Consider the following 71,419-nt stretch of genomic DNA (forward strand, 5'->3'; position numbering starts at 1 on the left):
TGGTGGCAAGGAGGTGGGCAGAGGAAGGGCCTAGAGTGAAAGGAGCCGACAGGTGTGGGGAGACGTGCTTGTCTCTGGACCCTCTCAGCTGGAAGTGAGAAAATCTAATGACCCTCCCAGGATCTGCCACCCTCCACCCCTCACTTACCCTGGCAGTCTGAGAGCCAGTCCTTCCCCAGGACCTCTCTTTCCCTCTGTTCCTTATCACCCAGCTCCATCCAAGCTAGCTGTTCGTTCAGAGCTCCCATTCCCTGATGGAGAAAGCTGTATCTCTCTAGGCTCCCTGGGCTGCTGGACATTCCATCTCCCCTCAACAGAATGGTGGCCTTCACCTTCCAGAAGGTGTCAGGCAGTGTTCCTGCCCCATGACTCCCGGCCCTGGTGTTCATACCCTGACTAAGTCCTCCTTTTGGATGGGGATGCACAGAACATGTTTATAGCCAACAAAGAAGGGCAAAGGTAAAGGAATTTTACAGGTAAGTAGGGCTCTGAATCAGCTGGGTTTGAGTTAACCAAAATAGGTTTTTCTCTGGGTCCTGGCTCAGTCATGTGAACACCCTTGCAAGAGGGGCAGCCCTTCCTGAGTAGAGAACATCTCCACACAGGTTTGATGAAGCAAGCAGCCACCTTCAAGAGGCCTAGCTAGTGAAGAGCCACAGGCAGCCAAAGGGACTCTAAGGCAGCCTCTGGCAAAAAACTAGGGACCTCTATCTTATCACTTCAAGGAAATGTGTGAGTGTGGATGCAGATTCTTCCCCAGCTGAGCCTCCTGATGAGATTGAGCCATGAATACCTCGATGACAGTCTTGTGAGACCCTAGCTCAGGGTCCAGGTAAGCTGTGCCCAGACTCCTAATCCGCAGAAATGTGAATCAAAAAGGGACACTGTCCTAGCCTGCTAACTTTGTGGTGATCTGTTATGCAACAATAGATTCTATTACAGGCAGGGAGTTGGGAGGCTTCAAGATGTCAGGCTGGAGCTTGGAGACGGCACAGGTGTCTTGCTTCGTCCAGAGTCTGAGTCCTAAACCCCCCCCCCCAACCCCACCTGAAGCCTCTAATAAGCCAGAATCAGCAGCTAGACAGTGGGTAGGTCCTAGGCTGGGGTTGGAGCTAGTCTGGAGATGAGGGTCTTTCCTGGGACCTGGTTGACAATCTGCAAACTAGGAAGGGTGTGGCTAGAAGTGTGTGCCTGCCCGTGGCATCTGTGTGGGACATTCACCTGAGGCATCCTGGGGCCTGATCCCATTTCCTCAGAGTGAGCTCGGCATGGGTGGGTTCCTGCTCACAAGGGCTGTGCATACTGAATTCATCTTTTGACTTTTAACAAAAACTTCTGGCTTGCTCGGCTTGCTGGCCCCTTGCCTGCTGGGTGTCTTCTTCCAGTCCCTAATCGTTCATTTAACCCCCACATCCTTGTCAGTGTTTGATGTCATCTGACCTGGTAATTTTTGCCATTTACCTGGGTGTGGAACAGGATCTCAGTGTTTAAATTTGTATTTTTCCAGTAACTAGTAACATTGGTCACCTGTTGGTGACCTTGTTCATCATTTGGTTTCCCTTTCTGTGAACCCTTTTCATAACCTCTCTTTTTCACTTCCTTTCTCTCCTGGAGATTTCTCAGGGCTTCCAGCTGGTTTGAAGGCCAGGGACAGCCTCTCAGCCCTCGCCTAATTCCCATATCTCTGTTCAGCTGGGGCCACCAGGCCCTGGGCCTTCTCTACCAGCCCTGTCCCCTTAATGCTGAGTCCCCCTGAGTGGCCAAATTCTGAGAAGGGTGGTGGGGATGAGTTCAGGGTGTTCATACCTTAGGTAAGTGCAATGGTAGAAAGACCCCTAGCTAGCTTTTCTATTGAATCAAAACTTTTTTCCTTATTTTTGAAAGCCAGTAGGGAGAGAGGGGAGAGGGGAAGGAAGACCATGTGCACAGCCTTTGTGGACACAGCCTGAGCTGAGTACTTTATGTGCCTAGCCTCAGGTCATTCTGACAGTACCCTTGTCTTTTTTAAATTATTTTCTCCGTTGGAAAGATGGAACACACAGGAATCAAAGAGTCTTGGAAATTAAACCATAACCCAGAACCTGATCCTCGGCCTCCCAGGCCAGGTCCTGGTCCTATATTGGGGGAAGGGTTCCCTATTAGACTTGTGGGTGAGCCACTGAATAGTGATTTTCCTCCCATTGCAGGGCCCAGGCAGGCTGGTGGACCCCACCTCCCAGAAAGAGCACAGTGACAAGAGAACTAGGAAAAAACCACAAATGACCCCATTGAGTCTGCTGTGTGCCCTAGGGGCTTCCGGAGCAAACAATGTGTCTGTTGTCTCCTCAGGACCGGAAGCCCCCGCCCCCCACCCCTGCAGGGCCCACCGATGAGTCATGCAGGATATCTCCTGCGCTGGGCTTTGTTGTGCCGACAATCTCTCAGCCCAGCCTGAAATGGCAGATGATCTCATCGGGCAGGATCTGGGGAAGCCCTGTCACTTTAGCCCCAGGGAAGCTCACCGCCCACAAACAGCCCAGACACTGGAGCCCCAGCCTTGAGAGAGTTCCTGGAGGCGGTGGGTAGGCGCTGGGCAGCTCCCCTGCTCCTCAGCCAGCCCTTGCAGAGCCAGCCAGGAGGAAGAGCCTGTGCCCCCGAGTCCAGGGAAAGCCCCGCTTTGTTCTCTCAGGACACCGCGCGTGTCTGGTGGCCGCCCACCCTCAGCTGCGTCCTGTGGAGTTTCCTGGCTTCCAGAGAAGCCCCCCATGAATACATTGGGAGTCCAAGGAAGGCTGACCTGAGACTGGCAGGAAGCCGGGGGCTGGTACAGCTGCCAAACCTGACTATCTGGGAAGACTGGGAGGGAACACACCAGACTTTCCGCATGACAGCCTTCAGAGGACTTCAGAAATAGAAATTTAGGAATGCTGAAGCTATTTGTATTCTTTGAACTTGGATATTACTATTGTTTGCTGTTTAATGTGTATCTCACTGTCTGATACAGACCCGTGCTCTGGGTCCCAGCCTGACGCCTACTGACTATGACCATGAACAAGGTACTTTTCCTTCCCAAGCCTCGGTTTCCTCCCCCTGACAAATGGTGGCAGTGGTGCTGCTCAGACAGCTGTCATCAGCACGTGTGCGACTGCACAGGCCCAGCACCCAGGTCATGGCCCGCAGGAAACATGGCCTCCCCTCTTCTCTTCGCTCCCCAGAGCTTTGAAGAGGCTCTAGGTTGGGCATTTGTTCATCACCTCTCTGAGGTTCATGGCCTGAGTCCCTTCCTTGGGAACACCCACCTTTCCTCGGCACACAGGTGGTGGGTGGGGGCACCTGCTAGAGCCTCTGGGAAAGAACCGCCCTAGTTGTCATAGTGCCAAGGATGGTGTCATCGACTGGGCTAGGGCTCTACATCTGTGGGTTACCATGGTGAGTGACTGCTCAGAGGCCAGATCAGAGAAAATCACTGTAGAGAGAGGAAGTCCAGATGCTCAAGGCCCCAGGCAACAGGTGTGGGGATCTTCCCAAGTCTTCTCCTGTGCAGACTGTGTCTTCTTAGAGCAGGGCTGGAGCCACGGAGGAGCTTCAGGTAAGACACCAGGCCCTAGTCAAGAGAAGCCATTCTTATCCCTGCCCTGGGCAGCCCTCCTGAGCCCCACTTCTGAAGCACAGTGGCATGAGCCTTCTTCCTACACCTTTGCCAGGGAGCAACAAGTTACCTGTAGGGAAGTGACTCACCTCTGAGTGTTCCCTACCAGAGCTTTCCAGCCTACTGGCTCATCATGAGACATCAGACACATTACTGCAGCTTTTGCAAGCCCCTGGTCACCCCTGACCACATTACCCAGCTGTGAAGGGAGCTGAAGAGTCACTCTGGAGATGTTGGAAGAGGCCACTTTGGGCAGGCTTAGACAGGTGGGTCTGTCTTTGCAGGTGGTTCTGACACACCTATATATTGTAGAGCTGTATGAGACAGTGCCTGGGAGCCCAACTCTCACCTGGCCAGTGCCAGACAGTGCTGCTTGACAATGCCCCCTCATACTACAATCTTCTGTCTACCTGAAGGAGTAGCTGCTCTAAGAACATGATCTAGCCCAAGGTTCAAAATTGTGGTCATTTCAGGTTAGGCATGCTTATGGTTTAGATACAAGGTGTCCCCCAGAAGTTCATGGGTGACAATGCAAGAATGTTCATCGGTGAAATGATTGGGTTCTGAGAGCCTTAACCTAATTATTGGATTATTTCACTGATATGGATTTTTTGGGTAGGCAGGTAGGGTGTGACATGCCTTTGGGGTTTATATTTTGTTCCTTGTAAGTGAGCTCTCTCTGCTTCCTGGTTGTCATGAACTGAGCTGCTTCCCTCTGCCACACCTTTCTGCCATCATCTTGGGCCCAGAGCTATACAGTTAGTTAACCCTGAATTGAACCTCTGAAACTGAACCAAAATAAGCTCTCTTCCTCTAAGTTGTTCTTGTCGATCCTTTGGACATAGAAAAAAAATCTGTCTAAAACAGGCACCAAGGTCTTAGCTGATAGCCTCTGTTTACCTCCACGTTCTACCGCACTCTACTTCCCAGTCTTCCCCAGCCACAGAGCAGCACCCGTATACTCCCTAGTGGGCCGTGCTTTGAATCTTCTCCCATGCCTCCTAGGGCTGAGAGATGTTCTTCTCACACCTGAGTCAGAGCTGTATCAGAGGCAGGTTGATTCAAGCCACTGACAGGCCAAGTAAATGCAAGGAGGCTGGAAGGTTGCATGGATCCAACCTTCTTTTTTCGGAGAACACGGCACGTGGGTCAAAGGAAGTTTTGGATGAGCCACTTGGGGAGGAGTGGAGACCCCCAGGAATCACACTTGCTCCTGACCCATGGTTGGGTGGTCTCCTAAGAAGACCCAGCCTGCAAGCTTTAGTCTTTCCAAGAGGCTGTGTCCATCAAAAGGGTCCTCCTTTTCTCCCCTCTCCCCACTTAGCTCACAGAGGCCCCTGCATACGTGAATCCTGAATTGATGGTGAATGAATATCAGTTTGCCACGTCCTCCATTCATAATCTCCCTGAGCCACCCCACGTCTCAGTCCAGGGCCAATGGCAAACACTCCTGGCCTTGCAAACTCAGCTCAAGTGGCTCTTCCTCTGGGAAGCTCAGCATAAAATCAGTGCCAAACACAAGGACTGCTTCTCATTCTTTCTCCACACGTATGGCAATGCCTGGCCCGCTGTAGGTGTGGAGTGTTTAAGAAATGAATGGCGGAAGCTCCCTGACCCTCCCCTCTGTGCAGCTGTGAACACCCCGCATCACCCTCTTTCTGGGCTGACAGTGAACACCTGCTGCATGCAGAGAAAAAGGTACTTGATGTCATTCCGGGTGTCTGGCGCGGGGATCCTCCCTCTTCCTGCACAGATGTGCTTACCCGCCCGGGGCCTGTGGCTATCCTGGCCCCTGAGCTCTCAGCACATCACCAGCTCGCTGCAGGTCAGGCAGCAGGGACACCCTCACTGTGGTCACCCAGGTCCAAATCCAGCTTCCTATGCTCTCTCCTCAGGGCCCCTGGCCTCCCTGTAGCCTCCTGACAGCCAGCCCCTGGAGCAGCCAGAGGAAGAGCCCCTGAGCCCAGCTTTCCTCCTGACACGGCTCAGCCTTCCAGGCACAACAGCAGGTGCACCCCTCCTTGCTGCCTGCCTGGAGGGCTTCTGGGACCTGGTCCCAGCTGTCCTCTCTGTCACCTACCCTCCTGTGAGCCTACTCGCCATATTCCCTCTCCCTCCCTGGCAGGCCCACGACAGCCTTCGGTGGTCTCCAAGGCCCAGCTCTGCCCTCAACTACCCCATTGCTTCCCTTTCTGGCCCACGCAGCCCCGTGAGCTCACTCTCATCCACACATTCCCTGTGGACTGATTATTCCAGAGTTAGACTCTTTGGAGCTTTGGTCTACTTCCCATAATTATGAGCACCTACTGTATGCAGAGCACTCATCTCAAATAGACCTTCAGAGTCAGATTAGCCATGGCCTGCTTGGACGTGGGCTCCAGGTGTTAGGTCCTCTGGGATTGGTGTTGCCACAGGGCTGAGGACCTTTGGGGACACTTATGTGATGTGTGAATCCAGCTCAGGCCTTCCCTCTAGAGTGGTCAGACCTAGAACTAGAGCCTCATTCCAGAGGTCCCAAGAAAATTTCTAGGGAATTCCCAGGAACCATCCATCTTGGACATCCACCTGGAAAAAATCCATTGGTGGGAATTCTATTCCCTATCATTTGTTTCCCCTCTGACTGAAAGAATATGACCAGTTGTCCTCTGATTCTTAGTAAGCAACCTGTTGTTATGGTGAACAGAAACTGAAACCCCAGCCTGGAACGTCCTGCTGCTGATAAACATTGTTTCCCATAAGTCAAGCAAGACCCAAGAAACTGGAGACTCACCACTACCCATCAACTTGCACCTCACTTGCACAATAAAAGCCCCCAGCTGGCGGCAGGAGTCCCACTCACAATGAAGACACCACTCAAGGCCTCTCTCCCCTGCAGAACTCCCCAGGCCAGCAATGTAGCAGGCACACTGATGCTGAGATGGTCTGTCCCCACTTTAGAAAGGTCAGGGAGCTAGAACATGGTGGAGCTGGATGCCAACTCGGCCCTATCCCGATGTCAACAGCCTCTAGAATCAGGTGGAGGTCTCAGGGTGGTCTCAGGTCAGTGGGCAGACAGGGCTGCCTAGCATGGAAGGCATGACTTGAGTGACAGGAGGGTTGTTCTGGGAAGGCTTCTCAGAGGGAAATTCCAATTGGTTCTCTGAGGACAGAAAAAGAAGAGGAACTTCCAGGGTGGAGAATTCAGGTGCAAGAAGTCACATGAGCAGAGGTTGGCTCATGTGGAGGAAGATGGGGAAGGGATGGGTTTCAGTTCCACTCCTCAGTCTCCTTACCCCATAGCTGCCAGGAGGCCCTTGTGTATTCCCCTTCATGAACAGTTACCCCTTTAAAAGAACCTCCCCCCTTGTGTGTGTGTATCAGGGCTCACACTACTCACACCTTCATTTGATTTCTCAGCCACACGTGTTCTTCCTGGTTGGAGTGACCAAAGGGAGAGAGTGGCCCTGAGGATACACAGGAGTCACTGCCCAGGCCCCATGTGGAAGAGCCCAGCCCCAAGGACCAGGCCTGGGGATCAGCAAGGCACACCTGGAGAGCAGAGGAGGAAGAGTTTCACCTGCGCTTCCTCCTGGTGCACTGCCCTCACCTGGTGCTTCAGTGGGTCTGAGCACCCTTTGGGAGCCTGCAAAGTGGAAGCCAAGCTATTGAAGCCAAACAGCATGTTGGGGCTCAGAGATGGAGGAGGAGGCAGCCAATACTTATTGGTCTCATCTGGCTTTAAGAGTCAGCTGCCGGGTTTCAATAAGCCCAGGAGGCTCTAAGACCAGGGATCCTGGGCTCAGGGGTGGATACAGATGTTTCTGGGCTTCATGCCCCTCAGCACTCCCACTGCAGCTATCGCACCAATTCAGGTACACATCCCACCAGGCCCCTTTACCCCTGGAACGTGGCTTCTATCTCTAGCTCAGCAAATGCCTCCCTTAGTGGTGGGAATAGCAGCAGAACCAATAGCCCTCAGGACCCCTTGATCTGAAAGCTCCAGAGAAACCAAAACAAACTCCCAGCCAGAATGTGAGACCGAGTGGGGAGAGCGGGAAAGGCCCCGGCTTTGTCTTAGATCCAGACGTTTACATTTTCCACATTAATGAACTGGGAAATGGCTTTTTAAATGCCAATAATAACAACTACTATCCCCTCTATGTTCTCATTTGATCCTGGCAAACACTAAGTGAGGCCACCATTATGATCCCTGTTGTAGAGATGAGGGGATTGAGGTTCACAAAGGACCTCAAGGTCCCAGGTGAGTTCACACCTGAGCTGAGACCTGAACCCAGTGTCACCACTTCTTTCCCAGTTTGTTGGTAGAGCATTGTGTGCCCATTCAGGGATAGGGTTAGATGGAAGGCTCTTTTCTGGTTCACTTGAGCCTCCCAGCATGGACACACCCAGATGAGGAAGCAGACTCTTGTGAGGTGGCCAGAAGGTCAGCCTGGCCCAGCACTGCCTTTCTCAGCAGTGCTGAGTGAAAGTCACCTGCCAGCCAAGCAAGGCTAGCCAAGTCATCAGCCCAGGCTGACCCCATGCCCTGGGATACGGTCTCTGTCTTCCCTGGCCTGTGGCATTTGTTTCTTCCCTCTGATCCCTTGGTCCTCTGGGGCCTGGCCATAAGTTCTCCCTCGCTTCCTCTGAGGCCAGTTTGCCAAGCCCAGGCCCTTTGAAACTGCAGAAATGGGGCAGCCCCATGTCATCTGCTGGCAGAAAATTAGCCAGGGACTAGATCTCCTGGAACACTAGGATTTTTAGTTTAATATCTTTAACAGAAAAAGAAAACATTGGATTCAGAAATAGTGGTTTTGCAAATGCATCTATTTCCAACGCTCACTGCCGGACAACTAGAGCTTGCTCTTTGAGGATGGCCAGGTGGTCAGTGGAATTCTACCAGGTTCACTTGAGTCTTGGGACCTTAAGGTTTGCATCATGAAGCTGCGTGTTACCGCACTTCCATGTGGCAGATGGCCTCGCCACCGCAAGGGACTCAGAAGTCAGGAGCAGGAGACACCAACAGAAGTGCAATTAATCAGAGCAATTGCTTCCCCTGCTGTGAACATGCCACTTCCCGGGGTGTGGAGGGCAACACACGGAAGGACCTGCCTTTGCGTCGCTGCAGCATTCAAAACCACGTCAAATATGCAACGTGCTTTCATTTTTGACATGGGTCTCCATGAAAACTGCTGCAGCCACAAGCCAGCCAATGTGCAGGGCAGCAAAGTCCCTGGCTCTCCTGGCCCGGGTGGGGACGGGTGGGGACGAGTGTTGTGCTTCACCAGAAGCCAAAGGTTCCCTCCAAATCAATATAATGAAAGCTTCTGACGGAGACTGGCTGGAATCCCGGCTTTGCTAATTGTTATTTTTATGGGAAAATTACTTGTTTTTGTTCCTTGTGAACCAGAAGAAGGAAAACAACTTAAGGTAGTTGCTGAACAGGATGGGAAAGCCCGCTAGCTCCCTAGGGAGATGACACCTGAGAGCTGTGGATTTGGTGGGACTGGGGGAAGCAAAGGCCCAGGGGCTGGTCTACCTACCCTATGCTAGTACTTGCTTGGGAAATTCTGAATCTTGGGTTTCAGTGTACAAACTGGTGATTTAAAACCTGCTGAATTATGTGAGTTTGGGGAATTAAACGAGTCAGGGGCTAGGGGAAATCCCTGGGAGGAACAAGTTATAAAGAATCCCAAGGTGTGAGGGTGGGAGCAGGTGATCAGGAGGAGAGGGTCCTTTGTGGGAAGGATAAGGCTGGTGCCTCCCCTGGAAGCCAGAGAACCAGGCAGATCCTGAACAGCTGGGTCTCTTGCTGTGGGACCCAGGGCCTGAGGAGGAGCCCTGAGGCCAGGGGAAGTTGCCCTCAAGGTTTCCCCTACCCCAGGGGTCTGGGTTCCCCTCTGCTCCCCACAATTTTGGCCAGGCCTTGGGAGAGAGGGCCCTGATGGCCCGTTTCAGCTACTGGACTAGGAGGAAGCTATTTGCATTTCCCCCTTCACCCAACTCAGCAGCAGAGAGGCTTTGGCATGGGTTGGTGGGAATGGGGCTGCCTTCTGCTTGCCAGTTGGGGAATAAGGGAATGGGGGAAGGGCTGGTCCCAGGTGGTGCTCCTGGTGTCACTCCTTGAATATGGGTGAGCCTCTGAGAAGAGGGAACTGCTGGGACCTCTGCAGGCCACACCTGTGTTCCTTACTTACAGCTCGAATAACCATGAATTTGGCAGTTTGAACAGCAGATGATTCATTTCTCCTGGTTCTGGAGGCCCGGGTGTAACATCAAGGTGCTGGCAGGGTCCTGCTTCCTCAGCAAGCTCTAGGGGAATCCCTCCTTGCTGTCCACCTTCTGGCAGCCCCCATATTCCTGGGCTTTGGCAGCATCACCCCGTCTACCTGACTTCACATGGCCTTCTTGGCTCTGGGTGTCAAATCTCCATCTTCTTTCTCTTAAAAAGATACTAGTCATTGGGTTTGGGGCACCCTAAATTCAGGATGGTCTCATCTCAAGACCCTTTACTTAATTACACTTGCATTGCTGCGCAGGGTGGTGCACACTTGTAAACCCAGTGGCTCAGGAGGCTGAGGCAGGAAGGTCATGAGTTCAAAGCCAGCCTCAATAGCTTAGCAAGGCTGTAAGCAAATTAGCAAGACCCTGTTTCTAAATAAAATATCAAACAGGCTGGGGATGTGGCTCAGGGGTTAAGCACCCCTGAGTCCAATCCCTGGTACCAAAAAAAAAAAAAATTACGCTTGCAATGACTTTATTTCAGAAAATGTCATACCCCCAAGTGCTAGGGGTTAAGACTTGAGCATGTCTTTTGGGGGAGACACGATTCAACCCACTATAGTAACATTTAGAGATTCCAGGGATTTAGACCCAATTTCTTTGGGGCTTTCATCCATGGACTCTGCCTACCATATCTCCTATGTTTTCATGGCCACCAGTGGGCTCTGGCCCCAGAGACTACAGATTCCTGAACTGGACTAGATGACAGGCAAGATGCCCAGCCCTCTTTCCTCCATTGGAACCTGGCAGAGGTAGGACTGCAGCCCTAGATCCTTGGCTGCCTGTGTCTGTCCACACAGTTCTGGGCAGGTAGACAGGATCATCTGGGGCTGGTCCCAGGGGCTGAAGCTCCCTGCTGGAAACAGGACGATGGAGCCTGTGAAGATTATAATGATTACTGCTACTGATTGAAGCTCTTGTATGTTCTACAGACTTTTCTTCATGATTCCACTAAGTACTAACAATAATTCTGACCATTTTATAGACAAAAATACTGAGGTTGGTAAGCTTTTATAACCTGACGTACGTGTCAGTCACAGTTTATAAGTGGTAGAACCAAAGTGATAACCTGAGTTGCTTACAGGACATGGTCAGCATCTCTCCTTGGCAAACTAGGATCCTGAATCGCAGGCACAGGGTAGAGTGGCGGTTAGGGAGAGAGTCCCAACCTCAGGGCTCCACCAAGGCCTGAGTCAGGGGTCTTCATGGTCCCAGGGCTCATGTTATGGATGGTGGTGGCATTGGTGGTGCAGGTTCTGGTGGGAACAGAGAAGTGGCCCCAACCTGGAAATCCTGGTGTTCCGAGCAGACAGAGCCAGATTGGGAGCTGACGGTTGACCAGGGCCAGAGTACTGCTTCCCAGGCCAGCTCTCCCCAGTGCTGGCTGTCTCCTTCCAGGAAGGGCTTTGGGACTGAGCAGCCCTGGACACGGCAAGAAACCAGAAACCCAGGGCTCAGACCCTGTCCTGGCTTTATCGGTCCTGTGACTTTCGAAAATGATTCAACCTCTCTGAACCTGGAGTCCCGGGAAGTCAGATGAGGCGAGTTGGGTAGGCAGGCGGGGGCTGAGAATTGGTCAGGGGTCTCTGGTCCTGTCCTGCCCGGAAGCTCTGGTCTGCTGGAGGGGAGCAGACAGAACTAAACAGACCTGATCCGTATTCTGCCCAGGCCTCCCAGCACTGGGGAAGTGGCGGGCTCCATTTCCAGCTCTTGAATTGACGCCTCCTCTTGGTGTGGGAATCCAGGAGCATCCAGCATTTGCTGCCCCAATGGCTCCACAGAGAGGCTCCCTGCAGAAGTCCTGGTGCTCCTTCTTCCCAGGGAAGGAGCTCAGAGGTGCTGTGGGCGGCTGGGGGGCCCTGCCGGGTCCTGGAGGGCCCGAGGGGAACAAGCAGGAGGGAAGGTGGGTCTTCTCTACTGGCTTCTCCCCTCAGGAGGAGGGGGGTCTGGGGGCTCCCAGGACTATTTTTCTAATCTGTGGCGCCAGCCCCAGTTTGGCAAATGACCCTTCAGGGAACCAGGGCAATAAAGTTGGAATGTCTCGGGCACAGGAAAAAGGACACAAAGGCAACAGTGTAGGGAGGGTTCTGCAGGAAGAGATGGGAACCGGGGTCCTGGGCTGCTGGGAAGGTCACAGGCTCCAGGAAGCAGGCGGTGACCCTGGGGCTCAGGCAGTCGGGGGTGGGGGGGGGTCTCTTATGGCAGACTCCAGAGCCTGGCTGAAGCCCACTCCCCAGCCTGGACCTGGGTGGGAAAACACAGACGGAATGAGGGAGAGGAAGACCTGGTAAAAGGGGTGCAGCCTAAGGAAGGGGGTGCGGGGGTAGCGTCTCTCCTGGCTTCAGGCCAGAGGAGTCGAGGAAGAGCTGACTCCAGAGTCAGGCCTTGGCTTTCATTTTCCTTTTCTAAGGGCAAAGTCAATTCAGGCCATGTGTAACCCCTGCTTGAAGGAAACCAGAGGGGAGGGGACTCAGGGCACGACCCAGAAGCTAGGCCCTCCCCACTGTCCTCCCTGTGTGGCCTTCCTCAGGTCCCCTCTGCTCTTACCTTGAATCCCGCCATCCTCTCCAGGCCTCCTGTGGCTTCTCAGGGTCCTTAGTAAGATCAAGCTCCTAGGTGGTCTTTGAAGCCCCCTCATGATCTGGCCCTGCTGTCCTCCCACCCCCAGACTTAACTCCCACACTTCTCCGTCACAGAGAGCCACTTGCTTCTGACCTCAGGCCCTGCCCATTTTGCTCTCTTTTCTGAAACACCACTTCCTCTCTTCTTCCCTAGCAGGACCGTACCTGGCCCCTGGGATTGCGGTACAGACAGTGCTTCAAAGGAAGCAGCCCGGCTTTCTGCTCGGTACCCACAACACCCTCCGCCACAGTTCTGGAAACACTGCCAGCGTTTAGACATGTCCCATCTCTCTCTCAGCATCCCAAGCAGCCTGGGAAATGATGTCCTAGTTCAGCCACGCTGAGGGCAGGTGCCCAGGTGCCCAAGTGCCCAGAAAGCATTTGACAGAGAGTGAGGTGGAGAGCTCAAGTTCAGCTACCTGGGGGTGAACTTTGGAAGGCTGAGAAATGGAAGGGATGGGAAAGTGCATACCCCTAGGGTGAAGGTATAATGCTTTAGATTGGAAGTGGGGCTCCAGGTTCTGGTGTCTTTGACTAAAAAGAAGGAGAAAACTGCTGCAGTCTGGCTGGGCACAAAATCACGAGCCACTCAAGTAGGAACAAACTTTATTTTTTGAAACTGCCGCCAATGCTCCGACCGCGCCAGGGAAGATTGCCGATCCACCCACGCGGTGTTCTCCCGGAACCCCGGAGCAAGTTCCTCCCCCCGGAATTCCCTCCTACTGCACTTCCCCAACCAATGGGAACTCTCCAGGAGTCCCGCAGCAGGCCGAGGTGAACAGCAGGAGTCCAAAATCCATATGAATGTAAATCTTAACATAATCATATCATCTCAATGGCTAGCTGGCGTCACCTTTCAACCAAAAATGCCATGCATCATATTACATGGCTGTGGCTCTTAGCATCTCCCCCCTTCTGTTTAATTAAGCAACAAGCAATGTGGCTAGGGACCGTGCCTATTAGGTTTGTCCAATTCAACATATGGTTCTTACCCGTCATCGGAAAACTGACCTCTAGGCGTCAGCCTCCTGTCCTAGGTTGATACCACTGCAATTGGATCATACCCGTCACTGACTACCGGTCCAGCATATAGCCATACTTGTGGATAGGTCTATGCACCAGTGTGGGGGGGTGAAGTTCTTTGCCTCACCTCTGTTGGCCCCCAGATTTGGCCTTGGTGCCAGTGGGGGGGGGGTGAGGTTCTTTGCCTCACCTCTGTTGGCCCCCAAAATTAGACCATCACTAGTAGAAGGGAGGAGGATACAGAAATGCCACGACACCAAGTCAATTTACGGCTCCTTAGGAAAAATTGCATCACTGGTGACACATCAACAAAGATACGCCAGCATTACCAAAATTCGCTGCATCAACAGATAGATCACAGTGCATACAAGTGATACATAGTCCAGGCAAGTTCTATAAGCAGTTCAAAGCAGAGGAATCTATCAATATGTCCATTTCCTCCCAAAATAAATCGACTCATTGATTGAACATTACTTGTTGAGTTATTATTCATTGATGTATCAGTTTATACAGTTTGTTGTGATAATTATCGAAGAAGTTGTAGTTTGGTTTCATCTTTGTCTTCACCGGCACTGGGATGAAAATAGGGATTCTGACAATGATGCTAAAAAAATATGTAACATTTCAACAGGTATTAAGAAAACAATTTTTAGAACAATTTACATTATCCTGAACAGAATTATTAAATATAATGAAAAGGAAAGGTGAAAGTAAACAAACAGATCTGTTAACCTGCTTATTTGTACACATATTAAAACAATCTTCAACAGCTGTTTACCCAATTTAAATTAAACCATTAAAATCACGTGAATAATAAAAAAATTCGGATCCATTTATTCATGAGCGCTTTTCATATATGATATATGGACATACGCACATACAGACATACAACACAAAACAGAAGTGTGTACACGTAACATACAACACATAAGACAATAGTAAAGGCCTTGTAGCTTTACCTAGGTGAAGTCTCCATTGCAATGTTTAAAAACTCCATAGTCAAAAAATAAAACTGATCAGAAAAACATTAACCTAGGTCTGTATGAACTCAAAAATAAAATAGAACTTTATGATGTGGGAAAAAGCAATAATAAAATAGATATTGAAAAAAGCATCCTGGTTAATCACTGTTGTAGATGTAAGAATACCCAAGCTGGAGTTCTGGATATCAGCTGTTATGGATTTGAGTCAAATCATCTTCCTTTTGGTCTGTAGAAATTGTTCTGTAGAAATTGTTTTGGTTAACCTCTCTGGAATCCAAATCGGCTGCTGTTCTCCCTGTGGAAAAACACAAACAGAGCCCCGACTCCAGACAATCACTAGGTCAGGACCTTTCCATTGTCCTGTTAGAATATCCTTCCAAAGTACCTTAGGCTTATGTACATTTTTTGGATACAAATGTCTTTCCACAGCACTAAGCCCTGATGAATCCAAATTTAAAAAGTTTAGAGTAAAAAGGGTTATTTTAAGTTTATCTTTGGGGGATATATACCCCTTTCCAATTCCTTCCTTCTGTTTTAATAAGTACATTTTAATAGTTTGATGAGCTCTTTCAACTATGCCTTGTCCTTGTGGATTGTATGGAATTCCTGTTATGTGAGTAATGCCAAATGATGAGCAAAATTGTTTAAAAGAGGTAGTAGCATAACCAGGACCATTATCTGTTTTTAACTGTTTTGGAATGCCCACAGTGGCAAAATTTTGTAAGCAATGAGCTATGACATCTTTAGTTTTTTTCTCCGGCATGAAGGGAGCCCATCAAAAATCGGGAAGAAGTATCAACTGTAACATGCAAATATTTTAATTTTCCAAATTCTGGCAAGTGTGTGACGTCTATCTGCCAGATATGGTTAGGTATCAGTCCTCTAGGATTGACTCCAAGATTAACTTGTGGTAAAAATGTCACACAAGGAAACTTTTATGAAAATTTATAGCTTCTTCTATTGTGGAGAAAATATGTATGTCATGTGTAGATTTATCTGCTAATTCATTGCCCAAACTAAGGGCTCCAGGCAATCCTGTATGTGCCCTGATATGTCCTATAAAGAATGGATCTTTTCTGTCCCACATTAGACTTTGTATAGTGGAAAACAAAGAGAAAACAGTAGAAGAAGGGGAAATCCTACCAGCATCTTCAAGGGATACTATAGCATTAACTACATACTGACTATCAGAAAATAAATTAAATACAGAATCTTTAAACATCATAAAAGCTTATAATACTGCATTAAGCTCTACCTCTTGAGCTGATTTTTTGGATACTAAAAATGTGAAAGTTTGATCAGGGGTAACTACTGCTGCTGTACCATTATTTGACCCATCAGTGAATATATTTGGAGCATTCATGATAGGGGTTTTTCTTGTCATTTTTGGAAAAACTACAGGATGCTTAGACCAAAAAGACAACAAAGGATTAGATGGTAAATGATTATCAAATGAAACATTAGATTTACACATGATTATTGCCCAAGTATTTAACTCATTAGCTAACTCATCAATTTGATTCATAGTATATGGAGTAATAATTTTATTGGGAGAAATCCCAAACACTCCCTTTGCTGCTCTTATTCCTTTGAGTATTAATTGTCCTACAGCCTCAGGATACCTAGTAAGAATAGTGTTAGGAGAATAAGATAAATGTATCCACAATAATGGACCTTCTTGCCAAAATACTCCTGTAGGAATATTTTTTGTTGGTAGTACAATAAATAATAAAGGCAAACTTATATCAATTCTATCCAAATGCATATTTTCCATATATGTTTCAATGATTTTTAATGCCTTTCTTGCTTCAGGCGTTAACATGCGGGGTGAATTTGGATCTGATGGACCTTTTAGAATATCAAATAAAGGTCCCAACTCTCCTGTTGGTATGCGTAGATAAGGCCTTATCCAATTTATGTCTCTCAATAACTTTTGAAAGTCGTTAAGTGATTTGAGTTGATCTACTCGTATTTGAATTTTTGGTGGACGGACCATCGTTGAGGATAATAAAACTCCTAAATAATTAATTGGAAGATTTAATTGTACTTTATCTATTGCTATCTCTAGATTATAATTTTTTAATAAATTTGTAAGTGTGGCATAACATTCTAGCAATGTGTTTTTATCTTTATGTGCCAATAACACATCATCCATATAGTGAAATATTTTTAGTTCAGGATTTTGATTTCTAAGTGGCTGGATTGCTTTGTTAACATAAATTTGACACATAGTTGGACTATTAGCCATCCCTTGAGGGAGTACTTTCCATTCATATCTCTGATCAGGACCTTCATGATTTAGTGCAGGGATAGTAAATGCAAAATGTGGACTATCCTCGGGATGAATTGGAATTGAAAAAAAAAACAATCTTTAATATCTATAGCTAAAACATACCAGGTTTTTGGTAAAGCAGACAATTGGGGAATCCCTGATTGAGCAGGTCCCATAATAACCATCTCATTATTAATGGCTCTTAAATCTTGCAATAATCTCCATTTACCAGATTTCTTTTTAATGACAAAAATGGGAGTATTATGGGGAGATACGGAAGGTTGTATATGTCCCTCCGCTAATTGTTGTTTGACCAGGTCATGGGCTACTTGTATCTTTTATTTAGTCAGGGGCCACTGAGGAACCCACACTGGTCTTTCTGATTTCCAAGTAATTTTGATTGTCTCAGTGGCCCTTTCTGAAAATCCAACCCATGTCTATTTATTTCTTGATCTATTTGAATTGGTGCTGTCATACCTTGTTCTTGTTCTCTTAATCTTTTTTCTTTCCTAAAGCCTTGTCCAGCCCTAGTAGTGGGCACGTTAGGATTGATGTTATTTGTTAATGTCAAACCTAATTGATCTAGGACATCTCATCCCCATAAATTTATAGGAAGATGATCCAATACATATGGTTGTATAGTTCCTTCACATCCTTCAGGATCCTTCCAATCTATATTGCCATGTGAAGCAGGTGCTGGGGTGAGAGAAGCCAGTTCAGGAAGAATTTGTGGCCAGGCAGCACTGCTGTGGAAGTGATTTAGGTGGAGTCCAAAGACAGAAAACGTTTGGCTTCCCTGCTTCAGGTAGAGGCCAGGAAGCCCTGGACAGGGCAGAGCCACTCCCATTAATGACCAGGTGGAGGGTGATGATAAGGGACAGAGAGATGGCACCACCTGTCTACTTTCCTGAAAGTAGGGGGGTTGGGTTGCTGCATATGGAGGGATGAACAAGGTTAAGGGAGTGGGTACGGTTTGGGCCTCTGGCTGCTCTACAGCTCAGATGGAATCCTGGCTGTGGCTTGAGGTCTCTAAAACCCAACTCCAAGGGCACAGGCAGAGTTGAGCCAGTGGCTGAGATCTCCCTGGGGTCAATGGAGTTGGGAATTGGAGCCAGAGATCAGGACCCAGTGGGACTTGGTGCCAGGAACAGCATGCGCAGGGGCCACTGCTGGACTTCAGAACAGTATTGCCAAGTAAAATACAGATTAAATCTGAAGTTTCGAGAAACAAAAAAAAAAAATTTTTTTATAACTCTAACTATGTCCCAAAAATTGCATGGAAATACTTTTAGACTAAATAAATAGAAAGTATTTGTTGTTTATCTGAAACTCAAATTTAGTGGCGTGTCCTGTCTTTTTTATTTGCCATATCTGGCCACTTCAGTTAGGTGTCAGCCACATCTGTGAGGCTCTGTGGCCCACAAACTCAATTCCAGTAAAACAGCCCTAAAGCAAACAAACGCCCCGCAGCTTGCACAGAAAACAAAACACGAACTTCCCGAGAACACGTTATTGTCTGAAGGTGGAAGTCTGTGATTTCTGAAGGAAAAAACAGTCTTCTTCTGAGGAAGAGTGAGTCACAGGCAAGCTGAACATGTTTCTCTGGCTTTTGAGAGTGGGCTGATCTCTGCCCAAAGGCTGCCATCAACCCTACAGCCCATGCCACTCCTGGCTACCAGCCTGTCTGGGACCTGATGTCAGCCTCCGACTCCACTGGGGGCCTCAAGCTGCAGGCCAGACTGTGGGTCAGGCTTTAGAGAAGCCAGGGCAGCCCCTGGGTCCCAGGACAACTCTGAGCCAGAGACGGAGAAGGGGCTTCTGGATCCCCAGGGAAGTCCCAACCCTGAGCTTGGGGCTCAGAGTGGGGAGATTATAGTGAGGTGACCCGCACCCCAACAGGATAGGTTCCTACCCAAGAGGTGTGAGCTGCCTGGGAAAATAAAAAGTCTGAAATAATCAGCAAGAAATAAAGACAGAGCCAGAAATTACATTCCAAGAGGAGCGCCTGGTGGGTCTTCCAGTCCTGATAGGAGTGGAACTGAACAACTGAGAAAGAGCCTCATTTTTCATTCAAGGGGGAGTACACCAAAGCAGGGATAAGGTTTCAGCGGGAGGAGTCTTGATTGGGTGCTTGCTTCTGGGTGTGGCAGGGGTCTTGCAGTAAACAGGTTGATTGGCATTTTGGGAGGCTATGTGGCTCTGGTGGGTCACCCCATCTCTGGTACTGAAACTATGCTAGAACTTCAGTGGGAGCTAGAAGAGGGTGCCACCTGGATTGGGCGTTCTCAAACCAGTCGATTCTGACTGGGAGTTCCCGAAACCAGGCTTCCCTGCCTAATGGCTTCAACATCGCTCAGTTTACCCACGGCTCAGTTCACATGGGTCATGGATGGCTTCCAGCAGGAGATATCACCTTGGTCTGCCTGTCTCCCACCAGACAGGAGTTCTTTGAATCTCTGTGTCCCAGGCTCTCCATCCTGCTGAGCACAGGGCCTTACCTGTCCTGGTGAGTGGGAAGGGATGTGGCCAGACAGCTGTGCAGCCCCAGGTCCGGCTCCTGCAGAGGAGCTGCTGCTCAGAACAAGCAGAGGTGTGACACCTAACTGAAGCGTCCAGAAATGGCAAATAAAAAATATAGGACACGCCACTAAATTTGAGTTTCAGATAAACAACAAAGACTTTTTATTTACTTAGTCTAAAAGTATTTCCATTCAATTTTGGGGACATAGTTAGAATTACAAATTTTTTGTTTGTTTGTTTCTCTGAACTTCAGAGAAACAGGTGGCAGGGCCCTGGTTGGGCCAGGGGACTCCTACCTGGACTCAGACTCCTTCTTCCACCCCTTGTCTTGTGCCCATGTGGGAGTAGAGGGTCCTGTTGAAGTTCCCAAGTCTGCTGCTGTCACTCCTTTACTCAAAACCCTGTGGTGACTGTGACTCACCAGAGTGAACGCTGATGCCCAGCAAAGGCCATTTGGCCCTGGATACCTGCCTGACTTAGGCACCTAGGATTGACCCCTCCCTCGCCGGCTCTGCTGGCCTTGCTGGTCCCCGAACAAGCAGGACTGTGGTCTGCTGTTCCTCTTTCCTAGGATTCTCTTCCCTCAATAGGCACAAGGTAAGGCTCACCACCTTACCCTCAGGCTGCCACTCAAGTGCCTGTTCCCCTGACCGCAGCCACCCCACCCCCACACAACCTTCCTTCCTCCTGATGCTCCTCATCTCCTGAGATCTCCGTAGGCTTCAGGCTGATGGTCTGTCATCTCCCACTGGAATGGGCTTCACATCTGTTTTGCCCACACACAAGTCCCCTCCCCAGCTCCTGGGACAGTGTGGCACCTCGCAGGAGGGAGGGGCCCTGAGGCACCAGCAAGCTCAGGTCTGGAGGAGAAGCAAGGAGGAAACTGCCTTTCCACAGGAGCCAGGGAGCCCCTGTGGCCTGGCACCTAAGGTGGGCCTGGCACTGATGCACGGGCTGGTGGGGCAGAGTGGGGGCTCGCTGAGCAAGCGACCATCAGCAGGAGCTCCCTCTTCTCTTTCGCTTTTGGTGGGTCCCACTGGAATGGAAGGGACACTGGGGGTCCTAAGGAGGCGGGAATCCAGCCAATCCCAGGGACTGGGGTGGGAGAGCAGGATCACAGGTCAGAGAGTGACCTTCTAGGCTGGGGTCAGTCTTCCGGGTACAAAGGCAGCCTCTCCTCTGTCTGTAGAGCCTTGAGGCTGTCTGGCCCCACAACATTCCAGACATTCTTTGGGGTCCTGGAGGCTGAGGGCTATGTCTGGGGAGGAGGGCTTTGTGCAGGAGAGGAAGTATCCAACTGACCCGGACCCCTTTGTTCAGCTGCCAGCACCTCTAGCGCCTTCCTCCTGTCTGGCCTGACTGACCAGCTGGGGCCAGGCTGGGGGTGGGGACAGGACAGGATCCCTGGGGCCTGTGCCCCCTTGCTGCCCTGCAGACACAGAGCCCTTGGACTCCCACAGCCCTGTGGGGCCTGACTGGGGAGGTCCAGTGGGAGTCTGAGTTTTAGAGCAAGACTGACGTACCCCAAGCTTCTAGCCCTCATCTCACAAGTAGCACCTTAAATGGGATGTGGCTAGCCTGTGGGAAGAGCTAGAACCCAGTCAGTCAGCACCCATGTTGGTTTAAGTACCAGCACTGCCACTTGCTAAGGATGTGACCATCTCCCGGTGATACTGACTCTCCAATCTTGGTTTTGTCATCTGTCACATACTCACCAGATCTTGTTAGTGAGAGACTAAAAGAGGGTTATGTGCTGGGGACCAGGACATGCACATGGTCTAGGGACAGCTCTGAACAGCATCCCTCTGCCCCTGCAGGGCCCCTCCCCACAGTTATTGGTCCTGATGGAATGAGTCTCCCTGCCGCACATCACACCCTGACCCAAGGGCACCCAAGAGGCCCCCTCTCCAGTGGGCACACAGGACACATGAATTCCACAGTCGAGAGATTCCGAGAAGGGAATGGAGTGGATGGAGAGGGGATCCCTGTTCTTTGGAGCTCACAGGGTAGGAGGCATCTAGGAGAGCCCTGGGCAGAGAAAGGAAGGGAAGGGAAGGGAGGGGGAAGGGAGGGGAGGGAAAGGAAGCTGGGAGCAGCCCACAGGCCTCATGGCTGCATGTGGCCACAGTGCAGGGAAAGTGCCCACAGTCAGGTTGTGAGCCAGTGACACCGTTCCTCCTTGTCGTGGACTCAAGAGCTGGGGACATGAGGCCTGGGGTGGTGCAGAGAGCTCCAGACGCCGGGGCTCTGGTGGCCAGACAGAAGCGCGGAGAGCTGGGGTGTCAGTCACCCTGCTCAGGTCCAGGTGCCACAGACCCTGGGGCAGTTCAGAGTCCAGGCCTGGAAGGAGATCGTCCCAGTGCTGTCTGTGAGCTGTCCCCAGGTGCAGTTGGGGGCCTCAGAGGGGCGGTGGCACTTGGGCACTTGTCGGGATGTGGTTTCAACACAGCAGTGGGGAGGGTTGGTGGGAGTGAGCGCCCCAGCACTCAGCCAGGGGCCAGGCAGAGCTGGTGACTGCAGCCAGGAACTGCAGAGGGCCCCTGTGCTAGGAAACAGGCCCTGTGCAGCTGTGGGGGTTCAGAGCTCCTGCGGGGCGATGCGAGCTCCCCTTCTGGCTTGTGGCCTGCAGCAAGGCCTGCAGACCCTTCATCAGTCCAGTGGGATGGCCACAGCCATGGCACCAAGTGGCAGTGGGTATGAAGCAGCCAGCAGGAGGCTCTCACCAATAAATAGTGAGACACGTGGTTGCTTCTTTCTCCCAAGAAGCCTGGTCCACAAGGCAGAGATTCCAGGTCCAGCCCTGGCTCTGCTGCGGGGTTCCCAGCAGGCCTCTGGCTGTTTCTGGCCTGTCCTTTCTCCTTTTATATCCTGAGAGGAGTGACGAAGCCCTCCTTATTCTGACCTACTTGCTGACTTTGGCTTGTCCCTGAGAGTTTTGCTCTGTCAACAGAGGAGGGCAGAGGTCCCACATTTATCTTCCAGCTGATATTAGATGTGCCCAGCTGCAGGACCTGTTGGACTGTCCCCTGGAACATGGCTAGCCTACCTGGGAGGGTCGGGTACCACTGCGCCCACTCTAAGTGGGCCCTAGGCTACAGGTGCCTGCCAGGGTCAAGCTGGAGAGGGGGCCTCTTGGGTGCCCTTGGTTCAGGGTGTGATGTGCGGCAGGGAGACTCATTCCATCAGGACCAATAACTGTGGGGAAGGAGCCTGCAGGGGCGGAGGGATGGTGCTCAGAGCTATCCCTAGACCATGTGGCAAGTGGATAGAGCAGCTGGAAGCAGAAGCCTTGGAAATGTCTGGTCAGTCTAGGGAAGGAGCCCTTGCCACAAGGGCAAGAGTGGGCTGCAGGCCAGGGGATTCAGGCACAGATAGAATGAGCCACAGGTGAGTGCAGTATTTGAGGCCACCAATGCTCAGAATCCTGGGTGTGGCCTCACCCAACTTTAATCTCCATGCACAGCTTGGCACTGAGTTTAGGCCAGCCCTGCTGGGGGCCCATGGTCTCGGGTCTTGCCCTCATTTATTGACAGGAGAGGCCTGCTGCTGCCAGGAAGGTGTGGAAGTGAGCTCTGTCTGTCTGTCTGTCTGTCTGTCTGTCTGCAGTTCTGCATCTTTCCACAGAGAAAGCTAGGCCTGCCACTGGGAGAAAGGGACGTGACGTACCACCTGAAAGTGAGCTTGAGCTGGGGTTGGGTTTCTGCTAATGACCCTTTCCTCTTCCTGAGCCCTAAAGAGCATAATGGTGCCCTGACAAAAGTGGCTTGTTGCTCCACCTCTCTGCATGAGGAAAGCTAGTTTGGACACAGGAGGACATCTTCCAGAAATACAAATAAGATTGCAGAAAACTGCTTGTCAAAAATCCTTCAACCAAACTCCGGGCCTGTGGCAAAAAAATCTGGTCTCCTAAATGCAAATTAAAATCACAATGAAATTCCATCACTCCAGTCAAAATGGCAATTATCAAGAATATTAGTAACAATGAATATTGGCGAGGATGTGGGGAAAGAGGTATATTCATACTCTGCTGGTGAGATTGCAAATTGGTGCAACCACTCTAGAAAGCAGTATGGAGGTTCCTCAGAAAACTTGGAATGGAACCACCATTTGACCCAGTTATTCCACTCCTTGGAATATACCCATAGGACTTAAAAACAGTGTACTACAGTTATACACCCACATCAATGTTTATAGAAGCTCAACTCACAATAGCAAAGCTATGGAACCAACCTAGGTGCCCATCAACAGATGAATAGATAAAGAAAATGTGGAGCATTACTCAGCCATAAAGAAGAATGAAATTATGGTATTTGTTGCTAAATGGATGAAACTGGAGATTATCATACTAAGTGAAATAAACCAGACCCACAAAACCAAAGGCTGAATGTTCTCTCTAATATGTGGATGCTAACACACAATGGGGCCAGAGAATAGAAGTTCATTGTAGTTAGACAAAGTGGAATGAAGGGAAGGGAGAGGGGATGGGATTTGGAAAGACAATAGAATGAATCAGACATAACTTTCCTATGTTCATATATGAATACACCACCAATGAAACTCCACATCATGTACAAACAACCACAAGAATCGGATCCTAATTAGAATAAGTATATTCTCTGTATGTGTAATATGTCAAAATATACTCTACTATCATGTATATCTAAAAAAAATTAAAGATAAAAAAAATCTTGTCTCTTTACTGGGGGATACAAGCAAACATGTGTATGAGTGGAGGGCATAAACATGCTTGAGATCCAACCTGCTTGGGTCCAAATCTTAACCTCAACACCCGCCTCCTGGGGCTTGGGGTCACCTGCTGAAGGGCCTAGGAACATCTCCATGGGAGTTCCCAGGTGTGCACACATCCTTGCACACACATACACACAAACGTCAGGGATGAAAGGGGGAGCCTGGTTGCCCCTGTTCATCTCAGCTTTTGAAAAATCGCTCCAGTCACCAGCCAGCTGAACCTTATCCAGACTCATGGACGGGCACTTGGAGTAAAGTAGAGCAGGCAGAAGAGGGAGTCAGGCGGTGCCTCCAGGCCCCATGCACTAGGTAACTGCCACTCGGATGGATCTAGGATGAGGAGGACCAGTGAGGAGGCAAGGAGCAGGTGACCGGGCTTGGACCTGGTCACTGCCAATGGGGATGGAGAGGGAAGAACAGTATACACTTATGAAGGAGGGAGATTAGCAGAATTCCAAAATTGGCATGGGGGTATGATGGAGAGAGGGGAGGGAGTGGAAGGTCGGGGCTGAAGGTGACCCCATGTTGGTGGCTTGGACAGCTGAGCAACAGTGGAGCTACTTGATAAGGAAGAGACGGCACCAGTGCAGGGAAACGGGGAAGGATGCCTGAACTTGAGGCCTGTGGGACGTGCAGGTGGAGTTATCCAGGGGCTTATGTCCTGGCCTAGAGCCCTAGGAGAGGGCAGGGAGGCAGGGGTCTGGACTTCCTGTACTGTGTACATGTCCTGGCTCAACAGGATTCCCTGGGAAATGATCCTTGGTTCTCTAGGGAAACAAGCCCCTGTAGTTCCAAGTCCCTATGGCAAAGGGTGCTATTGCAAGCTGACATGCCACACCTCTGCACCTTTTGCAGGACAGTGTCTGCGCAGCTTGGGAAAGGCCTGTGGATATTTTACTTAGCTGACCTGCTGTGCCTGCTTGTCTGAGATGCAGGAGGAAGGGGAGGAGCGAGGTCAGCACCACCCTCTGCATCCCAGCCAGGGGACTTCTATCTCTTTAACAGTGTGGCAGACTGCAGTCAGGGAAGAGAGGCTCGTAAATGACTTTGCAAACACAGGTGGAAAGACAACTTCTGATGGAGTGAGGAGGGAGCTAAGAAGGACCCAGCCCGGGGGCCAGCAACTCCTCCTGAGTGAAGTGCTGCGGAGCTAGCAGCTGGGCCCATGCAGGTGGCGTCTGCCCTCCTTCCGAAAGCTCCATTAGTCCCAGTGTCCACCCTGCAGTGGACAGCCTGACAGGTGCCAAGCTCCTTGTCACAGCTGGGACTAGAAAGCAGCTGTCAGAGAGATGGGAGGAGCCTTCAGCCCGCCGAGGAGGTAGCCTGGGTGAACTTACAACTTTTATTTCACCGGATTCCATCACTCTGACACTCCCAGGGGCAGCAGCCACTTTTAACTCTGGATTTTCCATCCTAGGGATTCCTCCTTCCTGGTTCCCGTCCTCCCTGACCCCCTCCTGGCAATGAATAACATTATGTATGTGCATTAATCACACGTGTCACTGCTGGGCCAGACCTGATGCTAGGTGGCTCCAGAGGCCAGTACTTCTCCGACTTTAATGAGCAGAATCGCTCTGGGGTGTGAGCTAGCAGCTCTGGGGCGGGGCCTGCACTTCTGCGTTTCCAATGAGCTCCTAGGTAATACAACCGATTGCTTCTGGGACTGCACTATGAGAAAGGAGGGTGACCCCTATTCTCGATCTTTGGGGCCATTCCTAGTCTCCCCTGCCTGAGAAGAATAAGCCTGTCCATGCAGGGCAGTTCCACCATGGCCCAGGGACCCCCTATGGGACCTCCCTTCGTGGTTATCGAACCTAGTAAACTGCTTCCACCTGTAGGAGCTGCCCCTTGGATCTGCAGAGTGTCTGGGGCCTAGAGCAGGGTTCAGTCTGGGGCTCAGCCCTGCTCAGCCCTCAGCCCCACTTAGGGCTCTGGACTGCAGAGCCTCCCCCACCTTTACCCTGTCTGGCGGCAGAGACACTCTGCAGAGCCCCTCCTTGGGTCCCAGGCCTTTCTTTCTCTGGGCCTCAGTTTCCCCATCTGCAGTGTGTGGGTTGACCTGGAGGCTGTCCCAGAGGATCTGATTGGCTCCCTGAGGATGCAGCCTTCGCAGCCCCTCTCGGCATCAGGTATTTTTAGGAAGGTTGGCACCTCCCGGGCTCTGATTCATTAATGTAGCTGATGAAGATCAGCGTTCTTTGAAATCACAGTGGGAAGCTGAGAAGCTTTCCTGGTGCTGCTGTGCGTGCATAGGGGAGGGAGGGGGTCGTGGGGGGAGGGGGGAGAAGGTCAGAGGGATGAGTGGGCGGGGGAGTTCAGGGTAGAAAAACCCAAAGTGCTTTTCCTACTGTCACAACCACTCAGCACTACTCTTCTGACACCAGACAGGCCGAGGTTGTTTCCCCAGGTGCCAAGTGATTCTCCTGCTGGTGTCCTCTAATCAGACAACGCTGACACTGTCTACCTGGAGATAGTCCATTCCACAGGGTGAGGGCTCAGTCCCGCAAGACTACCCCCACTTCAGATGCCAATCACAAGCCCCAGGTTGTGACCTGTATTCCTGTTCAACTGGCTATAAATTGAGGTTCCTATGACCTCGGCCTGGCCCAATTCAATTAATTCGTGAGTATGGCTCTCAGAATCCAGGGAGACATTTCATTTCCGCTTACCATGTATTATATATTATAATGGATATTTGTAAGGATTCGGATGAAGGGCAGATGGAAGAGCTGTGTCTGGCCAAGCATGTGGGCACACTACTCATGTGGCCAGCAATCTAGAAGCTTCCGGAACCTGGTCCTTTTGGCTCTCTATGGAGGCATCATTATGTAGGCATAATGGTGATCAACTTGACCTTCAGCCATTCTCCCCTCTTGAGGCTGGAGTGTGGCAGAAATCCTCAACCTTCTAATAGTGTCTTGGTTTTTTCTGTCAATTAGGGCCCATCCTGAACCTATCTAGTGACCTACCGCCTGTCATCTCTTTAGCAGACAGAGACCTTATTATCACTTGGGAGGCTCTACAGTTTCAGGAGGTAAGTGCAGGAGCCAGGGGAGGAGACAAAATGTAGAAGTCTCTTATGACATTGTGGTGTCACAGCAGGGCTCCTGAGAGTTGTGCATTTGGGAGCGAGGGGCTTGGTGCTCAGAGCAGGATTATTTAGCCGTGACAAAGCATGACATCCTCAAAGTGGCTCTGAGTGTTCTGGAAAGGTGTGTGTGTGTGTGTGTGTGTGTGTGTGTGTGTGTATGTGTGTGTGTGTGAGAGAGAGAGAGAGAGAGAGAGAGAGAGAGAGAGAGAGAGAGAGGAGCCAAGGGGCACACTGTGGCATCAAGGGCAGGACTTCAAGGCTTCTTTCGCTCTGTTCTAATATCTTCCCCTGTGCATGATCTTTATTTATGCCTCTGTTGTCCATCCTCCATTCATTCTGCAACTGTGTATCTGCACCTGCTCTCTATGGGCCCTGAGACAGGTGCTAGGGACAGAGAAGAGCCAGGCACAGTACCTGCCCTCAGGGCTCCGAGTGCATTGGAACGGAGCTCCCTGTGGCCAGCTCTGAGCAGCAGGATGGGAAGGCGACCCTGGAGCAGGCTGGGAGCTGCTTCCTCACCCCCTCGGGGACTGCAGCACAGCTATCTGTGGACACCCCAACTTCATCCCACCGCCCCTGCCGATATGGCCCTTAGTTGGGGTGGTCAGCCGGTGGGCTGGGACAAGGTAGGGAGGATGGCTCCAGGTCCTGCCTCCTGCCCACCACCAGACCCTGGCCTGGCCCCAAGTACTAGGACACTTGGCAGCTATAGGAACCACATTCCTATTTCTTTTCCTGGCCTATGCTCAGGGTTTACAGAAGCATCCCTAAGAGTCAGCCTGGCTGTGCCAAAGTACAAAAGCTGTCAAACATCCATGGGTCTGTGGCTTCTTCCAGCCCTGGCTGTACTTGCCAGGTTGCCAGATGAAAGTTAGTACAGTGTCCTGGGCAGCTGCTCCCAGTGCGAGAAGACTTAAACCCACTCCCGAGGACTCTAAGACTCAGGGTCAGGCCCCTCTCTTTCCTTCAGACAACCTTCAACACCCCCTTTTACCTCAGGAACCCATTCACAGGCTTAAAACAGCCGTGGCGTTCAACTCCGGTGCAAGGGAGGCTGCACCATCCTCCCTGGGCAGGAGAGAAAGGCTGAGAGAAAGGCAGCACCAGGCCTGGGCAGGGCCTGGGGGCAGGGGACCTGGGAACAGTACTGTCCATTTATTCATTCATCCACATGCCCCACAAGCCCTGGGAGACACCCCAAGCAGGGTCTAGTCCTACCCTGAGTGCTTAGGAGAGACAGATGCAGGGACAGTGGCTCAGCCCAGGCCTCATGGGGCTGGTGGGGGACTCGGGGCAAAACTCCAGCCTACCTGGAGGAGTAGTTTGGGTCCTAAGGCAGGAGGCTTCCAAGGGGCCCTGCAGTGAACAGGACTGTTCTGGGGGCCATAGGGGTGTCCTGTGGATGGAGGAGGGCAGCCTCCCTTTCTGGCCCCCTCCCTACTTGGACAAAGAGGTTGACTAGAGCAGCCCCAGGGCCAAGATGCAGGACTCTGCAACTGTCCAGCCTGCTCTGTCCTGCTGGTGGGGAGGCAGCCAAACTTAACAGGCAGCCTCAGGCATTCTGCAGACTCTGCCCACCTGAGCAACGCTCCACACACTCTGCCTGTCCCAGTTTATCTTCAGACCCGCCACTTCGATATAACCCCCTCCAGCTGCTACTCACGAAGATTCCTGGAGCGAGAAGCCTGACCCCTCCCCACTGTGGGCCTAAGTTCCAATTTCTAAAATGGCCAGTGGGCTCCCCAGCAGAGCAGTCCCTCCCTTCCCTCAAAGCTTGGAAGGTTGAGCCTGTCTCTGGAAGGCACAGGCAGCCCAGGCCCAGTGCCTCCTTGCTCATAAGGAGTTTATCTGTCACTCTAGGAGAAGCAGGTCCCAAGCCGTGCACTTCTGAAGCTGTCCCTGGGTCTTCTCCATCCCCGTCGGTTTGTCCCCTCCTTACAGGCAGGATTCAGAGCTCATCATAACCCCTCTTCATGCCACTAAGTGCCCCACACATCCCCTCCCTAAGTACTTCTGAAAAGGGACACTTGGCAGCAGGGGAATCTCTGCTGTTGGCTTCCTCCAGGGAGCTGAGACCCGCTGACCCCCAAGAAGCTCAAAGAGATGGTGCAAGTGGATGGGAAATGAGAAAACTCAGGCACAGGTAGCCAAAGAGCAGGGAAGAGGGACCACATGCAGTTCAGCCCCTGGGGACCTGGTGGGCTATTGTGAGCGGCCCTCTGTCTTCCATTTGTCAATGTCCACCATGATCTTCCCCTGACTTTCCTCAGCCCTCACTGCCCAAAGTCCTTCACAGCCATTTCCCACCCACCTCTTCTCCTTCGGGGGGCTCCCATATGTCAAAGCCATCCATCTAAAGTCTGAAAGGAGAGGGAGGTGCTCTTTGGGTGGCACCTAGCTGCCTGTGGCCTCTGCCCTGCAGAGCCTGGGGTCAGGCAGCTGCAGAGCCAGGTCAGGCCCAGCTTCCCACAGAGGCTGGGGCCCACTTTCCCTCCTCCAGGCTCTGCCAGCTCACTTGAGCAGGGGGCTCTCCTCTCGCTTCCTAAACACTGCTCTCCCCATCCCTTCTGTGGACACCCTCTGTGGAGGCCATCAGCCTCTGGCCCCAGCAGTGATCTGGCCCCTGAGCCAGGCAGACTATACCAAGGCTCTGCTTCTGTTACAGGAAGTTAGGCCCTCTTAGGCACCTGAAAACCAGTGTGGCACCCTCCTTCTTTCCAAGAAGGACCCAGAATCTTCCAGAGGGGAGTTTTCTGTTCCAGAAGGTGGTAGAAGCACAGCTTCCCCATCCCACTGAGATGCCCTTAGGAATCCACACGGAAATTCCTGTCAACGTGACAAAGAGCTTCCGGGGTCAAATTGTTGACTTTCTGGAAAATGGGAGGAAGACCAGAATAGCCCCTTATCTGATTCGCTTTCCAAGGTTTTAGTTACTCGTGGCAACACAGTCTGAAAACATTAAATGGAAGACTCTACAGATAAGCAATCCCTAAGTTCTAAGTAACTTTTACAACTGGGTAATGTTATAGTAATCTACTTGATTATTATTGTTGTTATCCCTAATTTAATTTATAAATTAGACCTAATCACAGGTAGGTATACATAGAGGCTGGAACTACCTGTGGTTTCAGGCATCTGAAGGTCCTGGGATGTATCCCCTTGTGGATAAGCATGGGGATACTGTATACTGAACTGATAGTTGAACGGAGAAGGAAATCACAACCTAAAAGTGGCCCCGGAGAGATCATTAGCACAGATCCTTCATAAAGGATCAGGCCAGGGGACTCAGCCCTTTATCATTCAGAATTCCAGAAAGAGAAAACCAAGATCACAGAATGAGCCCCACTGTAAGATATGGGTCTTTGTTTAAAGAGGAACCTGAAAAATTCTTGCCATATTTCAAGCATCTAATCATAAGATCTTGGCTTCTAGATAGTACAAATGGGCAATGTTCAAGGAGGGGGAATCCAATATCTGATGCCAGAGGCCAGAGGGTTCAGAGGGACAATGATCTTGTGCTTCTAATCCTATGACTACAACAGACAGAGATCATTTGAGGATATACTACTTGCAAAATAAAAAAGGCATCTCAGCCAGGCATGGTGGAGCACACCTGTAATCCCAGCAGCTCTAGAGACTGAGATAGGAGGATCATGAGTTCAAAGCCAGCCACAGCAGCAATTCAGTGAGGCCCTAAGCAACTCAGAGACCTCCTCTCTAATAAAATACAAATAGGGGCCCTGGATGTTGCTCAGCGGTTTAGTTCCCTGTACCAAAAAAAAAAAAAAAAAAAAGAGAGAGAGAGAGAGAGAGAGAGAGAGAGAATGGAATCTCAAGAAGAGGAGGTTATGGGGTAGAAGAAACAGAGGAATTCACCCAGGGGGTTCCTGAAGGAAATCCCAGCAGGGGCTGCATAGGAACTCAGAAAGCCAATTTAGATCCCTTCAAACAATATTAAAATCCAGCGATTATAAGAATGTGGAAAAGAAGAGTGTGCTCCTTCTTGAAATGGGGAAGAGGGAGGGCAGAATAAGAGGCAGCCAGGGAAAATAAATGAACTGGACCGGCCACTGCTGGAATATACGAGGCCAACCAAACACAGCAACCGATGGGTCTGTGCAGCCGCCGGCACGTGCAGGGTTAAATGGAAATGACAGGGGCCCAAAGCCCAGACTAAAAGCAAAATGGAGTCATTCATGCTAAGGTTCCCCATCACCAGCCTGAAACTAAGCTGTTCATCTGACCTCCTGAAATCAGGATTAGAGAGATAACAGCCAATTTTCCCCAAATAGGTCAATTTTGTTGGCATGATAATGAAGTTCCCTCTGCTTTAATCTTTACACACTCACAAAAGAAGGAACCTAAAATAACCTGATGTTCGCTCTTTGGTTATTTTCCTTGTGTTCTGTCACTGTTCCAGCCTCCCCGGGAAGGAACTTTGCAATCACCTCTTTGTTCTTCTCGGTGCTTTTCTCTGGTACTCCTGACAACAAAACCAGCCTCCTCTGCTCAACCTATTGAAACTCATTCTACTTGATGCAATGAAGTGTCAGGAGATTCTAGAATTGAAAATAAAGCCAATTAAGATCTTTAAATTATTGTGCTTTTTTTGCCCTTTGGCTGCAGTGAGAGAATCTCTCTAACCCCAAAGTTCATGTCTTTCTTTTCCTGCAGCTTTGGTTTAGTGACTCAGAAACACAGTTCCTTCCCTGTGGGCCTCCCCTGGACAAAGCTTATGTAACCACTGTGCTATGAAGGCTATCTTGACATCAACCAAAGACAAAGCCCAGAAGTCCGGCTTGCAAACACTGTAGCCTCGATGATGTAAAAGAAGCCGATAAAGTAAAATATACTTGCTAATGCGCTCCATCAAGTTAAAGCACCTGATCCTGTGAAACAAGTCAGAACATAAGACTCAGATTGAGGAGCTGCAGAGGCAGAAACCGTTTTCCTCTTGCGGAGCAGGCATTGAGGGGACACTGTGTGACGCGAATGGAACAACACATACTGAGCTCTGAGCAAAAGATGTACACTCAATCACTTGTCATGGCAGGAAGTGAATAGAAACTGTTCAGAGCTAACAAACCATGAAATAAAGGTCCAGGCGCTTCTAGAACTATCATTCTAACCACCAGCTCTGTAAATAGAAGTCGCTAAATTAGTTTCCTCTGGGTGGCAGGCCTGGGTATAATCAAGGGACTTACTTTGGACTTGATATCATTGTCTCCTCTTTGCATCTTTCTTGTGCATCTGCCTACAGTCATTTGACCATTAACACGTGACAGATTTTAAAGCCCTACAGGGGAAGAATTGAGGGAAGGGGAAGGGCTTGGATGAGTGGACAGGAATTATGCAGATGGAGAGTGGCAAAGAGGAGAGAATTGGGGTTCCATTCTTCTCTTGTGTGGGTGTGTATGGAACTTCCTCAGGAGCAGGGGACCCATGGCATGACTCCAATGGGTCATGCAAGGTCGACACTCATAGTAGGTGCCCAAAGAATTTTCATAACTGAATAGTAAGAACTAGATAATATCAATGTTAGACTCCTCCTCCACCCAGAAGGAGGGAGGGAGAGTGAGAGAGAGGAGAAAGGAGGGACAGAGGGAGAAAGGGAGGGAGGGAGGAAAGCAGAAGGGGAGTAGGGAGGTAAGGAGATCACCACAGGTACCCAAGGCTTCCAGAAGACTCTCTTGGGCAGGTTGCGCCCCTCTGAGGCCCTTTGCCTTCAAAGGATCCACAGGACATATGAAGGTGCCTGATGTTACCGCCAGTCCACGAGGCAGCTCCCGTGGTCAGGGCTGGCTGCATGCATCCCTTTGGGCCTCCCAGTTAGAAGGGCTACATGTTCTATTGCCTTGTGATTCTTAATTTCGAAACAAGGGAACCCCACATTTTTATTCTGCACTGGGCCCCACAAGTCAGACAACCTATTCTGCTTGCAGGCCTGTAATTGGTGTAACAGCAACCATCTCCCATTTAAAGCCTTGGCCCCCTGCCCTGGCCCGAGGCTCACTCAGCTGATCCAAAACAAGTCAAACAAAAGGCCTGTTTCCCAGCAGCTCCCAGCCTAGGACAGGAAGAAAGTCCTGAAAACCTTGGATGACTATTGTATCACAGCTCAGAGAGACAAAGGACTCTGTAGGCACAAACTAGGAGGGAACACTGAGTAGAGAACAGTTAGCTCCACAGGCTTGTGATTGGTACTGGATGTATCTCAGGCTAAGACAGGGGACCCATGTGAGTAGAGGGTGGGTGGATGCCCCAGAAAGTATAGTGCAAGGCTTCTGCACAGGTCAAAAATGTGGTGCTGGGGGCTGGGGTTGTGGCTCAGCGGTAGAGCGCTTGCCTAGCACATGCGAGGCCCTGGGTTCGATCCTCAGCACCATATAAAAATAAATAAAATAAAGGTATTGTGTTCAACTTCAACTAAAAAATAAATATTAAAAACAAAAGAATGTGGTGCTGGGCTAGGAGAAGGGGAATGAGGACTCCAGGGTGCAGAGCCAGGTCAGAAATTTGTGGAGATTTGTCCTAAACTCAGTGGGTTATCAGTGGAGAGAGTCGATCATATTTATGAACTCAAAGGGCAAGGTGTGTAAGGTGTGTGGAGCATGGATGGAGGTGAAGACTCAAGCTAGGCATAATCAGCTCAGGCAGGGAGGGTAAGGACCATCACAACCCCTTTCCAAGCACTCTCTAAGCATTGGGTATGTTTGTTGGACAGTGACCCCTGTGAGTCAATATACATGTTTCTGTGTAGGCTGAGGTGTGCTCACATGCTATATGAGTATGAGCTGGGAGTGTGTCAGACTGTTGGGATACATGACTGTGAACCCAAGTGTTAGCAGACAATTGTCCATAGATCTCTTGAATTTCTGCACATCTTGCAAAGTGAGGTGCTTACTGTACTTTTTTCTGGACTATCTTTTCAGGGATGTTGTATAATGAACAGTCTCGGTAAACACCATCAGTGTCTCGCTCCTGAGTGAAGGGCGGGCATGTTTCCGGCTTATTATAAACACAGGTGACCTAAGCTCAGAGTTTTTCCCCTACAGGATAACTGAGGTATCACCTAATCTTTTGGACATCACCCTGTGGAAATTAGTGCTCGGAGATCTGGCACTAAAATTCTCATTACTGTTATTGCTGTGAATACTAAACTGTCCTTCATCTCTGACCCAGGAATCTCATGTCCTTTACCAGTGTCCTTTAAACCAAGTCAGGGAATTTGCTGGCTTGTGCATAGGGGAGAATCTCGGGCCATTCACAATTCTCAATAATGTGTTTCTAGATATTTGTGTTTCAGTGAATCTGGCTTTGACCACATTTGTTTGTATGTGTAAGGATTAGGGGTTTTGGTATCTGGGGAAAAGAGTGTTTCAGAGTTTATACACATTGGGAAGCCAGCCCTTGGATAGTCTGTGTCTATGCCAGAAAAAGATGAGCTTGTATTTAACGTGGGGATGAACCAGCTCTTCTCATTGAAAGACAGGGAGAAGAAATATGGAGAGCTAGATGTCTCTCCTCCAGCTGAGGTTTATGGGGACTGTGGGGTGTTCTATTGCTTTTAGGAGCACTGGATTTGAATTGGAATGACTGTGACCACAGGGAGAGGCCCATAGAGGGGCTGATAAGGGGCTCTGCTTTGTAAGATAAACCTTCTTCCCCATCCTGTCTTAAACTCATTGACTTCTACAACATACCAACGTCTATCAATGCTCAACTGATCCTAGAGCAATTCAGCCATACTCTGAGACATAACCCCTGGCTCCAGTCTTTATAACCTACTTTGGGTGTTTCTGTTCTAGGAGCTAAGCCTGAAAACCACTCCTCTGTGGTAACTGTTGCCCCTTTCCAGATAAGAGAATGGGATGGTATAATAGTGGTCCACGTTATGCTTTGAATATAACCCTTGCTGCTCTGCCATTCAACTTATTTTTAAAATGAACATTCTTTTTCTTCCTCTCTCCCTGCTCCTCCCCTCCTTAATCTCAGGGAAAACAGGATTACTTTTCTTCCCCTTCCTAGTGTAGAGTTATCTGTCCGAGCACACACCCAACTATAGGAACAAAGTGATCCAGACTTTGGGGATGGTATCAGAAGATCTCAGAAATGACTATCTCCTAAATTAACAAGTAAATTACAACTGCAGAGAACTGGGGAATGTAGCCTTTGAGTCACCCTCTGTTCCTGCTGATGGGCAGAATCACAGCCTTTGGGACAGGAGTCCCCTGTGTTTCTCCTTTGTTAGCAAAGCACTAAACCTTCTTTTTCCTTTTCCATTTTCTCAAAACTTTGTCCTCATTAATGGTTTGGCATCAGGGACAAGGACCAAGGTTTCGGCAACAATGGGGGCATTTGTAAATTCACTGCCTCATCCTGGGGTTAGCGCAGGAACCGACATCCACCCTTGAGGGACACTGTACTGGCTGCTGTTCCCAGTGGTTTGTTGGTTGGGAAGAAGCCACACCTGAATAGCCCCTGCTCTAAGCATGTGCTCTCTGTGCCACCTGCTTTGCCTTTTCTGACTCTTCCAAGTGGTGCCGGTGGGTGATGCCATTTCCCCATTTGAGAGCAGAGGGCTGAGAACCAGCAGAGTTTGGCCATTCAAAAGCAGAGTCCAGCAAGGCTTTGGGCCAAGGAGGTGGTGAGGAGAGATGAGACAGGACCTGAGAGGAGCCCCCTGGTTGTCAGAGGTGGCTGGCAGTGCCACAGAGACAACCACAAAGGCACCGATGGCTTTCTAGAGGAGTGCAAGCACAGGGAAAGGGGGACAGAGGAGGAAGGCAGTGTTTGAGAGGCTGCTGGCTGGAGTCCTGCTATGGTTTGGATGAGTGGCCCCCAGAGGCCCATGTGTTAAAGGCTTTGTCACTAGGGTGGCATTCTTGGGGATGGTGAGACTTTGAGGGAGGGGGGTATGGTCATTGGAGGTGTGCTTTTGAAGGGGATGTGAAATTGAGTCTTATCTCTTTGCTAAGACTCATGGTTCATGATGTAGCAACTTGCTCCACCATATGCTCCTGCCATGATGGGGCACTTCTGCCAGAGGTACAAAGAATGGAACTGCCTAATCTAGGTCTGGAACCTCCAGAACAATGAGCCAGAGTAAGCCTTTTTTCTTTATAAGTTAGTTGACTCATGTATTTCATTATAGTAATATGAAGCTGACTAATGCAAGTCCAAAACCTTGCAGTAGATGGAGGCCCAAGTATACATTTAGGTCCCTGTGTACCAACCTAAGGCTAGAAGCCAACTACTCCCATCCCATAGCCATACACTGCTCCCCATACCCCCTGAAGTTTGTGGATGGGTCCATCCCAGCAGGCCAGCCCAAGATCAAGCTGAGAAAGTCTCCCAGGCAAACAATGGCCTCCTTGCCTCCTCTGGCCTCTCCCAACCCCTCTTATTAACATTCAGGCAGCTCCCCACACCATTCATCCCAGGCCACAGAGGAGCTGAGATTTGATCTAGTCTGGCTGAGCCGCATTAAAATCAATTAAAAATGAGAGATAAGCCTCTTTTATCCCATTGAAAAATTCACAGGAGTACAAGAAAGACACACAGTCCCGTCAATCTCCCACCCCTCTGCTTTCCTGGGCTGCTTTTTCCAGACAGCTGCTGGGGGAGCCAGCTGAGAGGAAAGGACTTCTTGCAATGGGGTTGTGGCCAGAAGCCCCCAGGCTGGATCCCAGCTGCCAACAGGATATGCCTGCTGTCCTTGCGCTCCTGTGATCAGCCGACAGACAGCACGGGAATCTGGCCATAGCTGGGGGTGGTTGGTGGTAGCAGGGAGCATCTAGAGGGAAGTCCAGGAACCTGTCCCTTGAGTTGTCTCCAAAGGCCTAACACCAGATCCCTTTCCCCTGCTGGACCCAGAAAATGTAGACCCCAGGGAAACCACATATTTCAGGCTTATCTTTGCTTCCCATGGAAAGCTGGGCAGAATTAGATTCCCTTGCTCCTCTTTGGAGAACTTCTACTTCTGTACCGTGAAGCTGCATTTACTGATGTTTCCAAGCAAAATATGTGTGTGTGTGTGTGTGTGTGTGTGTGTGTGTATGTGAGAGAGAGAGAGAGAGAGAGAGAGAGAGAGAGAGAGAGAGAGAGATGCACTGGGACATGCACCCACACAGAGCTTGGCACATTAAGTAACTATTGAGTAAACACTAGTCAAATGAATGGGAAAATATGGCTAAAGTGCATGTGCCACTCCCCTGCCATCATCCACCAAGCAGGCAGCATTTGGTACAGTTTAGGTAGTTTTGATCTCAACCATTATCAATTTAACTTCCTTGTTTATTCAACCAGTGGACAAGTCTTTGGTAAGTCTCTTACTGTGATGAGAAAAATGTTCATTCATATGGGGGTACCTAGGCCCCCCCACCCCCGTCACACCCTGGATGGCACATTTCCTGGAGCAGGTGGGCTTGACCTATAACAGTGAGTGTCCTTGGCGAGGCAAGGCTGGAGGGGAAACACAGCATATCCTGATGGCCAGAGAAAGAAGCCTGACTGTGGATGGTGTGGGTCACTCCTCTTTATTCCTCAGATGGCCTGCCTACCCCCCAAATGATGATTTTATGCTCTTCCCTGAGTCAAGATGACCGCAGAGATGATGACAAAAAGTGTCTTGATCTGGGGTCACTGAGGTTTTATTGAGCACTCCCCCATGAAGACAATGATTGGATTAGATTTAGAATACAATTCTTCCTAGCAATTTATAGAAGGATATGGACTCAAATGTAAAATAATTTCAAGTAACTGGAGCACTTTGCAATTCATTCAGTTAGGAGTTAACCTGTAATATGAGTTGGGAAATTGCAATAGCAAAGGTTGAGGACTTGGTGTCACTCCCTCTGATCCAAGGATGTCTGAGGGACCCAAGAACTGTGGGAGGCATTTCTTTGTAGGGCGGGTGCATTCTCTGCTTTTCCTGGTGCAGGCGTATGAAGAGACTGCTGGTTGGAAAGACAGAGTCAGCTGAAGGAGATGAAGCCCTCACTATTCAATATAGTGTGGTTCAAAGAAAATTATTAATTGGTTGAAGGACTCAGAGCTCAGGGCTGTGCCACACAGAATGTTCCCAATGTAAGACCAGTGATGAGAAGGACCTTGGGCTGGAGGTGTAGCTCAGTTGGTGGTAGAGTATGCATTTAGCATGAGTGAGGCCCTGGGTTCAATCCCTATTGTGGGGGAGGGAGGTGGGTAGGCCTAATCACCAACCCTGACATAGGGGTTCTGAAAGCAATTTATTTTGTAACTTTGGAGCCCAGAGCATTTTGTTCATTGATTCATTCTGCAAATATTTAATGAATGCCTTCTTTCAAGGCCTTTGGAAAGGGAGATTTTAACAACCAGGGAAACAAGCAATCAGAACAAGAAACTGACCCATCAGAATGGACCCTGCCTGTCAACAACCAACACATCCTGATTTGCACAGGGGTGATCTCAGCCCTGGCACTGCAGCCTGGAGCGTGACTGACAGCTTACCTTCTAGTGGCCTTGTCAGCAGGGTGGGCAAGGGCTTTCCAGAAGAGATGATTCAAAGCCAAATCCTGCAGAAGCAGAAAAAGAAAAAAAGGAAGCAGAGATTTTTGGCAACCCTGGGTTCAGGGTAGACATTACGTAGACACCGTCCTATAGCAAAAGAGCCTTTAGGACTCCAGAAACCTTCCAGTAGCTGGGTGAGGCTGGTGGGAGGTAGTGATTCTAGGAGGGTTCAGATCTCAGAGGACGTGGCATGACTTGAGAATATCTCAATTGACTGGGAGCTATCAACAGATTTTTAATTGGGAGAGATTGGATTTAACTGTCTAATATTTTGGACAAATCATATCTATATTCTAATTAAAAGATGGGTATTAAAGGTGAGTATTAAGTGGTCAGAAATTTCCCAAGGGAGAGCAAACAACCCAGAATTTAGAACAGGGGTCATGGAGCATGGGATGTCTAATATGTGCCTTAAGTGGGACATTTTTCTGTCTGGAAGCAAGGGTGATACTACGGACCTGTTACTACCCAAGCTAACAGTTTCATGAACACGACAGACAGGCATGTTAAGTAAGCACTTTCTGGCTGTCTGAGCCACCCATGCCATCCCAGGCTGCCACTTTGGGAAGGTGGTGGAACCTTTGAGGTGGGACCTATGGTTATTGGGGGTGTGTTTAAACAACAAGCTTTTATTGTCTCACAGTTTGTGTTGGTGAGGAATTTGGGCAGCTTAGCTGGATGCTTCTGGGTCAAGCTGTCTCAGGAGTTTGCAGTGAAGATGTCAGCCAGGGCTGCAGTCAGCAAAGGCTTGACTGGGGCTAGAAGATCCACTTCCAGGATAGCCATGGGGTCCTCTCTTACAGCATGGCTGCTGGCTCCCCCTGGAGAACTGATCCAAGAGACAAGCCACGATGTCTCTTAAACCTAGTTTCAGACATTCCACGTCCTTGTTCGGCAATGTTCTATTTACACAGGCTACCCACCCCTCTTCAGCAGGGGAGGGGGCTGCATAAAGTACATGGATGCAAGAAGGCAGAGATTAGTGGGGTCATCTTGACGACAGGAATTCCCAACTGTTTGCACTCATTGTCAGGCTTTCAGTGTTTTAATCAGTGCCTGGCACATTGTAGACACTCAAATACCAATTTCTGAATGGAAAAAAAAAAGGGGGGGTCTAATTAGTTCATCTAGTTCAAACAGTAAGTGGGGATTCACAAAGTAAACCTGCCCTCTTTGCATTTCCTGCAAATTCTCAGGGATGTTAAGCCCAGCTCTTGATTTGCTCCTCTTGGCTCCAAAACCTGGGTATCCTACTCAAAGGGTTAGGAAGATACTGTCAGGCCCCAGCCCTGGCTGAGATGAGCATCCTGCCCTGGGCACGCGCCCTCTTCTGCGGAAGCTCCCGGGCAGCTGCTCATTCCTCAGATGTTTGTACTGGAGGAAGGGCAACTGGGAGAATTGGACAGTGCTGGTTTCACCTTATTTGCTTGTTCTACATCAGCTGCCTTCCAATGAGGACGCGGAAGCTGCACAAACATTTCTGTCAAGTGCCTCTTTTTTTGTGGCTCTGCCAGATCCCAAATCTCCATCGCAAGGAGCAAGGGAAGCAGCTGACACGCAGCCTGCAGTCCGGATGTCTCCCTGGTGTGTCTGCCCCTGAAAACAGGGCTCTTCAATAATGCATGGAGCTATTAGCACCAGGCCCAGGACGACTTGCTCCCTCCCGGCAATCAAAGCTGCCGCCCAGGAGCCGAGAGGTTGATCAGATTTCATGGGCTCCTTATAACTGATGCTCCTGGTAGGAGATTAGAATGGGCTGTTTCATGTCCAGGGATGAAATCAGCAAGGATTTGGGAGAAAATCCGGCTTCCAAGAGAAATCAAAACGTTTCTATTTCATTACAAATGGATGCATGACACAGCTAATCGCTCCTGTGAGAGGCAGCGCTGCGGGACCAGCTGCTACCTCGGCAGCTCTTCTCAGATGCTACATAACGTGCGTAGGATGCAGGACCGGGGAAGCCACTCCATTTCCTTATGTCTAGGGCATCTCTTGGACCATAGGTATCTGTCACGAATCCCTGAGAGATTAGCCTCCATCCCACAGTACTAGGAAGGTGGGTGCAACCCCCTTGGAGGTAATGGGGTGACTGAAGCCGAGGACCACTGAGGAGCAGGAGGCTGCAGCCGGCAGCTGCCATAATATTAATAGCTCCTCATTACTGTGCACGATCATATGTCCAGCATTTTGCATACAGTATGCCACTAATCCTTGCAGCAACTGGCAGTGTATTATTAGATCTTGCTACAATGAAGAAAATGAAGAAACTGAGGATCAGAGAGCTTAAGAGATCTTCTCAAGGCCACCCGGTTAAGACACGCTGGAGCCAAGTGAAACCCTAGGGCTGTGTTTCTGCCCCAGCACCAGCTGCTCCTTCAGGTCCTCCAGAAGCAAAGCCGAAGTCCATAGCAAAAGGGAGAGCCCCAGGAGGAGCAGGCCTTCCCCCATATGTGAGAAGTATGGGGCATTTAGCCAGCATCACCATGGGAACTGTCTGTTGGGATCTCAGAGGCTTCCCAGTCAGTCTCGGCCTTCATCCCAGCTAGTTTCTGTGTCTTCTCCAGGGAGCTCTGTCTTTTGACCCAGGGGTCGTATGAGCTGAGATTCTGATATATTCTGGTTACTGACTCTGAGCTCTTGGTGGGTGATTATCCTCTCTGGCCTTGCTTCCGTTATCTGTGAATTAGAGAAAATGATACCCCCTTAGTGGCAAGCCAAAAGGGGAGATGCTCAGGCCATGTAGTTAAGTGGGACTCTCCTGATTGGAGACCACACCAAGTGCCTGCCTCAGCCTCCACGCCCATGCCTTCCTTCCTCTGCTGGCACATTGCCTGTTGTGCCTAAGTCCCCAGACCCTGAAGTTTGAGTCAAATCTGTTTCTTCTAAAAGACATTTTGCATGTTGGCATTCCCAGTAGCCTTCCCTGGAGGGGACTGGGCTCCACCCAGCATTTCCAGCTTTGTGAGATGAGGTCCCATTTCACCAGCTCAGCCTGGAGCTATACGGGGCAGGCTCTACCTCCACCTCCTATCAGCCTCCCCAATCTCTGCCTGGGCATCCAGCCCAACACAAGCCCCAGCAGGGCTGCTGGTGACCTTGTAGACCTGGCTTCAGCATGTTGGGTCGGCTCTGGGGAAAGGACCATCAACTCTTCCAATCCCCCTTCCCCATGGACAAAAGGGATCTGCCTGCAGGCTGGGGAGTCAGAGGCAAGCACCCTCAGTACCCTCCCTGCCCAGGATTGAACGTGTCTGTGCCCCTGACATACCCAAAGCAAAGATGCCATCTGGGAGGGCTGCCCACCCACCCTAGGCCCGACTAGGCCTTCAAGGGGTGGACTGAGTCTAATTCATGTGCCTGTCACTTCTGCACAGGGAGATGCTCTGAGTTTAGAGAGACACTGGGGATTGATGAGGATTGGAGCTGAGGTTTGCGATGTAGGAGTGCGTCTCAGGAAATGAGGAGATTTGGCAAAACTGAGTTGGAGAGAAGGAAGCTCAGCCATGGAGCTCTGTCTGGGACACTTATAAATATTTGCATGCAAATTGTGGAGCTTGTGCTCCTGCACAGAGCTCCCGTCCCTGGCTGTCCACTGCCAGATTTGCTCTCATTACTGCCAAAGTCATCTTTCTGCTCTCTGTGTCACCCGCCATCTGCCCACCCAGGAAAGGATGGCAGTGTCAGTATACATGCACTGTGTCTCCAGGTGTCTCCTCAGGGGCCAGCTACACTTGGGCACTCATTGTGATTAAAGTGAAGACAGCTGGAAATGTGGTCCATTCCTGGCCCAGCTGCAAGCACCCCAACCTGTATTAAACACCCTGCATACGCCTCTGAGTCCGTGGCTAGCTGTTGGCTCAGAGATGTCCCGAGGATCACCTGTCCAGCACAACTGAAAACTGCCATTCTGACTACAATGACAGCACTTTTCCCCATACATGGGCCATACATAGACAACCTCCCCTCCAATGGCCCTCAGCTGTCCACTCACCAGTCACTGAGGGCCTTTGGTGGCTTCCTCACCTTTCCTCCCACAGACTCCCTCTCTCTGACTTTGTTCCCTGCTAATGGATGCTCCCTTCTATTGGGCCCAGAAGTCACTGTGCTCACAGATCTCTTGGCCGCCAACCTGTGGTCCACCTTCCCTGGATGGGCATGTTGCACCTGGGTGATAAGGGCATGGGCCATTTCCACTTGCCTCAACTGTCCACTTCCTGGCTATCCGCTTTTCTCCTCAGACCCCAGCTCAGAGGTTTACCCGTTTTAATTTTTTCTCCTTTTTTATTTTTTGTTATTTTTTATTTTTGCAATACTGGGGATTGAACCCAGGGCCTTGCACATGCTAGGCAAGTGCTCTTCCACTGAGGTACATCCCTAGCCCTTTTTATACTTTTTATTCAGAGACTGGATCTAAGTTGCTCAGGCTGGCCTTGATATGTAATCCTCCTGCCTCAGCCTCCTGAGTAGCTGGAATTACTGGCATGCACCAATGTGTCCACTAAAAATTTTTGCTCTTAAACTTTTGATCTTGAAATAATTTTTGATTCACATGTAGTTATAAGAGAGATCTCAAGTAATCTTGACCCCATTTCCCCCAGAGAGAACACCTTGCAATGCTCTAGTCCAATATAGCAAACAGGATATGGAGAGTCTAGTGTGGCTACAAGCAAGATTCAGAACAGGGGTGTCCCAAGGACCCCTCATGCTGCTCATTTCCAGCCACACCTGCGCCTCTCTCACCCTGCTGCTTCCTTAGTCACAGCTGGAAGGTTTCTAAGCTCCTCTTTGCTGGGGTCCCTGGATCCCCTCCCCTGACACATCCCTTGGGCTAGTCACCCACAGCTCTCCATCTTCCACCCCCTCAAACTCTAAAGTGGCCTCGTTGTGTACTAGGAGGAAGGAGCTCTGCCTGGGAGACAGTGCAGCCAGTGCCTCCCTGGGGAAACACATCAAGCTGGTCCCTCCCCAGGCTTAGTGACCTCACTCACGGCAGGGAGTCAAAGCAGGCAGTCTCTGCAGAGCCCCAGCCCTACCACAGAACGGCCATTGTGAGATCTCCTACTCAAACTCCTAATGCATGTATGGTGGAACCCAGCCCTGGCCACAGCACGGTCTGCCTGAGGAAAGTCAGATTTTCCCTGTCAGAATCCTCTTCCCTTGGTTCTGCTCTCAGGTAGCTCTCAGGGTCTACCAACCGAGTTGTTCATTTGTGACTGGGCATGTCAGGACAAAGGTCTGCATGGCCCATGCGTATTTAACTCAAGTACTTGTCTGTTCTTTCTTGTGCTTCAGAAGCTACTTGTGGATTGAAGCAAAGCCTCGGCTCGCTGCTCAGGGACAACACACAGCTTCTGCATCCTCTAATGCTACACATGCAGGAGCCAGCATCCTGGGACACTTTGATGCCTCCTTTGGACAGGGCAGGGGGCCTTGATTGAGCACATAGCTCCAAGAAGAGAAGTGTAAACAGACATCCATGTAATGAATGTAAATTTTTCCCTCTGATGTGCATATGGCTCCAGTTTGCTTTCAGCAAGGCCGGGGAGGAATCTTTCAACAGGAAGAAGATCAGAGCAGATGTCAGGGGCACCAAGCCTGCTCTGAGCTGTGTGACCCTGGTGCGACCACACTTCCTTTCTGCTATGGCAGGGTTTTGCACCAGGAGCTCTCTAGGTCTGGCTGACAGTTGCCTTTACTGACTGGTTGGTGGCTGCCCAAGCAGAGGGGCACCATACCCGTCTCTTTCAGGGTACGCTTTTGAGCTCATGCAGTGCAGAAGGCATTGGATGCCTTTGCAATTCCTGGAGAGTGACAGTGGCTCTAGACTGTGCACTGGGGTGACCAGGCTCAGACCCAGTGAGCATGACCTGAGCACCCCCAGGTTTCCACACTGGACTGGCCTTTTCATGATGGCCTCAATCTTCCTCGCCTTCTGAGGAATAAGGTCCTTCTTGACTCAGTGCTGGGTCACTCGCTTTACCTCTGCACCCTCCTTCTGCCAGAGCTGTCATTCAGCCTGGCACCTCACCTTTTTTTTTTTTTTGCAGGGGAGAGGTTGTGTGGGTGTGTTTGCACAGTCCTGGGGATTAAACCCAGGGCCAGCATGTGCTTAGCAAGTGCTCTAGCACTGGCCTCATCTCATTTATTTTGAGAGATAGGGTCTATTTTGAGACAGAATCTTTCTAAGTTGCTGAGGCTGCCCTGGAACTTGTGATCCTCATGTCTCAGCCTCCTGAGTCATTGGGATTACAGGTGTATTCCACTGCACCTGGCCAGTCTTCCTTCCTTCCTTCCTTCCTTCCTTTCTCTCTCCTTTCTCTTCAGTGCTGGGGATGGAGAGCTCAGGGCCTCACACATGCTAGGCAAGCTCTATACAATTGAACTATGTCCTCAGCTCTTCCTCTTTCAATACAAAAGATAAAAATGTGAATCCCAAGGTTGGCAGTATTCTCTGTCCTTGAGTGGCAAATTCTCCTTCCTCTGTGGAGCACTCCAAGCCTCTCTTTCCCCACGATGCAGCCCTTTCTTGCATCCTCTCAGGCCCTTATCACACTGTGGCTCTAGTTATTTCACACCTGACTTTGCTACTTTGAGCTCCCCAGTGTATGAATACTGAATCTTTCAGTTGCTGGTGACCCCTTACTCCAAACACTTGTTGAACAAAAGCAACAGCAGTGCTTGGCTCATGCCTTCCTTGAGGCCGAAGACTAGGAATTAAGGTTTAGGGAGGTAGGCAGACCCCAGCAGGGGTAATGCAGGATAAACTCAGTTAACATGAGAGTGACCTTGTGACACAGCAGTGCTTATCCATCAGACACTCTGGAGCAAGGGAAGCTGGTGGCACCAAAGTGCTCTGTGTCAGCTATGGATACCATGGGGCAAAGCCCGGCCTGCTTCCTCAGGCCATCTGCAAACTTTTCTTGGCCCACAGATCTTAGGGGATGCCTCCAGTGGACATGCTTTGTGTCCTGCTAGAGCCTTACCTCTAAGGGAAAGCAAGCCCACAGCTCTCTGAGACTTCTAAGAAGATTGGTGGAGTGGTTATTGCTTTCTCGATCACTGTGCATTTTACTAGAAACACACCAGTCATCTTTTGCACAATCACAGCCAAAATCCACAGCCTTCAGGAACAGAATGTTCTAGGCCCACCCTCCTCTCTTCCTGGGGGAGTAGAATTCAGAGCAAAGGCCGTACCCAGAGGAGCAGCACAATGGGTCTGGGCCTTGGCTTGAACTCTGTGTGAGACCTGCCTAACACAGACACAGCTCATTGGGGAGATACCTGGGCTCCAGCCCAATCTTTCTACATGTGACTCCTTTGTCTCTATTCAGGATTTCCAAAGAAGCATGGCCCCGGCCCTGCTCCAATATATACTGAGCCCAAAGTTCACATATGCCTTTTTTTTTCATTTTTTTTATTATTTTTAAAATGTGGTGCTGAGGATGGAACCCAGTGGCTCACACATGCTAGGCGAGCGCTCTACCTCTGAGCCACAACCCCAGCCCTACGTATGCCATCTTGAAAAGGGGGAGAGAGAGACCTCCTGGGCTGACTGAGGGCCTGAGGTGCTGGTAAAGCAGCCACCGAAACTTGACCAAGGAACCCAGCACCCAGGGCTGTAACTGGGGAGCTACCTGAATGTGGAGAAGGTCCTCCAGAGGGAGCAATGGGGAAAGGGAGGATGGGGGCATGCACAGGTTGAAGTTGGCAAGGATGTGGTAGAATAAGGTCTGGAAGGATGGACAGGTGCAGAGAGGGACAGGGAGGAACGTCCAGCTCCAGACCTCCTCCAGGAAGTGTGTGTCCTCTCCAAGACTAAAACTGACCAAGACTGTGGCAGCTGGGAGAGGACCTCTCCTCCCTGCAGAGGCTCAGCCAGCACCTCAGAGGCTCTGTCACCCAGGTCCACGCATGACTTACTGGGTCACCTCCTCCTGGGCCAAGCCCTGCATCTATCTCTAAAACCTTTGACCTCAAAAAGGCACACCCTGCCCCCTTCCAGAGAATGACATTGCCAAGTGTGCCTTCTGTCCTGTCATCTGTGCTCCTAGAAGCTCTGAATGTCCCTCCGCCTGGACATTGACCCCAGCCTGGGAAGTTAGATTCACCCCACCCCTCACTCACCCCAGCCCAGAGGAAAGAAGACAGACTCTGGGATTCAAAGAGTTTCCTGACGCAGGTAGGGGGTTCATCCCACACTGCTCTCAGCCTTCATCTCCTGGTCTGTAGGGTGGGTGCACCAACTTATCTTGCAGTTGATTTGGAGATTCAAGGAGACTGCCATTCAGTAAATGCTCACTAAATAGTCACTTCCTGTTTTCTCCCTCCCTGACCTAACCACTCTGGGGGCCTCTCCTGCAGCCTGTCCTTGGAGCTGAGGCCAATGTTGGCCACATGACTGCTTTGGGCTGGGAAAGCGCACCTCAGACACTGACTTCCCCATATTCATGAGGGCAGCAGAGAAGCCATGGGTGGCGCCAAGATAAAAATGGAACGCAAGATGTGTGGGAAGGGGAGGGGCCTAGGATGAGGGAGATTCAGGGTCCTGATTATTTCTTGTTCCAGCTAGTCCCAGCTCCCTGGCAGTGGCCACCTCGGTTCCACCCTTCCTTTTCCCAGATGGCCAGGGCAGCACCAGGGAAGGACTGTCAGCCCTCAGAATTCTGCATGTGGATGGACAGGATGCAGCCAGACCCCAACCCTTGATGGCCAATGAGCCTTCCGAAGCCCTCAGCACCCCTGAGATTCCCCAGGACCCAGAGAGAACAAAGAGCCCTCCTTTGGTGAGCAGATTCTGCTAAACTGAGGAGAGCAAGGAGAACCAGGAAAGAGCTCCCAGGGCACCTGCTGTCAGAGCCAGGCCTTGCTCACGAGCCCTACCCCTGGCTGGGAAACCCCACCTCTCGCCTGCCCCTGTTTTTCAACAGGGGTCATCTCGGAGAAGCTGGGGCTAGATCCCTCCTGCAAGCTGAGAGCCAACTCCAGGCCACCCAGCCTTTCTGGGCAGAGCCAGGGCCCCAGGTGCCAAGGCCGCCCCACATCTCTCCTTGGCAGTCCAGGCGCCTTTTTGTTTTAGATTTGCACAAAAGTTGCAAAGAATACAGAGAGTTCCCATGCATCCTGCACCCACCTTCTGCTAATGTGAACATCTTACATAACCACGGTACATTTGTCAAAGAGACGAAATTAACATTGGAACAATACTATTAACCCGACTGCAGACTTTATTTGGATGTCACCAGTTTTTCCTTCCTGGGCATTAAATGGTCATTTTTCTGGTGCAGGCTCTAATCCCAGCCACCATGTTTCACTTGGTTGTCACATCGCCTTAGTCTCTTTCTTTCAGAAAGAGACTGAACATTTTCTCAGTCTTTCCCTCTTTCTCATGACCCTGACAATTTTTTTTCCTCCAGTGTGGTAAAGTATATGGCTATGTAGCATAAAATTTGCTATTTTAACCATAGTTAAGCACAAAGTTTGGTGGCATCAATTGCACTCATAATGTTGTGTAACCATCAGCACTATTTCTACAATGTTTTCATCACCACCAGAAGGAACTTTGTACCCACTAAGCAATGCCTCTCTCTCCCTCTTCTCCCAGGTACTTCTTAAGAGATGCAAAGGAGCCCCCACCTAAGCCTTGAGCCCAGGAAAATGTTCCTGGCCAGAACTGGTCCCTCTGGACCCCACTACTGCACAGAGGCCTGTGGGAGTCCTGGCCATGTGGCACCCGCTGTGGGCCTTTCCTTGATCCTTACCAAAACGTGGACCTTCTAAGGGACAGAGGGGTCATTTCTCTGGAAACTGTCCTGCGTGGGCTTTCTACCAAAGGTTGGGACACCTCCTTCAATGTGTCCACCAACAGTCTGACTAAACTCAACCACTGGCCCTGGCATTTCTCTTCCTGGGGCCAATGGCGCTGTCAGGGCAGCTTCTCTTGCAGAGGAGAAGGCTCTGCTGCTGTCCTGACCTTGGGCTGCTCTCCTCAGAGGACTGAACCCAAGTGCCAAGGGCCTGCTGGGCACAGGATGGCCTGCCTAGAAGCCAGGCATGTGCCCAGGTTCAGGGGGCGTGCCTATCCCACCTTCTAATATGCCCCGAACATTAGTGTGCCTGGCTTCCTGCCCGTGCAGCAGCCCCCTGACCACCATCTGCAGTTGCAGCCTTGCCGCAGATCAGGCACGCAAGACTGGCTGCCTATAGCCAGACTCCTGTCATTTGGCTCCAGCCACCTGTCCCGACACTCAGGCCCTCTGCCTGACATGCTTGCTGCCTGCCACACCTGCTGCCAGGCCCCCACACCCTGGCTCCTCTTTCCTGCTGGCCTCCCTCCTACCGCCTGCGTCTCCCCACTCACCCGTGTCTAGTTCTAGGTCAGGGCTCCTCCATCAGCCCATTAACACTCTGTGCCTGTCTCTGTTGGGCATATGCAAATACTGCGTTGCCAAGCAGCCTGGGCTGGTCATGGGTGAGCCTGGGCCCTCTCTGCTAAGGGTTTAGCCGAGCGTGTGTTTGCTGCCTGCTCAGTGAGGGAGAGCCTCCGTGTGCTCCAGGGACTGCCCCATCCTGCGGTCTGCAGGCAATGCTCTTCCCCCACTGGGAGTGGCTATTGGGTAGCACCTTCAGGCTCCTGTCAGTCACCGTGGAGCCAGGCCAGGTCCCTGATCCACTCCATATTACTCACTGAGGCCTGTCCTAATCAGACCCTGGGGTGGACGATGGGGACACAGAGGTAGGGAGACCCAGCCAGCACTGGGGCTGCTTGCTGGCCGTCTATTGACACAGACAGGGTAACCAAGGGTCACATAGTACTGGCCATCTTTCCAGAGCCTCTGAGGCCTCAACTCGGAGAAATCCCAGGCAACTTCTATTGTGGGGTACAATACCTACCCCTTGTCCTTCTAGAGCTTTGTCCTGACACAGGTGGCTCCGTGGTTCAGAGCATTAGCTTTGGAACCAAACACACCTACCCCAGAAACCCACCTCTACCACTTATTTGCTGTGTTACATGGAACAAGTACCTTACTGTCTCTGATACTCACTTTTCTCATTTGCAAACTGGAGATAATTATTTCCATTGGGTAGAAATAAAGTGGGCTTGATTTATAGAACATGCATACTTCTTCCTCTTCCCTTTACCCCCTCCCCCACACAAAAAATAAACTTTTATAACTTACCATGGTTCCAGACATCTTATAAGTATATTCAAAGCCTGTTTCTATCTGAACCCAAGTTAGATTTCCCAGGACAGTGAAAAACTCACCCCAATTTTCCTAGGACTTTCCTGGTTTTCACACTGAAGCGCCTGTGTCCTGGAAGCCTTATAGAGCTTCCTATTACTCAGCCTCCTCACCTATAAATTCCTACCATGAAAAACCCAGACTTTTCCCATGCCCAACATGGCCATTCCTCCTGACCTCTGACCTTCACACATGCTGTTCCCTCCTCCTGAAAATGCCCTCCTCCGTTTGCAACTGTCAAGCATTCATATCCCATTCCTCTGTGAGAGCTTCCTGGCCCCAGCAGGAGTCAGACCTCCACCCTCCACCTCTTTAAGGTTCCCCTGCGGCCCCAATACAGGCCCAGTCACCCCATCTCTTCCCCAAATAATGAGCAACACAGAGAGAGCAGACTCAGCCGGCTTTGCCTGCTGCACACCATAGGTGCTCAACAAGTGCTACGCTCCCATCCCAACCTCCTCCAGCTGGCTTCTCTGGTCCCACTTACCTTGTGCCTTTGCTCCACAGGACTTAGCAAGAGAACCCTCCCCCTGGTGGCTCAGATTGAGCCACAGCCAGGATAGTCCTCAGCCTTGGCCAGGGGACTGGACTCTCCAGTGGACTCCTGCCCTGTCCTGAAAATACCCCGAGGGCAGGAGCCTTACACTGGGGCTCACCTGCTTCCAATAACCGTCCTGCAGTCTGTCCCTGCCTACCCTTTCCTTGGGAGGCACTGTGCATGCCCCTGGTGAGCACGGGCTACAGATGGACGCTGCTGCCATGGGTGCCAGGGACATCTTTCTGAAGCAGGCAGTTTGGAGCAGCTGGTGGAAATCTGACCGTGGTACTCAAATCACAGAGTGGCCAGCCAAAGGCCACGGCTGGGCCCGCAGCACATTCCTAGATCAACAGCAGGGCTTTGGGGAGATAGTGTGTGTGAAGGGAGGGCAGGAGCAACAGATGTGCCCAGGGGACACTCCTGTCCCAGGCAGGGACAGCTGCAGCCTCACATCCTGCAGGACAGGGCGGGTAGGTGATGCCAGGCAGGCTGGCGCTGCAGGGAACTTGGCAGCAGTGATGCGCCCCACCCTGGGGCAGGAGGACAATATGGGGCAGGGCAGGGTGGCCCAGCCCAGAGACCCCCACTTCCCTGGGGGAGCCAGCCCTCACTGTCCGCCTCTGTGTCTGGGAGGCAGACAATGGAGGCCTCTGGCAGCCACAGAGGACGGGGCGTGGTAACTGGGGCATGGACATCCCTCTCTGGTGAAGCTGAATTGGAAGGAGCAGGGCAGGCGTGAGGCTCAGATGCCCCTGAGTGTGTGGAAGGGCTCGGTAACAGTCACAGGGGCCAGGACACAGAGCTGGGGGCTGGCGGCAGGGCTGCACCGTAGCAGCTACTGCTTAGTTTCAATTCTGCGCCGCTCTCTGATCTGTGTACTTCCCTTGCATGATTTGTTCAACAAACATTTATCGTAGGCCAAGTATGCACCGGGGATGGAGCAATGAACAATGTAAACATGGCCCTCGATCCTCTCATTTATTTCTCTCCTGCCTCTGTCACAAGGGGCCAGCCTTGCTATCCCCCTCTTACAAATGAAGAGATTAAAACTCAGACATGGGGGAGGGGGAAGAACTTACAGCTGCGTGGCATGGAGATTTCCCGACGTTTGACAGACCTCCAGGGCCCATCAACCTCTCTCCCACTTCCCAAGGCTCCTGGGGCCCTCCTCTGCAAACAGGAGCCCTGTGGGTGATTGCTGCCTGCAGTTTCTGGGAAGACATGAATTGCAGCAAGCCCCGGACAGGGCACACCAGCCAGGACACCGCCCTCCTGGATGCCACCTGCCCTCCCAGCCCAGGAGTGCGTTGAGAACACTGTTGTGCGTTTCATTTGGGTGTGGGGAGCTGGAGAAGCTGTGTCAAGCTTCTTCCTAGGGCATGTGTTGCAGGAGGAAGGCTTCAGTTATAGGTGAGAAATGACGTTGCCATTAGCTCAGCCTCCCAGAGGAAGGCAGCCCTGGGGACAGAGACTGGGGACCTGCTCCCAGCCAAGTGTTCTCTCTAAGCCACCAGGCACCCTGCTAGCATGTCCCAGTCCCTCTCTGCCCTTCTCCTGTGTCCGCCCCTTCAGGATTCCGAAGGCCTCAGATGTTTGTTCTCACCTGTCTGGAGAGGTAGTGTTGTAGGGACAAACGAGGCCAGGCACCGAAGACAGCAGGAAACAGTTTTATTTGGCTGCAGCCAGGTTCAGGGGGCACAGCTTTTGCTGTAATCAATCAATCCCCTGAACCCCGAGTTCAGGGAGTTTCAGAGTTTTATACCCAGCATGTAAGGGGAGGGGCTCAGAATTTCACAGTCTGCAGAAGTTCACGTCAAAGCAGCTTTTTCTTTCACTGTTCTGGGCTAGTTAACCCTTCAAGGACCACACCTGAGAAGGGGAGAGCTGTTTCTCCCCTTCTTTCCTCCCCTGCCAGCTGTTACCATGGAGCCCAATTGTAACTTATCTTAGAAATGTAGACCTCTCTGTGAAGCCCAGCTCAAGGCCAGAGGCCTTGTTTGCACATTTCTACAAAGTAGTATACTGGATACATGTTTGTGAGAAACTAGTGAGGGGGTGTCCAGAACCTGGAGTGCTGGTATCTTCCCAGCCAGTGGCCAAGTAAAACAGGGTGACACGAAAATAGGAAGTTTATCTACATTGACCTCTTTTGAAGAGACTCTTTCGGTGACAGTCCTAAAATCAGCCATGGTGAAGATTTTTGGAGAAGCCTAGTTCAGTAGGACAGAGGGAGGCCTTCTTACCAAGGAAGGACTACCTGGGATAGGCACTATGGGGGCAGATCCTGGGCTCTGGCTTTTTTTGGCCCTCAGATCCCCCATGTGGGTGCCAGCCACTCCCCAGGTTGGGCCTCACCACAGCCCACTGCTGAGGCTGACCACCACCTCCTCAGCAGCCCCAGAGGAAAGGGCACATGCCTCTCCCTGTCCCCAACTCAGAAATAAAAGGAAAACTCTCCGTTGGTCTCTGTCCTGAAAACAGTTCTATTTTCTGCTCTTTTCCTGTTCATAATACAGAGCGACATACAATGTGGACAGGGGGTGGGGGTGGCCACGTGGACCCCTCACCGGTGAGATAAGAAATAATTCATTGCTCCAAGACTCTGAGGGACTGTCCTGGAGCCCCTCGGAGACGCCCTGACGGCTCCCGTGCCTATTGTTGGCGCCATGTCACAGGAACTGTGTCCTCTCTGTTCTCAATGCCCCGCAGATGCTAGCTGGGGGGAAGTCGGTGGCTGTCCAGGAGTGGGGCTGACCAGGATTTCCACAGCACAGCTGGCTGCTGACCTGCCTCAGAGGTCTCCCCCAAACCCAGGGTCTGGCTGCCCCTGGGAGCCAAATGGCCTCCAGCAGAGCTGGGCCTGGGTCAGGTCCAGAAACTGCTGGGTTTTTTTTTTTTTTCTGGCAACTGCTGTTCTGCCTCCCACACTCCACCCTCAAGGAGAGTTTGCTAGTGCCACATACTTTATCAAATCTTCTCTCTGCTAAAAGCCCTTGATATAAGGTTAAGGCTTCTTGAGACAACTAAAGTGGCCCTTCAGGATCTGGCCTGTTCAGCTTCCGATGGCAACTCCCAGTGCTGGTGGCCAGGGCTTGGTACCACAGTGCCTTTGCACTGACTGTTCTTCTGCAGTACCACTCCTATCTTGTACATTTGTCTTCTCCCAAGAGCTGTCCCGGGGCCTGGCTGCTCTAGAGACCTTTTCCAGGAGCTCCGTGGTGCTGTCGTGAAACAGTGGCAACACTGAAAACCGCTCTGCTTTCTACCAAGGCTTTGCAGACAAGCATCCCGCTCATGACAGCTGCAAGTATCCTTGCTCTTTGGCCAGAGGACTTCTCTGAGGACATGTTTGATGCACTCAGAATCCCCAGCACCTAGTTTGCCACCTAGTACCAAGTAGGTACTCCGTACATGTTTGTTGATTGAAAAATGACACACAAGGCCTGAATACCTAAAATTTGCCACTTCCCTTCTTCGCTGTCAACAGCTAAGTCAGGAGCAGGATGGATTCTGCTTCTGAAGAAGCCCTGGCTGGAAGGAGACAGGAAACTACGCTCAGAATTCTCTAATAATTCTCTAATGGATAATAGTGCACGTGGCTGCTAGGAACACTGCAGTGAGCCACTTGGGGACAATCAAGTGAAAAGCACCCAGGTTCCCTGGTCTCCATGTCGCTTGAGGAGGCTGAGCCGCCACCTTGAAGGCTTTCACTTTGCAAAGTGGAGGGTGTAGTTCAGACTCCAGTCAGAATGCTCCACCCCACCCCCACAGAGTCCTCAGACTGCCTGCCTGGGACACCCCATATCCCGCCCTGACCCCAGTCAATTCCATCAGGTCATTGAGGCCCAACTCCCAGGCCTCCTCCTCCAAGAAAGCCTTCCCTGATGCCTGGAAGGAAATGCCATGTCTCCCTCTTTGCTCTTCTGCCAAGCATGGGTGTCTCAGGCCTCCACCAGACCTCCAGCTGCTGGAGGCCAGAGCTGTCTCCTTCACCTCCCCACGCACAGGATTACCCCGCCAGAGAGGGTGGGATCCATCAGGGATCTGCTTTGTGTTTGGAGGTTTAGACAGATCACAGTGTAGGGGGCTGGCAGGAAGGGGAGGGACCCCCCAAGGGGAACACAGTGACTTGATTTGAGGCATGGTTCCAAGTGACGGGTCCATGGAAAGAAGAAGCCAATCTATTTGCACTTACCTTCTGCAGGGGGCACCATAGGCACTGCTTTTCCAAACACATTCTATTATCACGTGAAACATGGAGACACTCAGTTAAGTCAGGCTTAAATTTGCCTTCAGAGTGGAACCTCTGAGCACACAATGCTGACATGCAGCATGACTCTCTAGGAGAGAGAGTAGATAGAGTATGGAGCGTTTCTCAGACTTATCTAACTACAGAACCCCTGGTTCAAACAATTCCTTATTTCATGGAACACACTTTGGAAGAATATCACCAAATCTTGATAAGTTCTAATGGTCTTCTCCTTTTGTAGTGGAAAAGATAAGATCCAGACACGCACCTTGGCAGAACCCAGGCAGCACCCCAACTCACCTTGACCTCAGAATTATTACCCGAGTGAGACTGGGTCCTGAGGATTCAGGTCCAGCAGATGAAGGCATTGTGTGGCTTTGGGAAGGTCTCAGCTCAACCTGCCCAGCCCATGAGTCCCCCAGGAAAGGGCAGGGTCACAATCTGAGTCCTAGACTCAGTGCAGTGCTGGTTTAGGGGGCCAGGGGTTGGCATGAAGTGCACTGGTCCTGGTTTACAGAATGGTGGCAGGAAGCACAGTGATCCTCAGCCATGGCCTTAGCCATTCCAGTAGAGCCAGGAGGGGCCACGGCTTCCTGAACGTCTCCTCTCCAGGGAGCTTGAGAGTCTGGGTGAGCACAAACTGTCCTTTAATAATGGATCAGGCATTTGTTTTCACAGGGTCATGACCCTGCTGAGTTGTCTGCTGGCCCCTGGTGTTACCTTCTGCACCCAGGGCCTGGGAGAAGGGAGAAGGAGAAGCCTGCACCCACCCAGAAAAGTCTCCAAGGTCCATTCTAGGAAGCTACCCAGGAATCACATGGGGCTCTCCTCTAGGAGCATGAGCAGGCCAGATGCCACAGCAGAAGGTGGCAGAGCCCATGGTGACATTGATGCCATGGAACCCTGGGTAACAAGAGACCAGTGGGCAACACAGAAAAGGCAGCCCCCTTGCAGGGAGCCTGAGCCATGGTCAAATACACAGGGGCTTGCTGATCCCTTCTAGCAGAGGGACCATGGGTAGATATCAAACCCTCCAGTGCCCCAGTTTCCCCATGGGTACAGTGTGGATGACAATCATGGTACCTCTGCACGTGGTTGTTAGGAAGATTCCATCTGCTCATTGCTCAGAACATGTCTGACATGGGGTAAATGCCCCACAGGGTGGCCTAGAGCAAAGGCACAATATGGAAACTGAGGGCAGATTTGGAGCAGGTCCTTCTGCCCCCTAGCTGAGCAGCCTGGCTGAGCATCCTCCTAGCTCCCCACAGCGCACTTTCCTTAGCTAGGAAATGGGATGATAAGGTACCCACAGAGTCCTTGTTAGGCTTAAAGTGCTTACCATGCCTGCTACAAGATCAACATGAAAGTACGTTAACCCTTTTTTCCATGGATTGAACTCAGGAATACTTGACCACTGAACCACATCCCCAGCCCTATTTTGTATTTTATTTAGACACAGGGTCTCACTGAGTTGCTTAGCGCCTCACTTTTGCTCAGGCTGGCTTTGAACTCACGATCCTCCTGCCTCAGCCTCCCGAGCCTGAGAGGTCCAAGGAAAGTACCTGGTGAAAGCATGTTAACTCTTAATATTTTATCAGTGACACAGAAAATGGGGGCATGGCTTAATATGAAGCAAAAATAAATAAAATGAATAAAAGAAAGAAAATGAGAATACAAAATGGCCCGAGTTTTGTTTCCCAGGTCACGTGAGCCAATTCCAGAAACCTGTGGCTGCACTGAGGCTGGGTAGGGGGCAGGTGTGCAAAGTCATCCCTACCCCTGAGCCACCATCCTAGGAAAATTCTCATGTCCCCAACACTCTTTGTATTAAAGGTGTCCCACCTCTTCATCCTGTGCCCCACCACCTGCCCAGGCCTGCTCCCCTCTGAAGTCTTCAGACCAAACCCAGGGGCCTGAACATTTGTCCTGAAGTCCCTTTGTCATGTTCCACAGGGGTGCCTGGGGTTATGACACCAATCTTGGGTTTTGGCCTCACTATCTCATTCTCTCAGGTTGGATGAGTCCCAGCCAATCACTTCTTTTTTTTTTTTAATATATTTGTTTTTCAAGACAGAGAGAGAGAATTTTTTAATGTTTATTTTTTAGTTTTCGGTGGACACAACATCTTTGTTGGTATGTGGTGCTGAGGATCAAACCCGGGCCACACGCATGCCAGGTGAGCGCGCTACCGCTTGAGCCACATCCCCAGCCCCCAACCAATCACTTCTCACCTTCTAGGAGTGGTCTTTGCTGAGGACCAGAAGTCAGGTGTTCAAATCTCTTTGTTTTTTATTTTTATTTTTTTTATTGGTTGTTCACAACATTACAAAGCTCTTGACATATCATATTTCATACATTAGATTGAAGTGAGTTATGAACCCCCAATTTTACCCCAAATGCAGATTGCAGAATCACGTCGGTTACACATCCACAATTTTACATACCGCCCTATTAGTAACTGTTGTATTCTGCTACCTTTCCTATCCCCTATTATCCCCCTCAAATCTCTTTTTTATTGGGTCTTTTTTTCTGTAAAATTTTCAAAACACTCCTCCCTTTAAGATCTCTTCCTTTCTCTGTCCCCAGCTTGATGTGCAGTCTCGAAGGAACCCTGGGCTTCTTGAATGAGGATTTGACATTTAGCAGAGGTTTTTCTGAGCACATTTACTATTATCCTTCAAAGAGACCACATGAAACTGGCCAGGGACTTGTTCCCTTTCAGCAGACAGGCTGAATCACCACAAGATGCCGACACGGTTCAAATGTGTTGAGCAACACACACACACACACACACACACTCACACACACACACACACACTCACACACACACTCACACACACTCACACACACACAGTCACACACTCACACTCACACACACACTCACACTCACACTCACACACACACTCACACACACACACTCACACACACACTCACACACACACACTCACACTCACACACACACTCACACACTCACACACACACACTCACACACACACACACACTCACACACACACACACACATTCACACACACACACACGCATCAGTCAGGCTGCACATCCCTGGTAGCAGAGGAGGAAGAGGGTTTATTAGAGTAACAGCGAAGTTTTAGGAAAATTTACCAAACTCCAGAGATTGTTTTCAATTATTTTATAAACATATCTCATATGATTCTCAAGGTAATTGTAGGAGTAGTTGTTGTTGTTATTATTATTTTAACAAATGAGGAAACCAGACTTGGGAAGGTTAGGTGACTGGCCAAGGTCACACAGCAAGCAGGAACAGAGTTGGGTTTCTCTGGCTCTGAAGACCAGACATCATTCTGCCTTGTCATGAAACAAACTTCACATGAAACCTCCAAGCTTTGTTTAGCGATATCCTGAGTGTCTAGGCAATGGTCTTGAGGAACAGCGGGGAGCCGTGGGTGACATGGTCATCCTCTGTGAGTGGCCCATGTGTCTTCCAGGAAAGAAGAATGGATCCTGGAGCCAGACAGATCTGGATTCAAACTCCGTTCTGTCCTTACTCACTGTTTCGGGGCTCTTGGCCGTAACTTGCCATCTCAGCCAGAATTTGGGTATTCAAACAGCCTAGCCTTCAGATGAGCTGGTGACAGAGCCTGGTTGTGCCCTGTGGAGAGTTTCCTGCCTCTGGCTGCCCTGATTCCTCCAAAAAGAGCCCTGTGTTGCCAGAACCAGGTCATAAACAGAGCTGGGAACTTTGAACTGACATGTCAGTCATGGGTTACTGACAGCAGCCCAGGCCTGCTAGGTCAGAACATGGATCTCCCTGAGGAGAGCGCCCTGCGTGTGACCTGGTGCCGGCGAACACAGCCCCTAGGAGCCATTTCTGCTGTGTCCTCAGCCTGGACCCTGTTCTGAACTCAGCCTGGGATGCCCTGAAGTCTCAGGGAAGCAGCATCCCAGAGCTGGTCCCTCAGACCCATCCCGGGTCACACAGTGAGGCTGGCAGGACAGCAGGGAAACAGAAGGCTTCCATATCCAAAGGGCCGCTGGCCTCCTGTCCTATATGGGGAACATTTGCTTTATCCTGTGGAAAGTCCCCAAGTAGACAGCTAACAATTGATTCCAGCTGGACCCATGCTGCTGACTTTGGCTGTGTTTCCGATGCTCTCTGTTCCCCCGATCCATCCCCTGCCACTTCCCAGTCTGAAAGTGACCTCCTGGGCCTTCTGGGGATGCAATTGTCCTCCTGGCAATTGGAGCCAGGCTGCTCCTTCCTGGTGGAGTCCTCTTCTGAGCCCTCCACCTCCACTAGCTTTCCAGTCCCAGCAGGGGGCCTCTCTGGGGACTTGTTTAAACAAAAAGACAATGGCCTCAGATAAAGAACTGCTGGCCTCCTCCCTGGAAGGCTAAAATTACCAGAAACTGAATAGGGCAGTTGCTGACCTCAGCTCTCCCTGGCCATATGAATCCTGGAAGCCGGTGACAGCTCCTGCTCAGGACCCAACCCAGAAGCAGAGCAGGACACGAGGACCTGTACAGCTGCAGTGTCGGTAGCCAAGTCCCAGTATTAGGTGTCTGCTGAAGTTCCTGGCCCCAGAGTCTCTGAGCTTCATGAGCTTGCCCAGGACAAGGCAGGCTCCTTCCCGCAGAGCTGTGTCACCCACTTCTGGCTTCACACCACATACACAGAGCTTCAGGGACCGGGGCTGGAAGCCCAGAACACCTACATCCTACCTTAGCACCACCACTGCCATTGCCACAGCCACACCCCCGTGAGAACCCTCCTGGAGCTGCGCAGTAGGTCCCCGCTCTTCCACAGCTGGCCCCAGAGCTGTCTCCACGCTTGCCTCCTCCTCACCCCTCAAATGTTTGCTGTTTTCATTTGATACTGATGTGTCCTAGTTCCTGTCTTATTCCACGCACCCAGAATGCTTTGATGAGGGAATGTCATAGATCCCTTTGTAACCCTCCTAGAGAGATGTGCTTAGGAGTCGGGGCCCCAAGGAAATATCCATGATGTGCTGATGGAGAGCCTGGCAGCCCCCTCCCTGTTTGTCCCTCCAGTGAATACTCAAGGAAAGCACTGGTACACACCAGGCTGGAGCGCAAGCATGTCTTGCAGGGTACAAAGCCCCTCTCACCTGCATCATCCCACAGAGGCTTCTCAAGGTTCCTGTAGGGCAGGAAGGGTGGCAGTTAATCCCAATTGACTCAAGGAACAGCCCAGGTGGAGAAAGTGGCTGGCTTCTCTTACTTGGACTCAGGACTGAGTCTAACCACCTGACCTGCAGCCAAAGCCCTTAGCTGCAGCTCTCCTGGTCAGGCTGCCTTGCTTACCAGAAGTCAGGCCAGGGATGGGAGTAGGGTGGGGAAGGACTCGGTGGCCCCAAGTCAGGTGCAGCACATCCTCATGGCATTGGAGGGAACTTCTGACTTAGGCTGAAGTAGATCCTCCTCCATCCCACCCCACTCCACCTCCAGTCTAGGAATTGCTCTGTCCTTGCAGAGTGGCTTCTCAAAAGAGGTAGCTCTGAGCCATTTGGAGGTGCTAATCAGGGCCAGTGCCAATGGGTATGGTATAGCCTGGAGGACCTAAGTCCCTTCCACTGCTGTTTGCTCCGGCATTTCTGTTTATTATGGTCATGTCCCAGTAGCAAAATGCATCAGATACATGGCATGATGCATTAGTGTCTGAGAGATGCTATGACAGAGAGGACCACCATTCAGCCCACAAGAGCCAGGTTGAAATCCCATCTTAACTTACTTACCAATTGGCCTTGGGCAAATTTACGAATATCCCAAAATCTCATTTCTTTATCCTTAAACTGGGAAGAACAATGTCTACTTCTAGGGTTGTTAGGGGAGTTGAATGACATGGCTGCTTGGCATGTGGCTCATGCTCACCCAATGGCATCAATGACAATGTTGATAAGGATGATGATGAAGAAATGACCCCCAACCCTAACCCTAACCCTAACCCTAGCCCTAACCCTAAACCCTAACCCTAACCCTTTACAACTCCGGCTGGACCCCTGCCACTCCACAGGCTCCCTGTCCCTCAGAGTCTTGAATGCATTGTGGGGTTCTCAGTAAACCAAGCCTGTTGGCTCCAGTGCACCTTTGTATGGGCAGCACTCTTAACCAGAACACTCACCTCTGGTCTGTCTGAAAAACTTCTTTTCATCTTCAAATATCCAATTTAAACTTTGGTTCTTTGATCATGAAAGGATACTCAGTGGACAATGGATAGAATGGAGTGATCCTCTTGGAGCTATTTATCTCTTACTCTATAAAATCAGAGGAAAATAACTGAACCTAAGTGTGTTTAATTTTCCAAGTCCAAGGTAAGTGTTCCAAACCCACACCTTTCCTAGGTATACTCCAAAGCATATTAGATCATTGGGGAAATATATGCAGGGCACAGAACTAGAGTGTCTTTATATAAAAAAAAGACCAAAATATAAAAATTATTGAGACTTTTGATGAAACTACCTCATAAGCCCTTGCTTAGGCTGTTCACAGACCCACCACCATGGGGGAGTCTAGAGGGGGAAGCCAAATGTCCCTCCAGGTTCTGGGACCATTCTAGAATCCACTGGTCAGTATATGCTAAGAAGACAACTGTATTCTAGAGTCCCCTGCCTGGTGTTGGCCTTATCAAGTGGGATAAGGACCTAGAAGCTGGAGAGGGGCTTATTGATGGTAGAGGGCCTCCTGAAGAAGACAGAGGGGGCTTCTAGTTTCCTTCCCTCCAAACAGCTGCCCTTGGGCCCACCCCACTGCTCCCACCAGGCAGCAAAGAGCTGCCATTGGCTTCCTTCTCTGGATCTCAGAGCCAAGGGAGAGAGAGAGTGGCTCAGGCTGCAGCTGAAGGGGAGACCAGGGCCGTTTTCATGAAGGACAGAATGGATTCTGTTTTTAAAAGGATGAAACCCCACCTCTGAAACAAGCCACTGTGGGAAAGATGTGAAAGGTGACACTTTTCTTTTCACTTCTTCTTCTCCTTCTGGAATTACAAAGTTAAGTCTGGACAGTGAAGGAGGTAAATATCTAATAAAGCTGTAAAGCATTCCTTCCCGCTTTCCAACGTATTCATATATTCATTTCTAAGAAGCCTGCAGAGCCAAGGTTAGTGCTAGGGATCTGAGTGTGGAAGACCCAGAAGGAAGCCTCAGGTCAATGTCACCTGGACACCCTAGTCCTGCTAGTGGTACCTGCAGTAATGGTGGGGTGCCCAGTGGAGGTCCCTAGCAGGCACCTTGACTTGACCCAGAGAGGGGCAGGCATGAACAGGGGCAGGCCTACCCAGGAGAGGATGACCACTGCCATTTGCTCACTCCAGGATGCATCTCTAAGAAGCCTGGGCAGCTGCAGGGACCATTCCGCTGGGCGGGAAAGGACAGAGTGGCCTCCTCCCTAGCTGTGTGTGGAGCTCTTTGATATTTCCCTAAATAGGATCCAATTGAACATTTTGTAAGGGCTACCTTCTGAAATAGAAGTTCTGTTTCATATTATTTTCAGCTTACAAAGAGTGAGCCCCAGATTCTTCCAAGAACTCTTTGTCCAAGGCAGATGGGGGGAAGGTTGGGAAGGCAGAGGCCCAGAGGAATTGAGGTTATGTGTCATTTAGAATCACAGACTCCCCAGAGTGGAAGGACCCACACAGTCATTTCCCACAGTCCTCTGCTCCAGGCAGGAGCATCTTTGGAGCAGGAGAAGGTGCTGAGGACCTGGGGCGACACTGGTCTCTTTGCCTATAACCAAGCAGCCCAGACTCTCCGGTTGCCCGGGGATGAGGGTGGACGGACTCTTGCTCTCAACATCTCTGCCTGTGTTGGGCTCAGGTCTTCCTATTTCAATATTGCCACCTTCTCTTTCCTTGCAGGGACAAGCTGGCACTCTACCCTGTCCTGTCCCCGAATGCCAGGCAGATGGCAGGTGCTAAATTGGTACTTGCAGGATTGAGTCAGCCAGGCCCCCTCAGACCTGCCAGTTCAAGGCGTGTCCTCAGCGTGTCCCAACTCGCTGCCAAGGCCTCCTCAGAGTTCCCGTGTCTGCTGAGCACCTCTCACTGCTCCACAGCCTTGTCCCACCACCAAGCTTCCAGGACCTTTGCCACCAGCAGGACACAAAAGAAGCTCCAGGGTCCCCCAGGCCTGGGAAATTTCAAGAAGGGGAGGCCTCATTAGGTCCCCATGGAAAACCGTGGCTTCTCACCTCTCATGGGGTCCAGGCAGAAGAGACAGGACGACTTCACCTACTTGCTCTTCCACCCAAACCAGTCCATGGACAGGACCAAGAGGAGGCCAGGTACATGCACAGCCAAGACATGTGCCCTTCCCTGTCCTCCCCTACTGTCAGTTGGCCTGTGGGGTGGGGACTCAGCCATCCTCCTTGAGCTTGCCATCACAAAAGGCGTGCTCTCAAGGCACTTGGGACTCGTGGCATGGCCTTGTGTCACATGACCTGCGGGGACAACAGAGAGCACCTTGGCCTCTGGAACCATGAGCCTCCCCAAAGGAACCTTTCCTCCACACTGAGTCAGGGTGAGGCCCCTACCCCTGCCTCCGCACCTGAGAGTCCTTCAGGGAAACATTAGGATTTGTCCCCCAGGGGGGCACTTTGCCCAACAGGAAACTGAAGGGGAAGGGACAAAAGCAGCTTCTAATTGGACCCAAACCCCAGCCCTTGAATAAGGGTCTCACATTTCCCTGCCTCGGTTTCTCTGTATGCGACAGGGGAGCGCAGAGAAGCTTCCAGGATGGCTAAGGCCTACATGGCTCATTCTTCCCTAGGAAGACGTCACTGGTCCATCTAGGGGAAGTTCTGTGCACTTAATTCCTCCCTTCCTAGTGGGAGACACACCTTATCAGGGTTTTCTGTACCTTCAGACTTCTCTTTAAGAACACTCTGCCACTGCTATAAGATAGATTCAGACCGTCATTCCTCACCAGAATGTGTGCCCAAGGATGCCTATATTCAGAGGAATGAGAATGCCTGGTTGCATAATAGGTGCTCAATAAATATTTGCTGAACAAATGGATGGATGGATGGAGACTCACTGATAGAAGAAGCACCGTCCTTAGTAGGTTGGGGCTGACTGGTCACACACAAAAGTAGAGTACTCACCCCAACCCTGTTAGATTGCCTCCTCAAGGTATAGCCATGAGGAGAGACCACCATGAAGCACTAGAACCAAGAACCAATGAGAAGGGCCAAAGGAACCATCCATGGCTCCCTAGAAGCTCAGAGGAAGGTGCCAAGGAGAAATGGAAAGGGACAGGACCCAGAGAAAGGGCAGGTGTGCTTGGGCAAGTGCAGGTGCCAGGATGCATCCATGTCCTGTGATTCCACGACGATTTTGGTGTCATCAAGGTGGGTTCCTCCTGGAGGACCTGAGGAAGAACCGGCTCCAGCCCCTGAGCTTCTGGCAGCTGCTGGAAAGTCTTGGCTGGTTTCCATGCTGCCCAACACCAGCTCGTGGCATGCCAAATGAGATGTACCATCCTGTGAGCAGATCTTCCTCTCTGGCAAACACTCTTGCGGGTAGGCGGGCATGACAGGGGTGAGCCCCTGACTGCCTTTGAAAGACCGAATTTGGGAACCGAGGCAGCAGTCCCGCCCATCCAGAGAGGGGCATTGGTCAAGCATGTCTGCTGCACCACAAACCAATCATTTAATTAAATCAGTGCAAATTCCTACTGTCTCTGAGAGTGTGAGTTGTTTACAAAACCGACTGGCTTGGCAGGTCCTAAGAGAAAGACTGCAGAGGAAGCCGCAAAGAACTCAGAGACCCTCTGCCTGGGCTGCGGAGGCCTTTGCTTGGGGGTCCTTGAATACTCTGGGCAGGCGAGGAGGCCTGGAGTCAGGTTCTGGGCAGAGGCACAGCTGCTGCCTGGTGAGGTCACGGCCTGTGCCCAGCTGTCCCTATTCCTCACCCGTGTCCTCTTTGGCTGCTGGGTCCAGCTCCTCCTGCTTTGCTTGGCCAAGAGGAGCCTGGAGCTCAGGGTTTCTGTGGGGTGGGAACCAGGGAAGGGGCTTCTGCTCAAGGCCCTGAGGAACATGGTCAGGGCCCCGCACTAGAGCACAGGGCACAGGGCACACTGGAGACTTCTCTCACTGCCCCGCCTCCATCCCCTCCTGGGGGCATGGGCTTCTCTGGACAAAAACAAACTCAGAGGACAAAGGGGACTGCAAAGTTGTCCTCTAAGTATCTGCAAGGAGCATAGTGCCTGGCCCAGGAGGTGTCTTTCCCATTCTGGGCCTCAGGCAAAAATCGGCTGCACCCTGAGAGTGACACTGACTTTAGGAATGAGTTTAGGTGAAGGAAGAAGTACTACTGGAAGTAGACTCAACTGAGACATTGTTGTGTGTTATCCGATTCCTGTTTTCCAGGCACTGTGAGACCAAGCCTCTGCGTTCTGTAAGCTCCGTGCACCTAAATTCTGACCAATGGAATAACACTAATTGTTTGTTCCAACAATAAGCCCACTCTTATTGGGGATATAGGTGGGAAGCACTTGACTCTACCAACTCTACCCTCTGTTGGGGGCACCATGGGGTAGAGGCTTGGGAGTAAGCTATGACAGGGTTCAGGTCTTAATTCTGCCAATTATAGCTAGGTTACCTCCAACAAATTACTTGATTTCTCTGAACCCATTTCCCATCTGTAAAAATGGAATAATCTAATATTCAAGGTTGTTGTAAAACTTCAGTTTAGGTAATGCACAAAAAAAGTGCTTAGCCTGGGTCCTGGCTCACCGAGTACCATGAAAATAACAACGACTGTTATTGTATTAAATTGAAAATAGTTTAAAAGATTATTTAGAAACGTTTATCTGTGTGTTTAAAATTGCATGACTTATTTCATAAACAGCATGAATGGAAACTAAGAATAAAGAAAGCAGTCATTTGGCTTCCTTAAAGTCCTGGACTATGTTACCAGACTGCAAATTTAAAAAAAAAAATGATTTTAGGAACAGTTTGTTCTGCTCCAGAGAGGCAGAGCAGGGAGCCTGTCTTCTTAACAAGGATGGAGGGCCGCCTGACCCTGGCCAGCTCCACACTGGGTGGTGGGGTTGGTGGAGACTCAGCAAGTGACCCAGGCTGCAGGTGGTAGGGGGACTTCCTTACAGACCAAAGTCCACTCTGGAGACGGGATCCTTGAGTCTCGATTTCAGAACTGCCCTGGCTACCACCAGCCACCCCTTGCTAGTGAGGAGCTCATGTTTCCATGTTGTCACTATTTGTCATTTTAGCCATTCTGATAAGCTCGTGATGATGTCTCCTTGGGGTTTTAATTTGCATTTCCTGTTGTCTAATACTGATGACATCTTTCCATGTGCTTATTTTCCATCTCCATCTCCTCTTCTCTGAAAGGCCTTTCACCCATTTTCCAATTGTTGAACTTGAAGCTCTTTACGTGCTCTAAGGTAGTGGTCTTGGGTTGTTGAACTTGAAGTAGTCTTGGGTTATGTATTTGGTTTGCTAATAGTCTTTCCTGGTCTGTAGTTTTTCTTTTCACCATCTTTGGGTCTTTCACAAAGTGAATTTTTAAAATTTTGCTGGGATCCTCTTTATTGTTTCCCATTATGGATCATGCTTTCATTGTCAAGTCTGAGGACCCTCTGCCTAGCACTGGCTCGGGGAGCCACCCCTGTACCATGAATCACAGCCTCACATTCACCCACCAGCTCCGCTGGGTGCTTGCTACCTGTGCCACGCCTCTTGCTCACCACTGGACGATAGTCCCAGTTTACTGTCTAAGGCCAACTCCCCAGGGAGTGTTGCATGAGACACAGAGTGGCCAGCTCTGCCCAGGTAGCCTCAGCCCAGACCCCAAACCCACCAGGAACTGCTGTGCCAGGGCCCAGGATTCAGAAAAGGGCTTCTTGTCACCAGAGGACTCCTGGCTCTGTGTGTTCTGCGGGTAAGCACAAATGCCTGTTCAGACGGGAGATGGGAGACTCTCAGTGACGACAGTCCACCCCTGCACTGTGGGTGGCCTTGACACCCAAGACCTGCTTTTCCAAGACAGCCATCAACAGAGGCCCTAAGTGAGGTGTAAACAGAAGGAGGATTTGTGGGTTGTTCTCCTGATGGTTCCTGAGATTTGGGGACTTAGGCTCTACTGTAGAAACTTTTTAAAGTTCTTAATTAGTCATCAACCTGCAATCCCAGGTGCGGGAGGGTGGAGCCTACAGGCAAGGGCTGCTCATTCCAGTGTCTTCGAGGCACAGGCAGCTGGGCTTCTTCTCTACACAAGCAAAGTTTAATTAGTTTCCACTCACAAAGAATTCATGTCTCATTATTCATTCACCCCTGCTGGTTATTTTATTCCTGAGTCCCAAATCCTCTTCATTCTGGGAGCAGTAATTTGGGGATTACTGCATTTACTAGGCCCTTGGTTTACCTTGAATCTCTGGCAGCCATCATGGCTAACCCAGGGAGACCCTTCTCAACACAAAGGCCCCAGATTCATCCAGCCCATGGGTCTCCTGAGGGATGATTGCAGCGACTTATCCTGAATTAAGCCAGTGAGGGATCAAAGGGCCAGGGAGGGCTCCAGTTTGGAGTTGCAGGAAGGGCCTGGGCAGCTCCAGCTCTGCAGAAAACCCAAACCATGCTGGGAGAGACTTCAAGAACCTTTGCCCAGTTCTCCCTAATCAGGGGAGAAACCTGGGGTCTAGGGTGTAGGGAGGGGTCGCTTAAGAGCAGGACTCTGAGATTTTTGAGAATCTAAACATAAACTCTTCAATGACAAGGCTTTTAAGGGAAAAAAAGACTATTTTGTATTATTATTTCCAGAAAAAAAAAAGATGTATATGCTGTTTATTCAAAAAGTTGCATAAATAACAGGGAATGCAGACTTTCTGAAATTTGTCTTTGCAATCAAGGTCAAGAAGCAAAGGCTTAGAATTTTTTTAAAAAAGCTTTTAAATGATGAAAGACACCATAAACCATGTAAAAAGACAAATGAAAAACTGGGGAAAATACTTGCAATTTGTATAAAAGACAAAGATTAATATTTCTTTTTTCTTTCTTTTTCTTTTTCTTTTTTTGGTGCTCAGATTGAACCCAGAGCCTTGTGCATGCAAGGCAAGCACTCTACCAACTGAGCTGTATCCCCAGCAAAGGTTAATATTTCTAATAATAAAAAAAGAGCATCCAAAAATTAGAGAAGAAAGGGACAAACAATTCCATTTAAAAATTAACAAAACGTCTTCTAAACATACAAAAAACTATTCATATTTGCTCATAAGAGAGATGCTGATTTAAACTACTCTGAAATACCATTTCTTACCTGCTAATACATTGGCAAAAATATAAGTTTGACATTTGTGTTAGTCAGCTTTTTGTCATTGTGACCAAAATAGCTGACATAAAAAACTCAAAGGACAAAAAGTTTATTTTGGCTCATGGCTTCAAAGGGCTTCCCATGCTCGGCTGGCCCCAGTGCTTTGGGACTCAGGTGAAGCAGACCATCCTGGTGGAAGGGCTTGGCAGAGGAAAGCTGCCCAGCTCAGGGCAGCCAGGAAGCAGAGAGGGAAAGGGACTGGGGACAAGATATACCTCTGCAAAGCACACTCCCAGAGACCCGCTTCCTCCAACTAAGTCCCATCTCCCAGCAGTCCACTCCGCCATCAATGATTAATTCACTGATGAGGTAAGAGTCCTCAGGGTCCAGTCCCTGCCCTGGGGATCCAGACTTCAACACATGAACTTAAGGGGACATTCCAAATCCAAACCACAACAACATTACATATTTCTATAGAAGCCATGGCATTTCTATACTTGAAATGGAAAATGTTATAAGCTTATAGAAGACAAGGTCTAGGAAAATTACGTGTGCATTATATTTTGTCCCAGAAATCTTACTTTTAGGAACATATCCCTAAAGCACACTGGCAAAGATAGAAAGAAAAAGATCCATGCACAAAGCTACCCATTGTGGGACAATAATAGCAAAAGACCAGAACCTGCAAAATGGAGTATTATGCAACTGTACCAAAAAAAAAAAAAAAATGGGGACTACATTTGCTGTTATCAAGTGATCTGCTAACTATGCTGTTAAGTAAAAAAAAGCTAAGTATGGAGCCCTGTTCATATTAGGCTACCATTTATCAAAAAAAGGAGGGATGCAAGTATACCTAATGTTATAAACTGAATATTTATATCATCCCCAAATTCGTTTCTTAAAGCCCTGACCCCCATCATGATGTCATTTGGAGATGGGGCCCTTGAAAGGTAATTAGGTTTAGATGAGGCCCTGAGAGAAAGGACTTCCTGATGGGATTAGTGCGCTCCTAAGAAGAAACACTAGAGAACTCAATTGCTCCACAAAGGTGAGGCCATGTGAACACACAACAAGACGGTGGCTGTCTACAAGCCAAGGGGGAGGCCTCAAAATGAAAGCTGCCTTGCTCTCACCTTGACTCCCCAGTCTCCATAACTGTGAGAAACACACTTCTGCTGTTTAATCCATACTGCCTGTAACATTTTCTTATGGCAGCCTGAGCTGGCACAGACACCTAGATTGTGGTCTCTAAAGACTACTTCCCGGGCTGGGGTTGTGGCACAGTGGTGGAGTGCTTGCCTAGCATGCACGAGCACTGAGTTCGATCCTCAGCACCACATAAATGTAAAATAAAGATATTGTGGCCACCAAAAACTAAATAAATAAATAAATATATAAAAAAAGACTACTTCCCATCACAAGGAACGAGGGGTCCTTGAAGAATTGGCCAATTCTGCATCCAGCGAAGGATTATGCAAGAGCCCAGTGCTTCCTATCACACCAAAGCCAAGGGAATCTATCAAAAACTCAGAACTGATTTGAATAAGTTCCCACCAGCTAACAATGGGACAATTTGATTGTGAGTAGAAAAATAACACAAAAAACTAAAGCCCATGAACTGTACTTAAATCCATGCATTTGTAATGATACCAAGATGAAGTCTTTTCATTGGTCACCTTTGGAAGATTCAAGTGAACCAACTCATTATTTTGAAAAACTGGAAAACAAAGGGAAGCAATTAACCATGTTCTCGGTCTCTCCTACATGAATTGCATCTCAAAACAGTCAGCTCATTAATGAGAAAAAAAAATCCCTCCTTTAGAACTAGTCCAACAAATTCATGAAGAAGGGATGGTAGAACAACTCCATTTTGCCCCCCTAGTGAAAGAAATGATAAAGACACTGTGCAATTGTCAACTGTGCTAACACCTCAGCAAGAGGGACAGCAGACCTGGGTGCTGCCCGACCGATATCCACAGCACCACCTTTGCAGCAGTTTGTCAACACAGAGAACCTGGGTCTGAACAAACTCAGGGGATCACATGGGTAGAGGACTCTAGAGAGGCAATTATCAAGAAGCAGACTCTAAGAAAGCCTGCAGAATGTACCTCTCAGGGTCTTTAAATACATCAACTCTACGTAGAGTTCATAGAATAGAGAGAGGAATATTTAAGAGATGTAGCAACTAACTAATCACAGGGATCCCAACGTTCTTGGGTCTCGATTCCAACAGCCAAACTGTGATCATGACGATGACAAAACCATTCCAAGACAATTGGGGAAAGAAGAGTGCCAGTCAGTTCTGCTGGAGATGCAACCCATGCTTTCCTAAAAACTCTTACCCGGCAAAATCGCAAAAGAGGAACCACAGGACTGTGGGTAAATGGACTTAGAGGAACAGCCCTCGAAATCATCACTGGTGACCCATTATTTTTTAAAAATGGGAAGACACAATAAAAAGGGTGGCATGGCTTTACAATGTTAACTAAGTAAAGAATGCATAAACATTACAATAAAGATAATGCTGCATCCTGCGAAAAGACTGGAAGTGTACTTGTGGAAAAGTCAAAGCTTGCAGCTGTGAGTCACTGGGAGGCGGGGGTCACCTACAGTCTGGTGGAAGTTGTAACACCGTGGCTCTGATGATCCCAGACTCTTGCGACGATGAGAAAAGCCCTTCAAAGAACAGGACTTCTGACTCTTGCAACCTCAGAAGCATCCCTAGAGAGATGGTCTTGCTATTGCTACACTGACTTTTTCAAAGGTGTGCATCACTAAGAGCTAGAGACTCCATCCACACCCTAGTACCAGGGATGCTCCCTGATGGGTGATCTCCAAATCCATCTCTCCAAAGCAGATGAGTCCATCTTGCCACCCACAGACCAGAACACAAGCCCCTTGAGTTCTGCAGATCCCCATATGAATTCATGACCCCTCCATCTACCCACCCAGTGACTTCATTATTGCAGGTCATAGCAGGCAGGCTTTCCCTTCTGCAGCTGGCAGCCTCCTCTCCCTTCCTGGACAGACCCAGCTGAGGGCACATGACAAGGTGCTGTGAGTTCCACCCTATTCTCACTATTTGCCTGTTCCTCTCCTCTTTATCTCCTCCTTCAGTTCCTGCTAGGAGCCACAAGCAAATAAATGATGCATGGCACCTTTGGTTGTAAAGTGAAGCCAGCTAGCCACTGAGATGATATGATTATGTTAAGATTTACATTCATATGGAAATTGGGCTCCTGCTGTTCACCTTGGCCTGCTACCGGACTCATGTTACAGGACTCCTGGAGAGTTCCCATTGGTTGGGGAAGGATAGTAGGAGGAAATTCCGGGGGAGGTCCAGGCCCCCCGGGTTCCCGGGGACACGCGGTTCCGGCAGACGCCCGCGTGGGAGGACCGGGTTTGGCTTGCCGGCGCCTACGGAGTATTGGCG

The 71,419-nt window shown here is 50.2% G+C and overlaps 2 long non-coding RNA genes across 2 annotated transcripts; both read right to left on the bottom strand.

Moving 5' to 3' along the window:
* Positions 1 to 9,139: 9,139 nt before the first annotated feature.
* On the bottom strand, positions 9,140 to 12,721 carry LOC308632672. Its single transcript, XR_014018630.1, has 3 exons — positions 12,437 to 12,721; positions 11,538 to 11,758; positions 9,140 to 10,766 (listed from the first exon to the last, which is right to left on the bottom strand). It is a non-coding gene; the product is annotated as an uncharacterized lncRNA (long non-coding RNA).
* Positions 12,722 to 14,232: 1,511 nt separating this feature from the next.
* Positions 14,233 to 50,940, bottom strand: LOC308632975. The gene is made up of 4 exons (XR_014018666.1): positions 50,595 to 50,940; positions 39,340 to 41,374; positions 38,639 to 38,703; positions 14,233 to 14,811 (listed from the first exon to the last, which is right to left on the bottom strand). It is a non-coding gene; the product is annotated as an uncharacterized lncRNA (long non-coding RNA).
* Positions 50,941 to 71,419: the final 20,479 nt, after the last annotated feature.

Source organism: Spermophilus citellus, assembly GCF_964194105.1.
Source record: "Spermophilus citellus genome assembly, chromosome: 13".
Classification (NCBI taxonomy): Eukaryota; Metazoa; Chordata; class Mammalia; order Rodentia; family Sciuridae; genus Spermophilus; species Spermophilus citellus.